Genomic DNA, 72089 nt, shown 5'->3' on the forward strand with positions numbered 1-72089 from the left:
GCATGTCATTCGGAAATCAATGTGCCAGAGTCTGGAGGAAGACTGGGGAGAAGGAAATGCCAAAATGCCTGAAGTCCAGTGCTGCTTCTCTGTAGCCCAGGTCAGGCACTTCTGCCGCTGTTTCTGGTTCAAAAGTGGCTTGACCTGGGGAATGCGGCACCTGTAGCCCATTTCCTGCACACGCCTGTGCACGGTGGCTCTGGATGTTTCTACTCCAGACTCAGTCGACTGCTTCCGCAGGTCCCCCAAGGTCTGGAATCGGTCCTTCTCCACAATCTTCCTCAGAGTCCGGTCACCTCTTCTCGTTGTGCAGCGTTTTTTGCCACACTTTTTCCTTCCCACAGACTTCCCACTGAGGTGCCTTGATACAGCACTCTGGGAACAGCCTATTTGTTCAGAAATTTCTTTCTGTGTCTTACCCTCTTGCTTGAGGGTGTCAATGATGGCCTTCTGGACAGCAGTCAGGTCGGCAGTCTTACCCATGATTGCGGTTTTGAGTAATGAAACAGGCTGGGAGTTTTTAAAAGCCTCAGGAATCTTTTGCAGGTGTTTAGACTTAATTAGTTGGTTCAGATGATTAGGTTAATAGCTCGTTTAAAGACCCTTTTCATGATATGCTAATTTTTTGAGATAGGAATTTTGGGTTTTCATGAGCTGTATGCCAAAATCATCAGTATTAAAACAATAAAAGACCTGAAATATTTCAGTTGGTGTGCAATGAATTTAAAATATATGAAAGTTTAATTTTTATCATTACATTATGGAAAATAATGAACTTTATCACAATATGCTAATTTTTTGAGAAGGACCTGTATATATATATATATATATATATATATATATATATATATATATATATACACACACACACACACACATATAGTCACCTAAAGGATTATTAGGAACACCTGTTCAATTTCTCATCAATGCAATTATCTAATCAACCAATCACATGGCAGTTGCTTCAATGCATTAAGGGGTGTGGTCCTGGTCAAGACAATCTCCTGAACTCCAAACTGAATGTCAGAATGGGAAAGAATGGTGATTTAAGCAATTTTGAGCGTGGCATGGTTGTTGGTGCCAGACGGGCCAGTCTGAGTATTTCACAATCTGCTCAGTTACTGGGATTTTCATGCACAACCATTTCTAGGGTTTACAAAGAATGGTGTGAAAAGGGAAAAACATCCAGTATGCGGCAGTCCTGTGGGCGAAAATGCCTTGTTGATGCTAGAGGTCAGAGGAGAATGGGCCGACTGATTCAAGCTGATAGAAGAGCAACTTTGACTGAAATAACCACTCGTTACAACCGAGGTATGCAGCAAAGCATTTGTGAAGCCACAACACGCACAACCTTGAGGCGGATGGGCTACAACAGCAGAAGACCGCACCAGGTACCACTCATCTCCACTACAAATAGGAAAAAGAGGCTACAATTTGCAAGAGCTCACCAAAATTGGACAGTTGAAGACTGGAATGTTGTCTGATGAGTCTCGATTTCTGTTGAGACATTCAGATGGTAGAGTCAGAATTTGGCGTAAACAGAATGAGAACATGGATCCATCATGCCTTGTTTCCACTGTGCAGGCTGGTGGTGATGGTGTAATGGTGTGGGGGATGTTTTCTTGGCACACTTTAGGCCCCTTAGTGCCAATTGACCTGTGGCTAAGCCACGCCCCCTCCACTAACTCGGACAAACAGTCAACATTCGGTGACAGACGCTATGGCAGCTGTCACAGCAGGAGACATTTCACAGGAGGCAATTAATGATTTTTGGAGACAGAAAGATTATATAGATATATATTTTGGTAAAAAGTTGTCTAAAATATTGTGCTTTAATATGTAATTAATGGTTCATGATCAAATTAAATATGTACAGGTCTAAGTTGCATCCGTTTCCAGGACAAGCCTTTTTACCATCTTTACCAAGAGTAAAGTTACCTCTCCGTTAATTTGGTGCAACAGTATTTACATGAATCATTCAGCACAACATTGCTAACATTTCTTATCTCGGTTATTTACAGATACGTTAATGAAGCTAAGTGACATGATGTACAACGCAGCTAGAAGCTAACGTTAACATTTTCTAATGTTAGGCTAACGTTACGTTAGAGATGTAAAAGATAACGTTCAAATAAGTTCTTGACTTATCTTAGAACAGATGTAGACATCCTTGTTTAATTTATCCACGTTTAGGTGTTGTGGTCTACCATAACTTAATCCAGACACTTATCTCGGTTGAGATGTGGTTTGAGAAAGGGTGAAAAATACACGCTGTCACCCAGCCTCTCGGGATACCTAGTGTTGGAGTTGCATGTACTCCATGCACACCGTTTGACCATTTTAAACTTAAAAGAACAAGAAAAAACATATAAAAACGAATGAAACCTGACTAACTGCAATGCATTTCAATGGACGAGGAAGCAGAGAATGTCCGAGTGTATGGGATAGCTATGCGCACTGTGATTGGATCATCGCGTTTGGGGGCGTGGCTTAGCCATAGGTCAATTGGGCATCGTATTAAATGCCACGGCCTACCTAAGCATTGTTTCTGAACATGTCCATCCCTTTATGGCCACCATGTACCCATCCTCTGATGGCTACTTCCAGCAGGATAATGCACCATGTCACAAAGCTCGAATCATTTCAAATTGGTTTCTTGAACATGACAATGAGTTCACTGTACTAAAATGGCCCCCACAGTCAACAGATCTCAACCATGCATCTTTGGGATGTGGTGGAACGGGAGCTTCGTGCCCTGGATGTGCATCCCACAAATCTCCATCCACTGCAAGATTCTATCCTATCAATATGGGCCAACATTTCTAAAGAATGCTTTCAGCACCTATTGAATCAATGCCACGTAGAATTAAGTTCTGAAGGCGAAAGGGGGTCAAACACAGTATTAGTATGGTGTTCCTAATAATCCTTTAGGTGAGTGTGTGTGTGTGTGCGTATATATATATATATATATATATATATATATATATATATATATATATATATATATATATATATATACATATATATATATATATATACACACATACATACACATAAACAAACACACACACGTAATACACAAACACACACACGTATATGAAAACACAAAATAAATCATTATTTCAAAGTTTGAATACTGGTTTAATATAAGATTATCTGTTGAAGTATAATGTTAAAGTCAAATCTTCTTATTTAGCTTTTCCCTGATAACACTCTAATGGCAAGAGGATGTACGGTATAAAGAAATGCAATGGATGAAAAAGCATGACATGTTCCCTACTGATAATGGCAAAGGGTAGATATCAGTGTAAAATAGCTTGGTCTCAAAACTAAATGTTTCTTAATTACAGAAGAAAACCATATAATCATGCATAACCTTGCCTAATTGTAGTCTCCATTAAGGTACTTATTGGCTATTGCTACCAAATGCCATGTACGTGTAACAAATGGCATGCATTAGAAACTGTTCATGCGAACCACTGATCCTGATCAATATATTCAGAAATAGTTGCATGTGGCAGCCAGCAGCACAATCTGAATCTTTGGAAACAGCATGACTGCCATCCAGTGGAAAACTGTAGGTTTATCAGCACGACTGATAGAACACCGCTGTCTTTATTCTTCTGCTGCTCTGCCAATAGAGAGCACAATATTCATGACGCAGTGGTGGAAAACTTTCAAACTGATTATTACCTTGTGATGAAATATTGATATTCTCTACCTCTATGATTTTATATACTGTGCAACATATTACTGCTGATGAATTTGAGATCCAACACAAATAGAAACAAATCATGAGTCAATTTATAAATACAATTATAATTTTAGCTTTTCTAAAGGTAAATAGCCTATGTTGGAGTGTGGTCCACTAGGTGTATTATTATAATAATAATTAACATTTTTTACTGTTGTTTTTGTTAAAAAAATAATAAATGTATACTGTTTATAATAATGATAATATCTATAATAATGATAATAAATATTTAATAATTATACATTTATAAACCAATAAATGTAGAAGTACCGAAGTCTTAAGTTATTACCCTTAGAAAACACTATTGTTGTTAACCAGCTTCAACTCTTCCCTCCAAATGCTGGTGTGATGTATCCGATCTTTCAGCAGGAGCTGGATAAAATATTCTGAATCCTCAATCTACAATCTGACTTGTGATGCAGCCTGGAATCATAATCACAACATGTTGGTTTGTTTGTCCAGAAGAGAACTGGTCCCTCGACTGAGCTTGGTTTCTCCCAAGGTTTTTCCCTCCATTTATGTCATCTGATGGAGTTTGGTTTCCTTGTCACCATCGCCTTTGGCTTGCTTATTTGGGGACACTTAATATTCAGCAATATTATTGATCTGACTGCACTGACACTATTGGATGAAAACTGAACTCAGCAGGACGATGACAACGGTTTTCTCCAGAGCTGCTTATAGCTGAATTGAATTCATTCCATAATTAACTTTACAGTTCTTGAAACAAACTGAATCAACTGAATAATGACACAAGTACTGTCCTTTTAGAGCAGCTTTACAGCAGAATTGAACTCTATTTGCATCATTGATCATTATTTTCCTGTTTATCACTGTAAAGCTGCTTTGAAACAATCTGTATTGTATAAAGCGCTATATAAATAAAGGTGACTTGATTTGACTTACTCTAATACAGGATAAGGTAACTTTTGATGGCTTAAAATTCTTTAAATCTTAGAAGTGAAGAACAAGTGATACAAAGGAGGAAAAATGTTTATTTGGCAACATACTTGTCATTGTTCTTCTAAAAGCACTGGAAAACTACAATACAAATAGCAGTTTAGGTTAGGTGATATTTGTATAAAAGAGCTGTTTTAAATTACTGGTGAAACCGCAGCTCAAAGCTCAGAGTGCTAAACAAACACTAAATAAAATGTGTCTTATGTTCAGTCTGAAAATGCTGCAAAGCCATAATGCTTGTTGGCACATATTCACACATAATACATTCTTCTCATAAGACAGTGGTGAAAATGTAACAAGTATTACAAAAATATTTCAATAAAACACCAAAGCATAAAGGCAGATAAATTCACAGAGGTTAGTAACTTGTAGTTAGGCATGAGGACTTCCTGAAATATTTTTTCTTAACCACCCGGTGGCGCTATTGTTCAATGCTACGCATTCTGTCCTCAGTACCACGTGTGCTTTTCAATCGCGTCATTCATAGCAGGTTATCAATGTTGAAAGTCACAGTACTGACATCTAAAAACATTTCTTGCTCTCTATACCATGATGATGTCACAAGAGTTGAAATAAAAACGGATAGATTTGAAAATACCTGACACAAAAATACTCAAAAGATGTGCACTAAAAAAAATGAAAAGATAACTTTGCAAACTAAAAACTGTGGAGGGAAAGCTATTGTAAAGTTAGTGTTGGGCGCATGTTGGCCAACTACATTTTATAAATTCCTAAAGTGCCACAGTCTTCTTTAACCAGTAGCCATATAGTGGTCATCATCATCCATTAAAACGTATGCATACCATTCTTAAATCTAGTTGTTTGAAATTAACTAAGCAAATAAAAGATTGTGATAAAGGCTTACCTCTCGGCTCTCAGAGTACAAAACCTTACGCATCAAGTTATTTTAATAAAGAAAAAGCGCTCTGATGGAGTTTCCCCAAAGAGTTGAAAGTAGATTTGGTGAGGAAAAGGTCATGTGTAGATCAAAGTAAACAGCATCGCTCTTTGAAGCTCTTCTTATTCTTCTTATTTTTTCCCTTCCCGTTTTTGTCCTTATTTTCTGACATCTTTTTAGCACGGACTTCCCTCATTAGATCAAAAAATACCTTTGGAAAAACAAAAGGTTCATTATTGCTCAGTATGAAAAGGTTGTATGAAAACACAAATTATCAGTGCAAAGAATATTACTTTTATTTTTCATTATTAAATAATAAAAAAATAAGTTAGAATAAAGAGAAAAAGACTATTCTTTTTGTTGTTTCCCTTTGGAGCTCAAACCTCCCTCATTAGATTAAAAAAAAAAACATTTCTCAGTATAATAAAATGTATAATTATTAACAAATGAATACTAGCAGCGAAAAAATATTTAACAACATGCATAAAAAAAACGAACAACCAAGTAGAATTAAAGAGATAAAGACGATGTACTTTTTGCTTGCTGAACAGCAAGCACACGTTTGAATTATGGCACTGGAATACATATTGATGGTATACTTCCATCAGAGACTGCATTACACAGAAAATAATCCAAAATTGGATTCCGCTACATTTAGTAAACTGTGGCCACCATCATATTTCTGCATTCAAGGCATCTATCATTCCGGAGTACAGACTGGATGCATATTATCAAAGCAAGTGTATGGTTATGGGCAGCAATGGAACAATTTGTTACTATGCTTCTAAATGGTTTAAAAACAAACAAAATAATAATAATAATTATATATATATATATATATATATATATATATACACACACACATATACATAGATACACACACACACACCCTTTAAATAGAAACTCAAAAGTTATAAATGAATCATCTAAATTTAGGAAAAACAAGCAGAAAAATTACCTTGTCCACATTGGCTCGTGTCTTGGCAGACGTCTCTACATACTTCACACCCCATTCTTCTGCTTTTCCTCTGGCCTCCGCCACGGAAACCTTCCTCCGATCCTCAAGGTCCGACTTATTTCCAATCAAAACCAGTGGGATCTTCTCCTCCTCAGCTTTAACCCGGAGGATCTGCTCCCTGCAAACACGCACTGATACATTTAATGTTGAGTGGTCCAATTTTCCAACTATACAATGCCGCAATGGGAGATCCAATTTTCTGATTATACTAGCTTACAATTCAAGTAGCAAGAATGGTGCAATACCACAGACCTGAATTCTGCTGTGGCTGTGAAAGACTCATGCTCTGTTATGGAGAACACCAACAGGAAACCCTCCCCGCTACGGAAATAATTGTCCCGGATGGCCGCGTAGTCTTCCTGCCCAGCTGTGTCCAAAATGTCAATCTGCACCTCTTCTCCGTCCAACACCACTTTCTTCCTGTAGCTGTCGGCCTTTGTGGGCTCATAATCTTCAACAAACTAAAGGAGAAAAAAATTCCAATATCACTGATAAAGTAAATAAACCATGGCAATGTAGAGAACAAAAGTATCTTGAAGACTAGCAAAACTTTTTTGTTTTACACTTTTGGAGTAAGTAGAGTCTCCTGCATCTACCAGATTTTGTACAACATATGGTCTGTTGACTTACCTCGTCATACATAAACTGAAGAGTGAGGGCGGACTTTCCTACGCCTCCACTGCCCACCATAATGACCTTGTGCAGGGCAAGGGAGCTCTGACCCCTACTCTTATTGGCTGCCATTTCTAATTGTCTCCCTCAGGTACACACAAGACACCCACAGACAAACTGGCACCACCTGTGGAGAAACAAAACTATTATGGAGAAGCTGAACCATCAACACAAGAACAGGTGTGCATTTGAACTTTCATTTGGATTATGGTACACAAATCATACAATACAAATATATTTTATCATGCTGGTTCCAAAGCATTTTAGAATAACACGCTATACTTTAATAAAACTTTCAGACAATTGTAAAGATACTTCTTAGAGCATGTTTCTTAATAAATTAACCCTAAATAGATGCAAATTATGTAGAAAGTTATTACTACAAAGCCTGTTGGATTAAAAAAGGGTTTATTGCCCAGCACCAGTAAGAGTAAACATTTTTATTTTTGGAGGCTTGTCACTCACATATCACATTCACAAAAAAGTAACATGTTTTTGCCATGTACATGATTAATACCACAATAACCTAAAAAGGAGGACAAAAACATTTCCCACGCATTTATCAAATGCAATACCATGACATTTTTCAAAAGTATATTGGAGCACCAATTGCATGTTCCTGGATCAACATTCCAATCAACAAATCAGATTTGAAGGACAAGTTTACAATTTATGTGAAGTTTAGGTGTACAACCAGGGCTGTGTGCTTCTACATCAGTGTTATTCACCAATATTTTCCCTCTGATTTTAGGGACACGTTATGGTTAGGGTTATGCTTTCAAATAGGAATGTTGTTCCGCCAGGATCAACAAAATATGTTGTCTTAAGGAAAGCTCACACTACATGACTTTTGGTTGGACTTTGCTTTCACAGACAGATTTCCACGGTCTGCGACAAAACCCCTGGATTGCGGCTAAATCAGTGCTTGTCAAGTAAGAGCCAGTCAGAGAAGTGACCTGATATCTGAGCAAGTCTCGAGCAGTCACAGACGCTGCCATATTCTCAAACCTGTTTGTTATTATTGCAACATGATTCTGTAGTGTGTGCAATGCAACAACAAGGTGGAACTAATCAGCCATTCAAAGTACAGATGGTATAAATGGAAAAATCTCAATCACTTGAGTGAATTTCAAAATACATCGATATATTTCAGAATACATTTGTAAGGTTATCTTTTTTATTTGCTTCCTTCTGGACATCTGTAGCAATGGCTCTCACTTGTCAATGCAACACCAGGGAAAACACCTAAATATTGTGGAAGGATTTTTATTTTTTTTATGAGCAGCGCTGGTACTTTTCCCATCCACAACATCTACAGATGAGCACAATAAACCACTTATGACGCATTACTTGAAAAGTACACACCATAAAAAAACATCACATCAACAGAGGGATTCTGGCATAAATGGAACTTGAAAAACGATGTGTACTGACATCTTTCTGCGGTTGAAACAACATTCCTTATGATGTTCATTCATGTTTACTTGATGCTATAAATTAACTAAAAGGAAGAGATGATTGGTTCAGAAGCAGCTTTAACCGAGGCTCTAAAGCAATCTGTCACATTAAATCTGTCACATTAAAGAGCCACAAAACGGCATTAATTGTTTAAATTTATTTTAAAAAATGACCAAATTTGAAAGTTGAGACTGTTTCATATCAAAAGTAACCTGCTCTGGGTTGTCAGTCAGCGTGTTGTCAGAGTCCTCTTTGCTCCGCGATGTATTTTTGACTGCGTGAGAACATGACGTGTGGCGCCGCATGAGTGGCATAGCTTGTCGGACATAGCAACAGTAACTAAAGGGGGCGGGTCTTTGCGAGCGGTTAATTAGTGATACTTATTAATTGAGATGTGTAATTTGAGCACTATTTTTATATGGTGCATTATCTTTGGAGAACCACAGCTGATTAATGAGGATGATACTCTGAAATCCAAACAGGCTATTTCTGCATCTTGTTTTAAGACCATTCACAAGAGAATAAGACGACAACCACAGAAGAACGTTTCATACTAGTCTTCTTGAGCAGAGGAAAGGGGAACATGACCCACTGCTTCCAGCTATTGTTCCTGGTGGTCCAAAAAAAAAAAATAGTAAAAAAAAACGCTTCAAAAGGAAACTAGGGCGCATGCAGGAAGACGCAGGAATCTGCTAACGAAGGCTTATTTAAAGCTGTCCATTTAAGATGCTTGTTGTCCCATTTAGTCATGTTGGGGATGGGCAATATCCCAAAAATAGCAAAAATAATACAATTATATAATATATTGTACACTAACATTCAAAAGTTTAGAGTCAAAAGTAAGTCAGTAAGACACCACTGACGCATTTATTTGACCAATAAGATCATGCTTATTATAATATATACATCAAATATTTACTGCTAACGTAACATTCTTGTTAAAGAAAACAGTTGTGCTACTATTTTTGTGGAAACCATGATTTTTATCAAAACGTTCAAAACAACATTTATTCTAAATAGATATGTTTTGTAACAATTAAAAAGTCTTTACTGTCAGTTGAATGTAATGCATCACTGCTGAATAAAAGCGTTAGGCTAATTTCTTATCGACCCCAAACATATTCAATAATGTAACAAAAACAATGGTCAGTAGTTTTATTTGATTGTAGATATCAGCACTTTCAAGGAACACTTAGGAAAATAGCTCAAAAGTGTTAAAAGATTGTACTGGTAAAATCCAAATGACAACCCAGTGGAATACATGCACAATGTCATCGGGTTACAGAAAATGCCAGTTAAACAGGGTTAAACAGGGGCTGGGCAAACTAAAATGAAGGCAGATATGGATATGACCTACATATGCTTCTTAAGCTTCTGAAACATTAATGATGGCCCTCCTCCCCCGGCTGGAAGAGTTCATTAGGATTCCCTGAGTACTGTCCACATTCTGCTACACTCGTTCATCACCAAACCCCTGTGAGTAGGGCCTGTGGAGCTGCCGTGCCACTAAAAGTGATGAGCATTTTTCAGTGAGCCTCTCTACAGCTGACGGAGAAGCTCAGAGATCAATGATGATTCCATTCCCACGCAGCACAGATTCTCTCATTTTCAGCTGTTTAAATGGATGCCAGTTTAGAAGAGGGTCACGGATTTCAGGCACAGGACAGGTATGCCCTCTGCTTGAGTGGAGTGGCAAGCTGACCTATTCAGCTTCACCCTCTCTGATTGCAGGGCTGCTGGGGACAATCATGGGACACGTCAGAGCTCAGGCAAGGATAAAGAAGAGGCCAGAGCAAAGCAGAGCAGGTGACTGAATGGGTCAGAGCCAACAGTAATGGCACACTTCATTCACTGATAAAGCATTCGAAGGGTAATTGTAACAAAGAACAGAATACAAGCTAAATTATCATCATTATTTTAACTATATTAAAACCCTGGTATGATGAGTAACACAAAAATGTAATCTGTGTAATATCTAGTGCAATTGTAGTTCACACTTGACTGATAACAGTGCGGTATTGGGATACAGAAAATATTTTTCCCCCTTTTGTGTAGTTCCTTTTTATCCGATTGTACAGTCTTTTTTAAAAGGAAGTGATTGTTCCACTTAATTATGATTGCCATTGTAATGGTGTTCCAATAAATCAGCTGTTGCCAGCCATGGGCAAGATCAATTGAAAAATACAGCTTTTTTGATGAAAACACTTGCCAAATATATAAATGTACCTTGGATTGATATTGCAAATCAAGACAATATTAAACCCCTTTTATTTGGACTTTTTATTTGGACTGAGTTTTTAATGAGAACTTTAAAAATCATTGAGGTTGACTCTGACTCGGTTTATAATACTAAATCTGTCAAAATTACTGCATGCAATTGATTAACATATACTACTGTTTTAAAAGTGTCTTCATTGTCACATGATTCTTCATAAAACATTCTAATGTGCTGATTTGGTGCTCAAGAAACATTTTTTTTTTATTATTATCAAGGAGAAAAAAAGGTTGTTCTGATTAATATTTTTGACTGATTAAACTTTTTTTAGGATTCTTTGATGAACAGAAAGTTCATTACAGTATTTATTTTAAATATATATTTTTGTTACAATATAAAAGTCTACTGTGTGAAAAATTGCATGCATCATTGCTTAATAAAAGTATTCATTTCTTTTAAAAAAATGAACAGAGCCCAAAACGATAAACGGTAGTGTACAATGTTTAACACAGTAAATTTTAATATTGTTATTTTTTAATGGTTGACAGCCTAAATAATTACAGATTGTAGGCCTATACTTATGAAATGATGGTGCTCAAAGCTGACATGAAACTCTGCTCATAAACTTGGGGTTTTAAAGGCAAGCTATATCTTGATGGCAGAGAATAAATATTTCAACAGCTATAAAGAAGTTTAGCTTGAAGTTGTCTTTCTGGATTGATTTTACAAAATAATAATGATTAAAAAAACTATATAGATCCTCTGATATGCTGTGCAAGAGGAAATATCTGACCTACAGGAAACCAGATGACTTTCTTCACTGAGCTAGGCTTGTATGGAACTTCCTGCCAGGAATGATGGAAAAAACAGTGGGGAAAACTGGGCCAAGACCTGATAGGGCTTCTAACATCCCCCTCTCACCCATTCCACATCATAGACTCACTTCCCTGCATACTTTCCCTGTACGCTCTCATACCCTCGAGACCAGTACCAGCTGGGAACAGACAGCAGAGATAAGCTCTCATCTACAACATAGACCGCAAAAGGAATGTACAGCAGGGGAACAAATACAGTACAAATAAATAACATGAGCTAATAAAGGCAGGTTATAAGCTTTGATTAAACAGCAATACCTTGGTGAAGAATGGGTAAACAAACAATGCATTTTTTACACACACACGCACACGCACACACACACACTAGAATTACAAAAAATACATTAATAACCATTAAGAACAAATCTGAAAATTACTAACAAAATAGCACTGTTAATTTCAAGTTTAATTTATGTTAATGTCCTGCTAAAAATAACAAAGCACACGGGAAAAGAAATGAAAACGAGGGAATTGTTTTTTGTTTGTTTTTTACGTCTACCTACATTAACCATTTAGTACAAATCTGAAAATGAATAACAAAATAGCACTGTTAATTTCAAGTTTAATTTATGTTAATGTCCTGCTAAAAATAACAAAGCACACGGGAAACATACCTCTACCTACATTATTAAACTCTAAAAAACATAGCCTACTACACATAGCCTACAATTCATTGTGGTTTCCAGTTTAAATGAACACTAGAGGAAGTAATAAAAAAAAACTTTTATTCTTTACATAAATTATGATTACAGGCGCAGGCTATTTATTAAGACTTTTCATGTGGGTCCTTGCATAATACTACGCTATGACCTATGATGTAGTGCATGTTTTTTTAAACATACACATTTTCACATTTGCCTCATCACATAATCAGCACCATATGGGTTTCCTAGCGTAGTAAACTTTCATGGTAATATTAGTGACCTGTAAAGGTCAAGTATAATAACCCATACTCAAAATGTGTCCTCTGCATTTAACCTAAGTTAATGCACACATTGGGTCTCATTCATGAAACATTCGTAAATATACGAGTAAATATGCGAGTGATTTGCGCGTAAAGAGACCGTCCCGAAAACTCTTCTCCTGATTCACAAATACTTCATAAACGTCAGATGTGATCGTGAAATGTGTGTGTGTGTTAATGAATTCCAATCAGTCATAAATGGGATGCGCGTGCACGTTCATTCTCAATTACAATAAATCCCGACCATTAAATCCGACCGACAACTATATATGGGCATCATATTATGACATGAATGCGAATGACAAAGCAAAATTTCTCAGATGCAGAAATTGAAGTTTTATTTTCCACATTTTATTTTCAAGCGTACATAGTGGCGTATCGGGTCCTAAAAAAAAGGAAACTTGGCAGCATATTACAGATGCAGTCAATGGAGTTTCATCTGTTAATCGAACATTCCCAGAAGTGAGAAGAAAATGGTTCGACATTAAGCTTGAGAGCAAAAAACGAATTAGTTCACTTCGGAAAAATCGTATTAAAACTGGAGAAGGACCACCATCACAGATGCTATTACTGGCTATCATAATAAGAAAAACCGTATGTAATAACTATATTTTATATAAAAATGCTGTGTAAATATGTACCCGATTAAGGTGAATTAAAATGCAGCCTTATTAATGAGCAAACTTTCGGGTGTTAAGCGCATTATTTCCGCATGGCTGGGAGCAGGTGTAGATTTCTTGCGTATCAACTAACATTTGGAAAATATGAACATTTTAATGAATCCGAAAATTTACTCCAGAACCACTTTTCACACAATTTACACAAAAATTTGTTCTGCTCGTGTTTCATGAATGCGACCCATTGGGTGTTGTGAACACACTGCAAACCATGAACACACACACCCAGAGCATTGGGCAGCCATTTTTGCTGTGGCACCCAAGGATCGATTGGGGGTTAGGTGCTCAAGAGTAATCACCTCAGTAATTTCCTGCCTTTTTGAGAATCGAACCTGGGTTACCAGTCTGACTATTTAACTGCCCCCACTGCAGTGTCCCTGGTACAGAATTGCACTTGTGATGCTGAGCACACAGGTATCCTGTGTTTAGTTTAGGTTTGGGTTGAGGGATGCAGTTAAATTTCGGCTACCGAAAATCTTCTACCGAAATGGTTTTAGAGGGCCAAAATCAACGATGACCAAAACAGACGCTTGCCTTGTTGCTCTTATTATGAAGTAAACTCAACTTTAAAATTCTGTCGATTTTATAACAAAATTCAAACAATAAAAGTAATGTTGGTGCTTTTTAATGCGCCGTGACAGATCACTGTATCTGCCTCAGTTCGGCAGCACTGATCAAGCGCATGTGAACAGATCATCTCATGTCCTTTTACATTGTCCTACTATACAGCACAAAATAAACATGGGTGAACACCAGAAGGTATGTTGAAAGTACTGGTCGACCGATACAATCGCAGATATTTAGCATTTTTCAAATATCGGCAGATATTTTTTTCTGATCGGCTGATGTGTTTGAAGTGGGACTTTTACTTTGATGGGCGTCGCTGAGAAACACCAGCACCTGAGAAGAGAACAGCAGCGCCTGATCACACAGTGCTCACTCACATTCTTCATTAGTTTACGATCTTTGTCAGTCATATCTAATATTTTGCTAGACAGAACTGGTAAACAAAGAAAGTAAATGGTATGTGAAACAGTAAAGCGTTTGCTTTTATATTATTTGTAACAGAAAAGGCAAACAATCAGGCTAAAATACATTCTCATTTACCGTCAACATTCAGCAAATGCGAATCTACATAATTTAAACAAATCTCTGTTTGTGTAAATCTACTTTGGGTTCAGTCAGAGTATTTATTTTTTCCCACATGTCTAGTACAATTATGTGGTTTTGTTTTATTAATACAGTGTATACAAAAGGGTCCAGTGAAGGCTTCTTGAGGAAGGAAGTGACAGTAAGCCACTTTAAGAGTAGCAGGAACAGAACCAAGAGACACTTATTAAGAAAAGACACCAAACCCGGCCCAACAGAGTCAACAATTAATTTAAAAAAAATCTCGGATGGATGATATCAAGAGAAAAAAATTTGTGTTTTTGCTTAGCGAGGGTGTCATTAAGTATTTGTTGAGAGACTGGTTCAAAAACATCCCTGGATGCAATGAAGGGATAGGAGGTTCGATGTGGGAGGAGCTCACTTTGGGTCATAAATTAGAGATTTTGTCATAATTAAAAATAAATAAATAAATAAATAAATAAACCTTCCAAGAAGCTTTCACATAGGGCCCTCAGAGGCAAAAGACATCAAATTGACCAGATTGACCAGATAAAATTGGCTTATGGTCCGAGAGCAAAAAGTCAGATACAAGAATATCAGAGTATCAGAGATGGCAAACCCATGATAGTAGGGATGCACGATATATCGACCATATATCGATATCGGCCGATAAATGGTCTTTTTTTGATGTTATCGTTATCGGTCCGATAAGAAAATTTGGCCGATATATCAAAGCCGATAGATAATAGATTATTTACTTCAGTTGAGAGATGCGCGCTGTTCGCCATGATGGTTCTGAATGATTGGATTCACTTCGAAAAGGAAGATACAGTTCAGTGCAACATGTGCAGCACAAATCTGTCACATAGGCTTCATAACACTATAATAAAAACGCCTGTAAAAGAATGTTGTGAATTCTTGTTCACCAGTGTTTCAGCGCGACGAGCGCGTTGTTTTGGAAAGAGCGCATCTATGGAGTTAAGCCTTCATGACAAGCATAGTCAAGTTCTCTTGAGCATTCGCAGCATTCTGTGCCACTGTAAGTTGTAATATGTTTATTTTGTGTATATATATCTGTATTATTATATATATTATATATAATTATATATATTATCCTATATTATTAATCTAATATAGGATGCGTTTGGTTGAGTTAATGAACGATGCAGTAGCGCTTCATTGTACCGGTGATCATCTTTATAGCCTATTTAGCGTGCGCGCAGCTCAAACAGCAATGCACATTCCTAACTATAATTGGGACTGTCATATACATGCCATTATAATGAGAACACTATTGTAATAAAACGTTGTGAATTCTCTGGGTTTAGTTGCCGTGTTTCAGCGCGTTGTTGTGGGAATAGCGCGTCCAGAACAGGGATTACTACAACATTGTGACCAGCACAAGTTCGATTTATCGGTATCGGCCAAAATGTTCATATCGGTGCATCCCTACATGATAGAGTACAAGGTCCAGAGTATGGCCCTGAATATGAGTCTTTTATCCATTAGACCAGGTTAAAAGAGACAATGGGGTTAAGAAACTCCTTCGATAAAGGGTTAGACAGACAGCATGGATGTTAAAAGCATGTATAAAAAAGTAGTCATAAGCTTTGGCAATACTGCTGATAAGTTCAGTGAATTACTGTATGAAATCCTTGGGTGCGGAGGATGTTAAATCACCCCTAACTAAACAGGACCATTCCAGTCGAGACGAAGAAGCTGAGCTTTAAAACTGGTAGATACATTTACTGGAACTGACTGACATCACGCAAAAAGAGAGGTTTTTTTTAGTGATCGACCGATATTGATTTTTTTTTTTATAACCGATACCGATACAGATTATTTGCATGTGTATGTGCCCGATAACCGATATGCAGAACCGATATTTATTTACAGTTATACTTCTGTTTTTGGCACAATAATTACAACACAAATGAACTGAACAAACCATTTTATTTATAACAATCACTCCCTCCTTGCATACAAAAAAAAAAACCTTTATATTTATACACAAATAAATAGAGGGGTCTGAGTTCAAAAAATAAAGTGCACTGTTACTAAGTGTCTTTGTTTAAAAATAAAAGCTTTGATGAGGTAAAAAATAAAACACAAAAACTATTCTAACATATTTGGATATGTTTATTTGTTTTCATAAATGGTAAACTAATCAAATTACAATAAAAACATTTATATTATTACATTATATAATTTATATCTAAATTATACATATCATTTATAAGCATCAGCAGCAACAATGTTAACAATAGGCAAAATAAATGTTAAAAGTCTAATGTTTTCATATGGAAAAAATAATTGACAGGGGAGTCATATCACCTTTGCAGAAATGTAACTCATTTTAAACAGTTTTAGAAGGTTTATGTGCCGTTTAATAGGTTTAAACTAAGAGTGAGGAATAATTCACTGGGTAATATTAATTCACTGCATAATATTAGCTGGAATAGCCTATAACATCAGGAAAGTAACAAACAAAACAGCATATACATCATTGCATTTTCCAACTAGTATGTTATTAATTATTATTAATATTTTTGTCGGTCTAGATCATGAAATGCTTTATGACAAAGTGCTGTTTATCTATGCATTTACACATAACTATAACATTAGGCTATACGTTACTCAACCGCGATCGCGCGTGCAGATAATAAATAATTAATTTCCACAAAGCGGTATATTTAGATGTGTATTAGCGAAATAATTGCTATGTAGTAAATGATAATATAATCTAGGGTGTTTAAACAAGATAATCTTGTCAAAAGTTTCATTCAGTGGCCGTGCTTGAGCATTCCTGATCATCAACCCAGTGAGTGCTCAGCAATATGAACGAACTTTTTTTTCGAGACTAATGGTGAGCAAATACAACAGATAGAGAATTAAATTCAGCGCTTTTATTTTCAACATGCACTCATTCATGTTTGTTTTATTTAATTCATGTAAAGTTACGTCTTTATTGGGGAAGGACATGACGGATTACGCTACGTGGCTCAATGAGTTCGTCTCAATTTTTTAGAACCAAGCTGCATAAATAAACTATATCAGGCATTTATGTCTCAAATCTCATTTCTGCATGTCTGTTATGTTAAATAAAGTTGAATAATTAAAGCAAAGCAAGTAGAACATATACTTTACGTGTGCACAGAGTTGTTATTGACCGATCTCCTCTGACGCGGGCTGCAATGGCGGAATACTCAAAACGGCCACAAGATGGCACAGTTTATCGGAAAATCCGATATTACAAAACCGATTCCCGATTATGGGAAAATGCTTAAATATCGGGAAAGATATCGGTAAACCGATACATCGGTCGATCACTAGTTTTTTTAAATTATCACTAGCCCACCCCGACGTCCATTTGGGCGGAGAGAGTTAAAAAAAAATGCAGTGTTATCAGGAACTAATTCAAAAAAAGGGTTTAAATCCCCAACCTTTGTCCAGGATTTAGTGATGAACATACATACACATAACTTTTGATTGATAGGCACGCACACTTTGGAAAATCAATATTTATGGCTCTAAGACAGGTATATTCAATGCAATTGTGTTGATAGGAAAAAAATAAAAGATTTCTAGTTTCAACATTACCTAATTGTCATTTTGCAATTTGGTTGATTTGACACAGAATTACCCTATACATAATTTGTTCAATGAACCTGTTGGTATTTTGGACACATATGGATGGTGTATGATTTAATTATTCCATTGCATCACTCACTTCCTTTCAAACATCCCTGCCCATCCCCAGATCAACATACATTACAAATATTAAATTGGTCAATTTATGATCAGATGTTTTTGTATCTGTATTGGGAAAAAAAAAAAAGGAAAAAAAAAAAAAGCAAAAAACACTTAATTCAAGATAGGTAACCTTCCTCAATCTAATTTTTGAAAGGCCTCTTTTTCTTAAACTCATTTTATTCTGGCATAATGTTCTGGTGTTATTAATTTCATGATCATTCACTTTATAAATCTTGTATAATCTGGATTGCAGAGGGTCATCAGCAACTTATTTGAGACTATTTTTATGTCTAAACCGAAGCTCCATAAAGAAACATTATTTTAAACATATTGAATGCTTGGAGGAGAATGTAACTGTCCACACATGCTTTTGAGGCAACCATAGTTCCTATAATGCCCTTTTATTCATGCTCTTTCAGGCCATAGAATATCGGCATATTTTTCTATAATTTTGTTTGTAGAATCAAAGAAAAGTCAATAAAAGAAGATCTAGATCTTGATTTTTCTGTTATAAAATAAGTGAAGCTTTTAAATATGTTGATCTGTGATGCTCATTTGGGAGATGCAGGTTCAATTTTGAAACAAAATAAGAAAGAAAGGCAAGAGTGGTGGCTGTCAATGCAATCTATCTATACAGCCTTCTACACATAGTACTTTAATTAAAAGTCAGGTTACACCCTCAAGTTATTCCAGACCTCTATGGAACACAAAAGAAAAAATTATATAGAACACTCTGGCTATTATTTACAAGATAAATATCTTCAAAATTTAATTTTGTGTTCCACAGAAAAAAGAAAGCCAAAAAGGTTTGGAATTGGAACGTGACGCAGAGTTAAAAAAAAACATTATGTGAATATTCCTCAACACTGAGAAGATCTCCATTAACTTAACCTATTAACTGCCAACCACGATCTGCTATATTTTGTCAGATTTGATCATTTATAAATAAAAATGTGTGAACTAAAAAATGTGCTAAGTTTGTGCAAAAAAGCAAAGAATCTGTCACCCAAGGAGCTTGTTTCTCCCTCATACTCAAGGTGAGCATCTCTGCTGAATACTAACCATCTGCTGGGACACAGAGGCTTTATTCAGATGAACTGGGACATTACAGCCATGTTGTTATACAGAACGAGCATGGAGAGAGGTAAATCTCTTCTGATGGACAATCTCTTTACACATTGCTATTGGGTAATATTTTCACACAATAATATGAATAACCAAGTTAGAGTAGCAAAATAATTTCCAACTTGCCACTACTCCCTGCTCTGTGGGAAATGTGGACTTCATTTCAACAGCACTGTGAAAACATTCTCCAGAGCAAGTGAAATAAACGGTCTCAAGTATCTCCCACTTCATTTACAGGGAGGGAAAACAATTTGGTTAGCTGTTAGGCAAACATAAGGAACTTTTCATTCAAATAAATTACAGGTAAGACATTATGCAACAACCAATCTGGGAACATACATTTTTTTAAATTGTTACTTACATAAATGTTGCACTTAAGTTACTATTTATGAGCAAATGTGAAAAGGCATCTGCCGATAATTGAAATTATTGATATATTTTTTTTCAATTACTGGCAAAACTGATAATTATATGACCTTTAAGTCTGTAGCAAATATTTTTTTAAAGAAAACACTGGCAGAGACCTCCATGTAGATTCACAAAGAAGGACAGATCCACACAGCAGATCCCTCTCTGTTTATCTCAAACCCTTTTAACAAATACTCAGAGACAGACTCCATTGGGCTCTCAAGGGGTATGCAGGGCAAGAGAAACATCCCATGTGGGAGCATTTAGAAGCACAAAGTCAAAACCAAGAGACAAATTACTGAACTAGCTACTGGCCTAACATTCCCTCCTGGTTTGACTTGTTCATCATGATTACAATCCAGATTACACAAGAATAATGAATTATAAAGTGAAAGATCATGACATTAAGAACGCCAGAACATTATGCTGTAATAAAACGAGTTTAAGAAAAAGATTCCTGTCACAAATTAAAAGTCAGGTTACACCCTAATGTTATTCCAGATTCTGAACACAAAAGAAAAACTTCTACAGGACATTCCAGACATTATTTTCCATTAAAATTCTTCAGGATGTAATTTTGTGTTACACAGAAAAAAGAAAGGCAAACAGGTAAGGATCAACATAACGGTGACTTAAAAACATTCTGTGAACTTTTCCACAACAGATCTGCATTAACTTAACCTATTAACTGCCAACCAGGATCTGCTACCTGCTGGGAAACAAAGCAAACCAGCACCTCTTGCCTAAGAGGAAGTGCACAGGACATACTAATGATGCTGGTATGAGACGGACTATTATAAAAAGCAGAACTTGCCCTTTAACCAAAGTTTTGTGAAGATCACATGAAATAGTAAAAGAGAAACAAATCTAAGGGAAACCGATGACATAAACTTGGATAGGTTTCTTCAAAAAGTACCCTGATTCACCTCAGAGAGCAATCACTACCACAGAGGAGATGTTTTCAGGGGAAGAAGCACAGCTCTAAACTAATACGTTCAAAAGCCCACACTGTGTGGGGTCAATTTCAAATAAATGCTTATCTTTTGAACAACTATTTTCAACATTGATGATAATAAGAAATATTTCTTGAGCACCAAATCAGCATATTAGAATAATTTAGAATATGCTTCTATTCTAAATGTACATATTTCTCAAGGATCATGTGACACTGAACACTGGAGTGATTTTAAATAGTGATAATATTATTGGTGAGCATGACTTTTTAAAAACAAATCTTGCCAACCTGTTTAAAGATTGCATATTGTAAGGTATTTGCCCTATACACCTGCAAATGGGGTATTTAAATACAATATTTAGATAAAACATAATATATGATGTATAACAAAGAGGTTGTACAATGAATGATTTAACTTTTCGGCCTATATTTTCCCCCTGTAATCTGAAGAAATTCTACACAGACAGGGTCAACATAGTTACACATCAACATGACATCTGGAACATTTTATGACTTAGCGAGAATGTTCGCTCAATCATCTAGAATTAGGTTTAATCCTAATAAGTTTTAAACTTGATCCTATTCATAAACTGAGTAGAGACGAATGACTTCACTGTTAAAGTGGGATATTTTGTTGAGGAACATTTAAAAAAAAGCACCTGAGCAGGTGAATACTGGCAAAACAATGAATATGCTTATTCCATACCTATTTTTTTCTTAAACACCCACACAACATCAGCAATAGCCTAAGCCTCTAGTACACATTCAACACCAAAGCAGAAATGCGTTCCTTTTTGATTGATTTAGTGATATCAATATTATTAAAGTGGCCATTTTTACAATTTTACTCTAAAACTTCAGCTTTTTCCAGAGCACATATTTTTTGCAGTTCAGGGACCATCAGAAACTGTATTTGAGAAAGACCTGATGGCAAATGTATTAATAAATGAAAGTAGGCCTAAATAGTAAAATGTAAACACCAGAGATCTCAGGAAGTATGAAATATCACCTACAAGTAAACATGTGTCCAGATTTTAATGATATAACATGACTACAGGGAACAAAGTCTCAAAATCTTTCGGACTCTAAACCTGTTCAAGACTCAAAACCTGCTGAAGTACCCAATGCTACACAGACAACTGGTTAGGAATCACTGACCTTGTTGATGCTGAAAACTATTAAAAAGCTAAGTAAATTGAGGCAACATCAGCTCAGACGTCCAAGTCACACCAAAAGACAGATTCTGTCTGGAACAAAGTACAGAAAACAAATGGCAAAGTTTCAAACAGGAACCCAGAGGCTTGACTTGTTCCAAACTAGCCAATTCAAGTGAACTGCAAGCCACCTAATAAATAGCCTAAATAAAAACCTGTTGAACAAGCCCCATCAACCTAAGGACAAACTGTTATTTCAATGGGAGGCACTACACAAGAATGTATAAGTCTTGTTATATTGTTGTTCGTTAAATAAGCATTGTAGCTTCCAAGCTAATATCACGCAAGATGCGATCAATCAAGGTATAAAAAGGTATACAAAAGTTCAGAAATATGAACATGTCAGGTACTACAGGGAGTTGATCAAATAATATGTGCATACAATACTATAATAATAAATGTAAAGATCAAAAACATTGAGGTATCTGGTCCATGACTTTACAAGTCCCATACTGAAGGGTGTTAAGGGCACAGCCACTATGACTAATGCCAGAGAGGTCACACCCAAACAACCTACGGTAGTGACTGGTAAAAACTGTGACCACTCAAAATTTAAAATAAAAACAAACCAAAGTAGCTGATAACAGATTATGCTCATGTCAGCCTACATGCAGGCTTGCTTTCAAGGTTAATATCTATGCTAGATACAAGTACATCTGCATCTAGATTTAATAATAATCAAACTACTAAGGAGACCGAGAAGCACATCTTTACAGACATATTTCATTAATGGTCAAAAAAACAATAAGGTTTACTAAAGATTAAATAAAATGGGTTGTAAGTCAAAACGATTCAGAGCTGGATTGTTTTGTGTAAACAAAGGAAACAGTTGAGATGCAAAAAAGAGAGGAAACATATGTAGTGCATTCATGTGCTACATTTTTACCATTAGGCTACATATTATTTAGGTGAATATAGGAGGCTCAGAAGTCCCTGAAAGATTATTAAGAAGTAAAATTAACACTTTTCATACATAAATGGAAGAGAAACCTTCCTTGAACATGTTGGTGTCCAAAAATATAACTTATTGTCCAAAAAAATAATAATTCTTTCATGTTCTTAACGGTATCCAACAGAAAGACAAAACAATACAGCCACAATACAAAAATAATATAGGTCTATTTTTATTTTATTTTACTTATGGGAAATACAGGTTTAGCAATTACAAAAATAATATTTGGACCCATAATGCCCCTTCTGAATGACAGCATCACTGTGCATTTTTTTTTTGGATAAATAAACTTCCTAATAAAAACACAATTTAATTGTATGCGTTTAATGTATATATGTATTTAGGGGTTGGGTAGGCCTATGTTTCAGTTCTTGTAAGAGGGTCCAACAGAGAAACTGAACAGGAAAAAAAGTCATATTTCCTTCATTTTACCTAATGTTAGTGAATTTAACGTGCTATATTTTGCAGTTTTAGCACAAATTTATTTGCTTTAATACTTTATTTGCTGAAAAAGAAAAGCAATGTAAGGGGCACATGCTGTATTCTATCCATTGAAAGTGTTTAATATATTTGATTCATACACGCACATACTACTAGGCTACACAAGCAGAACATAACGTTGGTGCTTTGAAAATAAACCTCCATATGAATTAAACGCGCAACATCCGCAAAAACGCCAGTCTCTCGTGATCTGTCATCAGCTGGGTCCAAATAACGTTAGCAAAATAATTATAACGGATGTCTTATTCAACTGACATTTTTCATAAATAGTGAAATATGCACAGAGGGACTTCTAATAACTGACTGTCGAACAGTAACAAAAGCTCGAGCTGACGTAGTAGATCATTTCTAGATTTCAAAAACGAGCAAAATAATGGATAAATAGGAACACAAAAGAATACACATTACCTCTCGGTGACTTTGTCCTCCACTGTCTCTTCTGCTATCTTGTGGAACGCATTAATCGCCTGTAACGCTACCAATACACCCTGTAGTTCCTCTCTGAAGCTGAATCTGCTAGTGTCACAAACCCCACCCTCTGGACATGCAAATGTACAGGATATGATGTCGTTAACCGTAGACCCCGCCCTCGTGACGAGGGATAAACGGGATATGATGTAATGAACAAACATGCTGCTAGATATACCCATAGACATATCTTTGGATATACCAGCCATAACTTGAAGAAACAAAACAAATCTATTCATTCTCTATTTTTAAAGGAGGTTGTCACCAAATCTTGCTCTGTTGCTTATTGGACTAAATTTCTTAATGGCATTGATTGGAAAAGTTTTTGGTTATTACCTCATACGTTTTTTTGTGTCAAACAAGGTCAAAAAAATATCTTTCAAGATATTGCACAAATTCTACCCTGTCAAACATTTCCTTAGTAAGTTCAAGAAAGACACTGATGTACATTTTCTGGAATTGTAGTCATGTGAAAAAGTTATGGTGTGAGGTGTCTATGTTTATTAAGGTAAAGGTAGGCTACTCTTTAATTTTGTTTTCCATTTTGAAAATGTAATTTTTGGATATTCAAAGTATGATAACAGTGTGATTAAGGAGGCTTTTGTAATTAATCTGTTAATTATATTAGTCAAATTTCACATCCATAAGTGTAAGTTTTCTAACAAAATGCCCCTTTTTTCAGCATTCCTTAAATAATTCGAAAAGTATGTGTGTGTGTGTGTGTGTGTGTGTGTGTGTGTGTGTGTGTGTGTGTGTGTGTGTGTGTGTGTGTGTGTGTGTGTGTGTGTGTTCTTTGCTCTTTGCTCCCCTGGCTCTAAAATGTATGTTGTATTGTTTTGTTGTTTAAAGAAATATATATATTTAAAAACAGCCATAACTTGTGATGTAATGTTATGTTTCAAGAGTTAGTGTATATAGTCAATGGTATGACTTTAATAGAAAAATACTGTATTCATAACTGCAACTTTTATACACAAGTTTGCAATGTGCATGCATGATTTTACCTTAAGACTACAAAGTAACAGAAATGTTAACAAAAGCTGTTCAAATGTAGGTATGATAAGACCTTGAATGCTTCATATATGCTAATTATTTTTTTTATCCATTCAAAGGCAGTGAATAACTGTCACAGAAACTACCCTAATACATCATAATATATAAAACTATATAAAACATATCACGCACACTGGTTTTAAAAGTCTGCAGGAAGGAGGTTGCGTTAGTCTTATCTTCTCTATTGTGATGTATATCCAAGTAAAAAGGCTTCTCGGTGAAGAAAAATGAAGGATGGATCTTTGTTTCCTCATCAGGGGTTGATTGAGGCATTGTTGTTTGCTATTGCTGTGATGATCTCATGTGAGTGACAAGTTGGCATGCACGCCCTCGCACCAGTGAACACGTCATCAGAGAAGAGATGTCGTTGCAAGAGGGAAGGGAAGTTATTTTGATTAAAGATAATGAGGGGACATGAATTTAAAATAATAATTAATAATAATAATAATAATAATGCATGGATAAATCATTTATATTAAATACTGCCATATTCCAGAAAAAATATGAGTCAATTTGGATTTTATGGTGACTTTAAAGGGTAACTAAACACTAAAACAACTTTTTTTAGTTAATGATCTGTAAGAATGGAGCTTCATAAATGCTGTTCATTGATACGAGTACATTTTTTGACATTTGGGTTTAAAGTGTTTTAATTCTATATTTGGTGTAAAAACGTCTGAGTGCTGCCCTCTTCAGGTTGAACGGTGGCTACTGCAGTTGAATTTTCCTATTGGAAGTTGTGGTACCCTCTGACGTCAGAGGGTACCAGATAACCATGCCCTTGCCTACAGAGAGATGCGTCTCAGGTGCATTACTTTTTAGATATGCTGTTATTTAATTGTACTAATTATTATAGAATTACAAAAAAATAAGCTTCATAAACAAGAATTTCATATAATCGTTCTAACAAATTATACAGTCCTCAAAGGGATTTTTTTGAGTAAAGACTGCGGATCTATAGTGATCGTTTCTGACTGTATGCCACCGTTACATTTGTATTTTTAGTACGATTGTAGACAAATATCTGTCGACAGAACTATTAACCCAAAACGAACACTAAACATCGGCTGCCAAATCAAACACAGAACCATGTTTAGCATGCCTGTAGATAAACAAGCCTGTAGATAAACATAAAAGCTCTAATCAAGAAATAATTTACACTAATTCCAAGTTGGCTGTTAAGATTAAAAAAAAGTTTGTAACGTTAGGTGTTTGTCGAATAACGTTAAGTATGAATGAGCATACCAAACCAGCAGAGCCAAACAGCGTTGTCATTTGTTTACTTCCTTGCTACAACGTACAATTAACAATACGAACTATTACAGGAAAACACATCGACGAAAAATAAATCATTCTTACAGGTTGTGGCCCGTAAACAAAAGCTTCTGTTTTTAAAGTTGGAACTGCTCCATTTTTCAGGACAAGCCGTTGTGCGAATCCTGCATTGAACTCGCCATGATTGTGGAAGCTTTCCTCCGTAACGTGCAGCACAGAGAGGGAGATTTGGGCAATAATTATGAGGGACCGAGTTAGAAATAAATTTTAACCATTGATCCCTAACTCCCCCGACCCTAGGAAGGCTGAACAAAGCGGACCTGCAATCCGGATGAAAATAACAGCAGCATTTCGACGGCATTGCGACAACTCATCTCCAAAACAGCAATATAAAATGGCCTCGCCCCGCTTATTAAGTATTCTCGGAGGAGGGGTTAAATAATGGGATATGCTGACGTCAGCATATCCCATGGAATGTCGTGTAGTCCAAAACCGGTCGTTTGCTGTAGTCCTTAGAAATTGATTTTTTTTTAAAGCAAATATCTTCCTTTGCTTTGAACTTTGAGCGCTGTAACTTTGCAGATGTTTCTCAAATTTGCAGATTATGCTCAAACAGCAACATTACACACTAGCTAAAGTTAGAAAAGTGAAATCGTGTTTTACCACCCCTTTAACAAATATGAGGGCCCCCTTCCTAAAATATTTAAAACAGATATTTTATTTTATAAAATTTCCTAAATTAGTTATTCAAATGTTATCTGAAAAATATTAACATTGCAAGTTGACGTTGTAAATTATTTCTAGTCTACCCATTGGTAATGATAGCAAAGATAGCGTACAGTAAATCATTTATTGATGCCCCAATTGTTGAACTTAAATGAATGAATGAATAAATGAATTACACCATATACAGACAAATAACAATATAACATTCAGACAGTTTATATACAAGTGAGCCTAACAGATTCTAGAATAGAGACTATAACGACTAGTCTACTGTATGGTTTTGAGTTTCTCCAGAAAGTACTTGTCGGGCCTTCTTCACTAAGGAGGTGTTGTGGTTACAGGAGAAGTCCTCAGTGGACTGAGGAAATTTAAGCTTGAGGGACTGGGCTACAGTACACTTCCTGAAGTCAATTATCATTTCTTTTGTTTTACATTAAAAAATTGTTGTCTTTGTCTCTCACAACCCACAGAACACACTGTAACATCCAGTTACGGACTTAGAACACAGTTTTGAGGACCTCTATTGCACTGTGAGAGGAGCACTTTCTGTTAGTCAGGAAATCAAGGATCCAGTTGCAGAGCGTAGTGTTAAGTACAACAATGGAGTCATTTACTGGCACGTGTTTAAAATATAATGATGTTGAATGAAGAACCGAAGTCAGTGCACATTATGACAAAAGTGTGTTCACATGACCCTCTCATTCATCCACAGCAGAGTGGCTCTGTCTGTAGGCATCATGGTAGCAAATGTATGCATTTAGCCAAGACCTCTAGTTAGTGGGGAATTGTGAGGCTATGGCAATCTTCTTACTGAAATGACTGATGATGACATAATTCTCACAGATGGCAGGTTTCAACATGTTGGTATCCTGGGTATGTTCTGGCTGTGGTAAGCAAATTCCCTAATTTCTGGAGTGACTGGTATGCAAGGAAATGGAAGACTGGTCATAAATTAAGTAGGAAGACTATTTCACTATTCACAGACCAGGCAGCTTCAGAGTTTACAAGCTCGTGTGTTCGCCAGGTTACAGCCTTTTTTTTCTTTTCTTTTTTTTACCGTCTATGGGTTACCGTCAGACCCTCTTGAGAGAGAATCAACGCAACAGAATGTTCGCCCCTCCTTCTCTTCTTACTGGCACTCTGTCTGGCAGCGATAGCCTACTTCACAACATCGTTTCCCCCCCAATGAAGATCAATGGGAGGACACAGACATTCGCCGACGACTTTGAGCGGTAAGTTATTCTACATTTGTAAACAACGCAATCTAAGCGGTTACTTTACAGTCAGCAAAAAGGCAAAATAACACAAACATTTACGCTTCTCTCGACGACCTATATATCCTCCACTGGTTGCTATCAGTTTTGAAACAGTTCTTCACCGCGGTCATGTGACACGTTCAGGACTTTCTTCAGTAACAAGTCACATATAAACCTCTTGTTGTTAAAATTCTTGTTGCATACATATGAACTTTTTGTTTATCTATGCAAGTAATTACTCAGCGACCACTTTAAGGCGATTAGGTAACAATGTATCTTTGTTACTTTCACGTGCCCATTTTAAATGCCAATGATAGTAGATGTATAACGGGCTGGGCGTTTACGTGTTAAGAATGATCACGCGGTATACTGTATTTACTTTCTAGTTTACTTTAAGACTAATACGATGAATCCCTTACTAAACGTCACTTACTATTTTAGATTTTTTTTTTTAGGTTTAATGTGAGGTCTGATGGAAGAGATTTCGTTTTCAAAAAGTTCACATTTGTTTAAAACAATTAGCCTACTTTGTTAGATATTAAACCATAGTTAGAAGATACATAGCCTATACCGGAAAATGTATTGTTGTCTGTAAACAAAAACAAAAAGAAAACAGGAAATAACATCTGTTTCCTTATCAGTTGTTAAGCATACGATTGGTTGCTTTTATAATTACTGTGTATATTAATATACATACAGTGTATACATTATGTCAGTAGTGGCAACAAGTAACTTTTTTTGGGTGAGAGAGTCACTTCGAGTCATTCAATCAATTCCTTGGCTCTATTTTTGTTGGTTAAATAGACAATTTTAACATTATTGTGTCAAAATGTATGATTCTCTTTTGTGTATTAAACTGTACATATAAAAGACATTTTCTTAATAGTATATGGTTTAAAATCTCCAATGTTGCTTACTAGATATACCTGTCTTCTGGTCAAATATTTGCTCAACACTTACCTAATATATTACCTAACCCCATAATAAAACTTCCTTTCATTGCAATATTCTTGTTCTGCTGTGTCTGCTATTCAAGGAAGTATTGTTAACCTGACTTCATTAGTAGCCCTTGTGTATTTCATGCTTGTCTTCACAGGGATTAACCCATGAGACTCTCAAAGCCCAAGCATGAACCAGGGGAGCGGTGCTTGTTTGTGGACCCCAGTGACGCAGCACTGCCCTGCACCATCTGATCGTTACAAGCATGCTTCTTGTGCCCACAGAGGACATGTTTACTTACTAGGTGGTAGAGAAAAATGCTCACTGAGAGATTTCTGGAAATATAATGTGGGTATGTTATTGTTATTTATCTTTGTATTTCTGCTGCTTTTGGACACTTGCACTTGTAAAGACATTTGTTTGATGAGGCCTTTGCTACTTTGTAAGGACCATTAGGCTTTGATTTTAGTTTATTAATATTATTATTATTTTCATTTTTTATGTTGTATTACTTGTTTCTTTGTATTTTACTGTGTTTTATCTTATCCGTTTGAAATTGTACAGCACTTTGGTACACACTGTGTTTTTAAGGTGCTTTATAAATAAACTTTGATTTGATTTGATTTGTTATTGCACAGTATATGGTTCCTGCAGCGTTGACTGATTATAATTTGGCCGAAATGTCTATATTTTTAGTCTGTAATGAGTGGACCGAGCTTCCTTGTAATAGTGAAGAAGCACCTGAAGAACTGGAGGAGCACACCATGGTAGCAAATCAGGTAACAATAAATTAATTTATTAATAATAACAAACTCACAGTTGGGGATTGGGAGTTCACCAGTTATGAGGAAAAATGTGGCATTGTAAAATGTACATTTTCATAGATTTACATAATTTAATTTTTCATATAATATATTTCTTATAATCATATAATTATTTCCACTTTTTCTTCTAAGGAATTTCTCCATGTCTTCGGAGGAATGCAAGATTCATCGTATACTAACTCAAAAATTCCTTTTTGGGTGTTTGATATAGGTATTGTTTTATTGCATATTCAGTGGGGTCCACTAGAAAATGCATTAATTCATTAAAGTGGAATTCTACTACAATTTTATGACAAATTATAAGCATAACAATCTAAGATAAAAAATTTAATAGGTCAAAATTAATCTGAATTTCAGATTTTTTTAATTTGTTTTGTCCCCTCTTGCTTTACTGACAGCAACACTTGCGTTGCATAAATGCAGCTTTTGTTCTACCACAGCAATATGTCGCTTTGTTGTTCACCTCTTCCGTTTTATATTCTCTGCAGTTAAAGAGTGCTGGATTAACTGGAAAACAGGGAGTGAAACTTTACAGGTAAACATCTTTGATATACAAGACTTCCAGCTGAAACACTTGATGGTCCATTTATTATAGTAAACTGTTTTTGCAGGGAGTGACACCAGCAAACAGAAAAGGGCACAGTGCTGTCAACTTTGGGTCATTTATGTATGTCTACGGTGGATACATTGATATAAGAGGATCAACAGAAGAATTCTGGAAATTTGATTTTGGTGAGTGTTATTACATATTTATGCTTTTTGGTAAGCAAGCATCTCCTAAGACTGAATATGTACTGTTATCCACCTCAGGGATGATTTTTGTAATTTACATATAGCTGAATGACCTTTCCAAACTAATTATATTTACTACATGTTAGATTCCAGGATGTGGTCACTACTAAGCAGTGCACAAGGTGGGCCTGGTCCCAGACATGGTCACTCAGCTATGACACACCAGGACTGTATGTACCTCTTCGGTGGCTTGCAGGGCCTTAGGGAACAGAAGGACCTATGGAGCTGGAATTTTGCCAGTCAAACCTGGAGCCGCATCAATTTCCAGTGAGTTTCTTTATTAACATCCATCGTTCTTTTGTTCTTTAATTCTGTCTGTCTGTCTATCTAAATTCCCTGGCTTGATGGTCACAACTGATTCTCAGGAAAATTGTCATACTCTTCATACACAACTTCTAAACAGACTTTCATCATGTGAGCGGTCACATGCAAAATTATCCATTCAATTAAATTGTATCAAAAAAAGCTCAGTGTGATACACAATATTCAATTCAATTCAATTCAAATTTATTTGTATAGTGCTTTTCACAATACATATTGTTTCAAAGCAGCTTTACAGAAAGTGCATGTCAGAAATGTACATAGAAAAAATACAGTTAGTTAATCATGTAGTAATTTAGGGCATAACATTTCGCCGGCGTTGAGTCGTCTCTTACAATATAATTCATCTAGACAAAACTGACATACTTGTATTGTAAGCAGTCAGTGTCAACAAAAAAGTTGAACAAAAATGAAATTTGTATGTAGGGAACATTACCAGGATATACTGCCATGGTGAAAAAAATATCAAAACATTTTGACCTGTACGACTCACGCTATGACAAAAGTTTTGGTGGCATTGGCAAATTTACCGACATATTTTGGATGAGTTACTACATTTTGCAGACATGCAATAGAGTTGAGATGTCCCATAAAACAGTTGTGCAATTGCACTTACAGTTTAGAGAATGTAAGTTCTGTTTCAAAAAATGAGCCAAAGCAACTGAGGAAAAACTAATCAGAAGCATCTAAACACATGTTTCTTACTCTGTAGTTCAGGTCCCTCCAGGCTGGTTGGTCACTCTGCTGTATTGTTCAAAGACAGCATGCTCATCTTTGGTGGAGGGGAAACCCAGAGTTCCCCTCAGAACAGCTTGTGGAGGTTCAACATGAGGACAGTGACCTGGAAGAAGCTTGCATTGTTCCCTGGATCTGCCTCTCTGTGCCGGATCCATCACTGCAGCATTGGCCTAGGCCAGAGTTTCCAGCCAACAGCACCAAACAACATCTTTTTCAGGGAAATACCCTATTCTCACAACATCAAAAACAAGCTGAGACCATTTAAGAACAAGTGCCAACCATCCCGCAGCACAATGCAAGAGCCCTGTATTGAGCTCCAGACTTTCTACATGGACGATAAGAAGTGTTTACCAGATTTGAGTACTGCACTGAAAGACACAAAGCTAATAGGAAGCTGTCTCACCTTTGAGAATCAGGAGGCTGTTCACAAGAAGGGGAATAGTGGTGACCTGACAGAGGAAAACGAGGACGCCATGTTTCTCCATATGCCTGACTTGCTGTTAGTCCTGGGTGGTAAACCTCTACAAGGACAGCATATGATTTCAGTCTGGCATATGACAGTGGCATAAATCTGATGTTTTCAGTGCATTCTACTTTCTCTGTGAGAAAAGAAAAGGCGTTAGCAACAATACCCATATCCTTGTCAGAGAACGTTTGCATTAAAATGGAATTCAGTCATGTACAAACTCTATACAGCGTCTGTAATTAATTATTACCTTGAAGGTGAAGTTTGTCATTTTGTTATGGCACAATACTTTCTCCTACCAATTTAATGTGTATAGACAATAATCCACAACTATAAGTAAGATATTTGTAGCTTGATTTCCCTGAAAATTTTAAATACTTGCGCTCTGAGATACTTTCAGAATACTGCTCTGTACAGTTTCATCGACACAGACTGCGATATTTCTCGATTGTGATTCACATTTACTCTGAAAAACCACCAATTGGGGCTTTTAACTTCTACAGAATGTGTCATTTCTGTAAGAGATACAGAACTACATTGATTAACCTTATTATTTTACTGTGTATCAAAGTTTTATGTGAAAGAATCTTAACTAAATCAAAACTGCTGATTTGAATTTTATTATATGATAGTTATCAATCCAAACATGGTCGGATTTTGTAATGTTCTCTGTGTTTTGTAAGATCCACGGATATTGCTGGCAGAACAGTAGCATCATGCAACCTTTGCACATTTATTTTCTTGCCTTCGCATTGTTTCAAGATGGCTGCACTTAAATGATTTAATAAGTAATGCATTACACGAGTAATGTTGAATCCATTCTCAACAATTAAAACTTGTTACAGCAGTAGTTATGTTATCATTGTTATTTATTTTTTTAGATTTAAAAAGTAATCTAGCAAGTTTTAAAAACAGATATTAACTAAATCTGTAGCATGTTTGTATTAAATAAACTATGCTAGCTAAAAATGGTTTAAATAGTTATATATTCTAAAAATATATAAATTATGCATTTACAGTACATAGCCTATATAGTCAAACCAAAATTTATTCAGACACCTTCAACATTTCTCACATTATCACAATTTATTCGCTATAGTTGGTAATAAAATATGACAAGAACGCAGAGTTATCAAATCAGTTGATATTCCACTGGTTTTGGACATCCTTCTGTCAGCTGTTAAATTGAAGTACACAATTAGATAATACCAATATAGGTCAACAAATTACCCAGAAATGGTTAATTTTGTTAAGTATGTGGTGTAAAACGGTCGCATTAGCAAAATTAGTCTAAGTGTCTGAATCATTTTTGGACCCAAATTTTTATAAATTTTACTGGTAGTCCACTGTATGAATAATTTTTGGGTATAATATGCCACAGTTTACTATATTTTGCTATCCTCACTTACATAAATGAACTGAAGTTTGACTGTATGTATATAATAAACATCATACCAATTATAATATATTATGAAATGACCTGTACATACATTTCTACATGCATGTAGTATTTATTACCACTTGAGGGCGACAAACTATGCCAGTCACACCATACAAAAAATGTACAAATGTACAAATCAAACAGATATTTAGGATATTTAACAATCACCTTAACTCTTGGGATTATTCTACACAGTATTTTATATATTCAGTATATTGTGTGATCGCCATTCAATCAGCTAATTCTAATAAATAAAAAATAAATAAAACAGATGTAGAGCATCTCAGTATCCTTCATCCACAATATAAATGGATAATTTACCAAGTAAATGGTATTCCATTATGAAAAATGTGACAATTCGAAGATATTTTCCCATTGCAAGTGACATACAATAACTGAACAGGACAATGTTTCATCTTTAAATAGTATTTAACTGCATTCTGTTGGGAATTAATTACAATTGTTATATATTAGGACAAACCACATTGTGTGGGTAAAAAGTGTGTATATATGCTGATAATCCATATGAAGATGCCACTTCAGTCATCTTTACATGAGTGGCACAGAAGTTATATATTGTGAAGTGGCACAAAGCCTGTATCCTACTCCAGAAAAAGGTGTTTTTGTTGTTTATTTTTGCAAAGAGATGACATCAATACACAAGAATTACAAATGCAAAAGCAATGTTATTAAATTATTTATTTAAATAATTACCTTTACAAATACAGAAACCAGAACCATTAATTAAATAAATATTAAGTAGGCTACATTAATATGATAAGTAACAAAATAGGTAGCCTACGCTATGAATATTCAATATGATACCTATGAATATTACATTATTGCATATGACAAAATTGTTAAAGATTTTCTCTGATTAGGAGAAAAACTCAGAATTATAATGTGAAGTCGAAACTCCGTTTTCAAGGCTACGGACTCCTGTAGACGTACCGAGGTGCGCCTTAACAATGTAACATGTATTTATTTTGTTGAAGCGATAGATGGCACCATATTACCTAAGAACAACATTTGACATTGTAATCCCACTCCTACCCGTACTACAAAAAATCGATTAACACTGAAATAACCCGGTGTGTAATTTTCCAAACAAAGCGACACTTGAGTGAGAAATTTCTTAAAAACTGTCTCAGGCCTTGCAAACGCATCTATATCATTTAAGTGTATATTTTATAAATTGAATCTCAAATGAATGACAATTATAATCATCATCAAACCATACTTTATTACTTTAAAACACTCGATGCACAAACTGACGCCAAAATCAACAACTGCTTGTACTTTCGATATTATGCTTAAATGTAGCCTATTGTTCTGCAGTTTGAAAGAAACTGATTTAAGATAAGTTATGACAAACACTGCAGTCGTGTATATTGACATTGAAAAGGTTCATGTGTAAAAGGTTGTTACTCATAGCCTATCATTTGCAGATCCAGTGGTCATGCAGCACGCTTATAGCGTAAATTAATCTCTCGCGTCCAGTTGGCTGGGCGTCCCACGTGGTTTGAAGTATAAAAAAGTTCGAGTGCGAAGTGCTTTAGTGTCGTGATTAACTTACACGAGAGAAAAGACCAAAGGACAACATCCCTCCTGAGGCTGAAGAAATACGAGAGAACATACACAATTCACAACATTATTACTGAGAGAAGAGGAGCACGAGCACTTGACATTCGGTGGAAAGACAAACAGTGCAATTTTGTCTTCAAACAAGAAAGAGTTTTGGCTACACTTAACTTTAAAGGAATACACGACTAGTAGCCGGTTTGTTTTGATTTTTCACACAAGTCAATTTGTCAGTTACCCCGGAGATGAGGAGTTTTCGCGCTTTTTAAGTGGCGTCAATTAGACTGATATTTTTGCGACTTGCCCTCAATATTAATCTGTGTGTTTACCGTGTTTACACTTTCTGTGAACGTCTCTCAAAAGTGACCGCGAGCATGATGATGATGAATGGAGATCTGTCAAAGGAGGTTGTTGGAAGTACAACTCTGTCCTGTTTATAGATCAATTGAATTAATGAACTGATTTGTTTGTTGTATGGACACGTTATTTAAGAAAATGAGTATTTACATCCTCTCTCTAACCTGTTTAATGGCTTGCATGCTCTCGGTTCAGTGTAGTCTGGGAGCGGAGACAGTATCTCAGGAGTCTCAGTGTGTCTCTTGTGGACTTGGGCATTCGGATGATTCGGGGCGAATGGACACGGACTTTCTGGAGGCGGTTAAAAGGCACATATTGAACCGACTGCAGATGAGAGAGAGACCAAATATCACTCATCCCATTCCCAAAGCTGCCATGGTAACGGCGCTGCGCAAACTCCACGCGGGTAAAGTTAGGGAGGACGGGAGGGTTGAAATTCCCAACTTAGATGGACATGCTGCCTACAACGAGGTGCAAGAAGAAACGTCGGAAATAATCAGTTTCGCCGAGTCAGGTGTGTACAAGAAATAGCATGTTGCATGGCTACTTTTACCTTAATTGTAGAAGTATTGATATTGTGTATTCTATTAGTTATGAAATCATATTTAAGCATATTTTGGAATACCTGAAACTTTTAACATATCACTACAGTTGAGCATAATTATGTACAAGTATTCAAATTCTTGGCTGTAACTTAAATTTATGGAGGGAATTTATTTTAGGGGGATGTAATCATCAATCACTAAACATGTTTTACAGGTCAAATATTTCATTTACAGCTCGAATAGTTACCAATACTTTGTACCATAAGTATTATCAGTTAATTACATGTACTTATAGGGTTAGGGTAGGATTGGGGTTTGGTTTAGGGTTAGTTGCTTGTAATTATGCCAAATGTATAGTTATTACTAGTAAATACATGTAACATGTGTAACAAGGACACATTAAAATAAAGTGTTACCATGGTTTCAGTACATGCCACGGTGACATCCTTGTCTGACTTTAGTAAGCTGTGACATTCAGTGGGTCTGTCATAGGGAACATATTTTCTAGTTTCATGCATTGCACTATTTATGTGTAGTTAGAATCTATCTATCTATCTATCTATCTATCTATCTATCTATCTATCTATCTATCTATCTATCTATCTATCTATCTTTAATAGATCAGAATTAATACTTATAATAAAAAAGAATAGATTTAATTATAATCACAGAATGCACACACACACACGCGTACACCCCCCCCCTCTCTCTCTCTCTCTCTCTCTCTCTCTCTCTCTCTCTATATATATATATATATATATATGCATGTATGTGTGTGTGTGTGCATTCTGTGATTATAATTAAGCCAATACAAGATTTTCATGACCGAGTTCTTGCAGTGATGCAGTAGATTACAGTACTGAATATTACTGAATTGCTTTAAACAAGTGTTGCAATTTTGCTACTGTGGGTCTTTGAGGGTTAATGAGACATCCATCCTTGATCTAATATTTGTATAATTATGTAACTGGAGCAATTAGAATACATGACCCTCTCTTAACATACAATTAGATATGCTGACAGAAAATAATGAGTAGTTTTTCAAATGATGACCTTTGCTAGATGTTGAGGCAATTAAAATCCTGGATCATCTTCAGGAACGCCAAAAGAGCATCAAAAACATGGCAATCAAAGTATTACAGATAATTTGTTAATAAGAGGTAAAGAACATGTCCATGCCTTTTGCTTTATTAATGGACAATATAGCAATAAAACTACTAATGCCTTTGTATTTACTTCAAAGGAATTTATACTACTTAAATAAGAGTTCCCATGGTCATAGATAACCTGGAAATTTGAGGCAATTATGAAATGGTCTGAAAAGTAATGGAAATACAGTGAATGTATATTCAATTGCTTTTAAAAACACTTATGCAGCAAGTAACCCTGTCTGAACACCTGAATAAGTCATTGGTCAAAAGGAATGGGAACCCTGTAACTAGCATAGTTACCCATTAGTTCCAGAGCAAAGTGATGAAGCTCTGGATTTCATTTTTTTAACCAGTGGTTCAGCTCAATTTACATTAAAATGTATGGAGCTTGTAAAGTGTTAAAAAACATGGATGACATTTTGCACATTAGTATGTAAATTTGCATGAACAAAATTATATAATAGAAGCATATTTTTATATAGATAATTGTAATCTGTCGTCATTATTTGGAAGGATGGCCTAATTGATATGGAAATATTTCATAATTTTTTTAATACATTTTCCAATATCTCGGTTTGATGCACATTCAAGCTTGTAAAACTGTCTTTATCTTTTAGTCTCACGCACTGCAGCACAATTAGCTTGGACATTATCCGGACTTCTTGCTCCAATAAGAATTATCTGAACACACTCATGACAGCGCAACAAAAGAATGCAATTATTGAGCGAGTACTGTGCGTTCTTGCTAAACCCAATATGTCAACATTGGGAACAAAAACAACAAAAGAAATCACTCAGAATAATGCATGAGACATTTGAGTCGTTGTGGGTGACGGAGGCTGGGGTGGGGGGGATGGCCTTCTTATATCCTACTCTGAAAATGCATTTCATATATCAAAGCTCTATCAGGCCTCTTTTCAGTGTCCCCTATTATTCACGACACCTTTGAACCACTGAGCAGCAATGCATCATGAAACTGGCTCTCTGAATCCCCATCTGCCTCAAGGCCAGCTGGCACTAACCCCTCAAGTGAAGGCTGCCAGCCAGGGCATAGCATTAGGACAACCCTGGATCTATTCTGCTCAGAGGTACAAAAAGAGGAATTTGGTGAAGTATGCAATGTGCAAATCACTGCAGCTGCAGGCAATTGTGCTGCCTCACATGTTGCATGCTCTACCCTGCTGTTATGTGCTATGATGGCAAGCCAGAAGGTGGCTCCTATCTCACTCCATGCTTTAGGAGAGCAATAAGAAGAGGACTGCCAAGGTACAGGAGAGGACGGCTGCCAATTTCAGGTCTCTATTGACACTGTCCTATGGGCCATTTCAGAAGTATTTGGTGTCCCGTAGCCACAGAAGCGGAGCGGTAGATGCTCGCTTCTCATTTGTCAGCGTAACCATTCGGACTCGCTGAACTCTTCAGGACCAGTTCAACACGGGGTATTAAGACTTCATTATTAGACATTATTCAGTGTGGCACAGTGTCCATAAGGTCAAAGAGCCAAATTGATCTCTTTAGAAAATCTTTGTTTTTTGACATTTGATCCAAGCAGGGAAATTAGAGCCTGTAGTGCCAACTGATTGGCAGACAGTCAAAATCTAATCAGGCAGCATGCCATGGCCTTGATCTTATTGATCTTTAACAAACAGTTCCCATTAAGCATTTAAAGCACGAGATTAATCTTCAGTGAAACACAGAAACAAACTTAACTTCCATTTTCTCAAAAGTACAGTTGCCCATGCTTATTTTGACAGTATTCTGCATGCTTGGTGTCTTGTAGGCTATTGGTTTTTGAGGTTAATTGATTAATAAACACATTGTTAAGTTAAGAAATGACTCCAAATCTAGAGTAATATTATTTTTATCTACCAATGAAATAAAAAATATTATGACCTGGGAAGTGGAAGCTAAAAAATGTTGTATAGCGTTTTACAATAACAGAAATAACTGCATGAAATGTGAAATGCATTGCTGAAATTAATATTTGTCATGCTGTCTGATTAGATAACTTAATCAACTAGCTCAGAGAAGATAAAAGTTAAACGCAAGCAGTGAACCACAGGATGCAGAAGAAGCAAGCATACTTGAACTTAATATATTTAAAATATTTTGAAATTAACAGCTGAACCATTCATTTTCTTAAAATATAACTCATTAAAACTATAAAATAGTTGTAATGTTTTGACAGTTTTTATTTAATTAAAAGCTATTTAATGCAAAGGCAAAGATGTCAATGTAATGAAAGAATTCTGATGTAGGTAAGTGTTGATATTGATGGAGAGAAAGTATGCCACAACACATACTGCATCTGGTCTCCCTTTTCGCATTGCCATGGAGAGTGCAAAGTGGACAAAGCCTTGCCCTTTTAAATTCAGTAAATTTAGCTGGAGCTGTTGAGGCAGGTCCTGAAACACTTGAGCACATGGCCATACAAGTATATTTGTATCCAGGGGGCTTATAAAGGCAGGTAACAAGGTGAAATGGTGGAGTAATCAGTTCAGTGAATGTGTTCCCTATCATCATAGAACATACTTGTTCACACCTGACACCTCTCCAGGGCTTGATTCTCTGTCACTGATAAACTTTGACTGTGTGCCTGCACTGTGGGATATAAACGAACCTTGACAGCCCTGTTCAAAAAATAAATATAAAAATATATATGTGTTTTGGATTATATATGGAGTTTTTCTTTACAAACCTGGTCAGATATTTTGACAGCTAGAATAACTATTATAACACTTTTATTGGAAAATTAAGCCATACAGTATTGTGTGATAAAATGACTACTGATTAGTTTGTAGCTTTGAAAACATTTTCAAGACAATCATTTTTTAAATGTTCAGAAAAGCAGTGCGAGCTATGTGCATGTAAAGCCACTGCTACTGTATGTGAGATCAAGCTATGAAATGAAGAAGCCACCCTTTGTGGCAAGTTGTTGACATTAAACCAAGCTAATCTGTTTGCAAACATGGTTGTTTTACTATTTCAAAACGTGCCAAACAGCGCTGGCATTCAAATCAGGATTACGGAGAACATGATTGATGTGCAGCTTTCAATATATCTGGATTTCCCTAATTATATTGGCTGGTCAAATATTTTTTTTTTTATTTAAAAACTTTGCAATCAAATTTATATATATATTTATATATACATATATAAATATATATATTATATATATATTGCACACACACATAAATTAACTCTTGCATCTTGGACTATGCAATTCACTAGTGGCCAGTGTCATGTAAATGCCTCATAATGCTTCTCATTTGAAGGGCACATGCTCAATGCTAGCACTTTCCTAATACCTTTCACAGAGCATTGTGTTGTCAGTCTCTGAGGCTCCAGAAGCTCTGGGTTTTCACAGTTCTCCCTGTGAACTCAATGAACCCCCTGGGGCAAGGCCCACGTCTGACAACCCCATCCTTTCACCGGGTCCAGCATCTTCAGCCCAAACCATGAGGCCAATTGGACTTGGACCCAGACCTGTGGCATCTAGTAAATCTTGACAAGTTGGGTGGTTTATGTCAGTGAATGTGGCTAAGGAGAGGTATTCGTCAGCGGAATCACAACCTGTTTGTGCTATTTCAAATCTGACAATAGGTATAAACAAGATTGTTTTGTAAGAAAGAACCACCATTAACAAACTTCTTTGGTCTCTTACAGATGATGTGACTCCATCTAAGTCCAGCCTGTACTTCCTGATATCCAATGAGGGGAATCAGAACCTCTACGTGTTGCAGGCACACCTGTGGCTGTATTTCAAGCTGTTGCCAGGTGCTCAGGAAAAGGGACTGCGACGGAAAGTGACAGTGAGAGTGCACTACTATGAGCCCGGTGGGCAGAACATGCACTGGCCCGTGATGGAAAAACGTGTGGAGTTGAAACGCAGTGGTTGGCACACCTTCCCTGTGTCCGAGGCTGTAAGAGAAATGCTGGCGAAGGGGGGTCGCCGTCAGGACCTTGACATCCACTGCGAGGGATGCGAAGGTGCCAACGTTTCGCCCATCCTGGTGGACCCGAGCGACCCCTCACACAGACCCTTTCTGGTGGTTCGCGCCCAGCAGGCAGAAGGGAAGCACCGCATCCGAAAGCGAGGCCTGGAGTGTGACGGCAACAATGGCGGTTTGTGTTGCCGACAGCAGTTTTACATTGACTTCCGGCTCATTGGCTGGAACGACTGGATCATCGCGCCAGCAGGGTACTATGGGAACTACTGTGAAGGCAGCTGCCCAGCTTACATGGCAGGTGTTCCGGGCTCTGCCTCGTCGTTTCACACGGCAGTGGTTAACCAGTACCGCATGAGAGGCATGAATCCTGGATCGGTCAACTCCTGCTGCATACCTACCAAACTCAGCACCATGTCCATGCTCTACTTTGATGATGAGTACAATATCGTCAAGCGCGACGTGCCTAACATGATCGTGGAGGAGTGTGGCTGTGCCTGAACAAAATCCATGTTAGAACGTTACGAAAGCAGTGACAGTCATATTTATGGTCTTTCTGAACCACATGCATATAGATTGTGTTAATATTTGTGCACTCACAAAGTACAATCACGCACATGTGTGTGTGTGCATCAAGCAGTAGATCATCAGTTGTATGACAGGTGGGTCCTTCTAATGAACAAAAAGGCTTTGGGATGATATGGGAAATGGAACAACAACCTGGTTTTTCTCTAGTTTGCCATTTCTAGACTTTAAAAAAATGGCTCAATACTTTCCTCTCCAACTGCAAAAAGGAGACAAACTGGTGTCACACTTTGATACAAGTACTTAGAAACTGTTTTGCAAGCACTGGCATATCTTAATGTCCCTTCTACTTCAGAACACCAGCACTTCAACAGCTTGTTTAAGACAATATGACAAATCATTCCAGCTGAGGGGGAGATTTCAAAATCAGTGCATGTCATCATCCTAGTCATTCTCAGAGGTATTCCCTTAGCAATGACTCTAGTTGTCTGCGGCATTGTTAAACCATTGTGAGGCTTCTACTCAAACTGCAAACACCTCTGGACAAGATCATCTTGAAACTACTTCTGCCGTTCTGCTAATGTGTGCACGTCTCGACTGCGGCCGACTGCATAACTAAATCTTGAGGTCTTACCGGTACAGCACAAACTTCCTTTTTCTGCACAGTTCTGTGACTGACAAACGCTTGCAGCGGTGTGCATTCCGCGGAGCCGCTTCCATTCTGTCCAGCTGGTTTACAGGGAGTACTGCACTTGCGAAAACTCTCAAAATGCACAATTTAAAGCACTTGCATAATGCACAGCCTTCAAAAGGGTATAAAGAGGTGGACCTACCCTTGCCCATAGTCCTTTTAAAATAAAGTGCCGCACAAACTATGCAATGTATAGTAATCCTGAACTATGTCAAACTGAATTCTTTTTTCTGCTTGTCTTTAAATCTTCATCAATACTTGAAATGTGATCTTCCGCTTGCTTTCCAAAGCGGATGATTGTTACGATGTTTGCACTGAAAAGTTGCGGGATTAGTGAAAAAAAAACTGCCATTGAAAATGTTATTTTTATAGTAAAACTGAATTTTGTGAAAAATGTATTGTACCTAATTAATTGTACCAAAGAGGCCAATATTTTAGCTATTATAATAAGGTGGCAAGGCCATTCCAATATTTGTAAAATAATTATTGATAATAATTATTATCCTTCTCAAGAGGCCTAATAATCAGGGTACAACATTATGGATTCCATTTGTAGCTCTGTCTAATTTTTTATACTATGTACAGCAAACCGATGAAACAATCTCTTCCTTGTCTTTAATTTTCCAGTCTTCTATTTAATGAGAGTTATTTCTTAGCCGTTGTTACAAAGTCATTTAGTTAAACGGATGTCATCTCTGTACAGATTATGTAAAATAAAATATTCTTTCTTAAATATTTTGCAACTTTAAAATAAATTCTTGCTTTGCATCCTCGTGAATAAATTGCTTTTAACTGCGTATCAAAACTGCAATACAGATTGTTCATTGACAGTCTGACTGCTGCATGCATTTTAAAGAATATTCTGCCCCCCCCCAAAAAAAAGTTAGTCTGCACATAATTACAAGACTGAGTCATGCAACCGCTGAAGTTCTGCAAGTCTGCAAGAGTGCTTCGTTGACATAATTAGAGGAACACATTGCCTTAACTTAAACCATACACTGAGATATCGATCAACAAATAGAGATAATATCAGTATATACTTTTATATACCAGTTAATACTTTGCACATGCTCCATGGTTTCAATATTTCTCATTCTTAGTACATTCTTGGCTCAGAGTCAAGAGGGCTCTCACTGCACAACATGTAGGCACAGAGACTGATTACATCAGAGTGGATCCCCTGAAAGCACTATCAACAAGTACTGCCTTTTCTGAGCCCTACAGGTATAAATGCAAAATATGCGGCACTAAAAAAACCTTAGGCAAACAGAGAGACCAGACCAGCACACCTACCAACGGTCAGGGCGTTTCAGACAAATCATGGTACAACACTACAAAACAACAAGCACTTTCCAAAACATACCACATCACCCAAGTCAGATAATTACCTGACGTGTACCTGTCTTGCATCTGTCAAGAGAGGCAGATAAAGTGGTGTGAAAAATTACTTGTTTGTAGAAGTCCTCTCAAAATGACAGCACAAGATAGATATGAGTCAGAACTGACACCCACATGTAACAAACATAAATATTTCGCTTTTAGTTTCTAAGTTAGGGAGGTTGGAATGTGTTTATATGTATTTGTTTGTGTAGGTGGGTGTTCGGCGTGAGAAAAGTAAGAGAGACGTTCGGAGAGAGGTACAGCAGGTAGAGAGGTACAGGCAGAGCTGTCCCGTCATGTAGCGGAGTGTTAACGGTGCCGCTATGACTGCTGGAATGTTAATGACACCATAGCTACGCTGCAGGCAAACTCATGAAGCCACACACACGTTAAGAAAACACCTCAAACCATCTCACATGACAAAACACATAGAATACAATCTGTACACAACATCTGAGGTTAAAAAGTGTTAAGAGATTTATGGGGACTAAACTGAATGTAAAACAACATATAGACACATACTTGCAATAATTTGTCATTAAAATGGCCATTATTATGGGTAAAAATTTCATAAGCAAACATATGGATCTACTTGGTTCACATGCACTCGAAGTGAACCAAGTGCGTGCAGATCCTAAAACAGTGTTTCTGTGTTAATAAATTGCATGATTTTTTTCAAACAAAACTAATTTTTATAAAACATGAAATGTATGTACAGGTGCTGGTCAACGAATTAGAATTATTTTAAATAGTGCAATCATGAAATTCTTTGAATGCATTTTTTGTGCAGAAAGCAAATCAGGTGTTCACCGCACCTGTCCTACTCGTTAGACTAATCACAGAACTCGTTATCTGGAAAAAAATTTGCTCAGCTGAGCTTTCCAAAAGGCCCATTTAGGCCATTTAACTGTGACACTGTTGTTTTATTGAATTAGAATAATGGTGAAAGCGTTTCATTGAATTGCAATAATTTTTATTATAATTACAATCATCACTTTCTCAGTATTTTGTGGCTGCCCCTTTGGCTTGTATGACTGCCTGAAGTCTCCGCGGCATCGATTTGACCAGCTTGTCGCAAGTTTCCGCACTCACAGCTTCCCAGGCAGTGGCGATGTTCTGCTTCAGTTGGTCCAGCGTAGTAGGCTTTCTGTCGCGAATTTTCCGCTTGACGATGGCCCAAAGGCTTTCAATGACATTGAGGTCAGGCGAGTTGGCCGGCCATGCCAAAACTTCAAGCTGTTTTTTAGTGAACCAATCTTTGGTCGACTTTGCCGCATGAGCCGGTGCAAGATCCTGTTGAAATATGAAGTCTTCTTCGCCGAACTGTTCCTCAACAGTCGGAATCAGGAACGTTTCCAGAACATCTTGATGTACGGCAGCATTGACAGTCTTCTTGAGGAAGCAGAGTTTCCCTACACCTCGAGAGGACATGCATCCCCAGACCATAACGCTCTGGGGAAACTTGACGGATCTTTTCACGCACTCGTGGTTGTAGGTTTCGCCACCACGACGCCAGACACGAGGACCTTGGTCACCGAAGGAGATGCAGAAGCGTGATTCGTCACTGAAGACCACTTTCTGCCAGTCTTCAGCAGTCCACTCGCCGTGTTCTTTGGCCCACTTCAGCCGTTTCACCATTTGTTTCTTGTTCAGCATCGGTTTTACTGCTGGAACGCGAGATTTGAAGCCGAGTTCGCGCAGACGACGGTAAGTGGTTGATCTGGAGACGTCAGCGCCGGTCTGCTTGTTCCACAAGTCGGTGAGCTCGGAAGTGGACTTGAACCGGTTGCTGACTGCGATCTTTCTCAGCTGCTTGTTGTCGCGAGCAGAAGTTTTTCGGACGCCGGAACAGTTGGTGCGCTTGCTGCAGTTTTTCTTGAGAGCTTTGCAGACGGAAGACTGGCTGATGCCGGGCTGCTCAGCAATTTTAGTTTGGGTCAAGCCTTGTTGGCGAAGGGCTTGAATTTGAGCCACTATTCCGGTTGAGAGGTCGCGCTGCTTACCCATGATTGATTTTACAACTTAGAAATTCTACTCAACCCTGACTTTATACTGCACAGTGAACACTATTCACAGAAAACAAAAATTTGAGCATTTATTCTAATTCAATGAAACGCTTTCACCATTATTCTAATTCAATAAAACAACAGTGTCACAGTTAAATGGCCTAAATGGGCCTTTTGGAAAGCTCAGCTGAGCAAATTTTTTTCCAGATAACGAGTTCTGTGATTAGTCTAACGAGTAGGACAGGTGCGGTGAACACCTGATTTGCTTTCTGCACAAAAAATGCATTCAAAGAATTTCATGATTGCACTATTTAAAATAATTCTAATTCGTTGACCAGCACCTGTACATAAAAAATTACAGTAAAGAGTTTCACATTGTTAAAAAAAATCTATTTCAAATAACTATTTGTTATAACAAATAACCATAAAATATGGTTTCCACAATTAAGTAACTGTTTGATAACATTCAACATTGATAATGATAAGCAATATTACTTGAGCTCCAAAAGAGTATATTAAAAATGATTTCTAAAGGATCACGTGACACTGAAGACTGGAGTAATGACTGCTGAAAATTCAGCTTTACCATCAGAAATGACATTTTAAAATATATTAAATAATATATTCACAATAGTGCTGCTTTTACTGTAGTTTTGATTAAATAAATGCAGCCTTATAAAAAATAGACTTCTAAAAACATTTTAAAATCTCACTGACTGTAAACTTTTGAATGGTAGTGAACAGGAGTAACTGTGACTCAGCTGTATAAATCTATCAAGAATTTCCCTGTGTTTTTCCCCTTTTCATTTTTAATGCATGTTTATGCATGTTTAATTGCACCAAACATGCAATTTACTGTCACAGAAATTTTGACCCTAGAATTGACCTGCACAAGGCCTGTGAACACTCAGAGAGGGATTACAGGCCAGAGTAAAAAAGCTTGAGAACTTGCAAGCATACTTGAGTGGTTCAATGAGCAGAAGGTTAATTAATCCAGCAATTCTCCAACGTCTGCACACTTATGCTAGGTCAAACATTTAAACGAACAAACTAAACCAAAAAGTTTAAATTTAAAGCTCAAATCTAAATCTAAATTGAATGATCAAAGATCATACCCAACTGCCATGTTCGAATTAAACACCTTTTACTCTGCAAGGAAACAACTTAAGGTTTGTCACTCTCCACCTCCCTCCTCCCCTCCACATTGACCCCTTGACTCCCTGAGCACTAGCGTACATTCAAGCCAACAAAGCTTCTATTTGTGCCATGGTTCTACCTAATACCGACTGTGGGATCAGGGATCAACGAGGGTCACCTCTTTAGGGAACCTAGGAGAGAGTCACCACTGTGAAAGAGCTGATAATGCAGTGTATGGCATAAAAAGGGCAACTAAACACTGAAAGCCTACAGTCAACCACCCCTAACCTTCTGTCTGGCATCCAAAACTCATTTTATATCCATCATAGCCAAACACGATGTTGATGTTGGCTTTGGTCTGGCCATTGGCTGAGCTAAATGAAGCTGCTTTGTGGCAGTGTTCTGAAGGATAGGATTATTTTAACCTTTGGAGAACGGAAGAAAGGCAGAAAGAAGACTTGTACTTGTGAGTAATTCCCCGCGCGTACGCCACAGTTGAAAGGGGAGCCAAGAGCAAACAGCTGGCCTTTTGTTCAACCAGGCAGAGTTTCTGCTCGCATTCATGTGACGTGGTGCATGCAAGAGCTGAAACCGCTGACGGTGATAGTGACAATGACGCGTACAAGTGAAACTGCAGCACAGCTCTGCCTTCAAGTTCACAGACAAAGGCCTGCGACTCTCTGATCTCACAACACAAGGAAAATATGCGGGGAAATAAGGGCATATTTGCATCGCCGAGCACACTGTGTGTTTGTGATAGGGGGAATTCCATTGGAGGGGATTTCAGGTGTGGTTGTACATTCATCACAGGCCACTTTAAAGCAAGCCATCATGCCTGTGTGGCTCATCACGGCTGACTGAGGGCTCATTATTTTGCAGGTGCCTTATTGTTTTCCATTGTTCAGCCTTTAGGGAATTTTTATGATTTGACCAAAACAGAGATGCTGACTGTGGGCGTCTCAAGATGCTGCTGTCTCCATCACGGATGGAAGAAAGAAGACCTTTGTGAGGAGAAACTGATGTCGGAAGAGATGTGTAAGAGAGAAGGGCAGTGGAAAGAGTAGCGGAGTGTCGCTCTTGGGTGACACGCCTATTGGTTAAAAGGAAGCTAGAAACAAAGACACAAAGAGAGAAGGCAACCTGATCAGATGAAAAGACACACAGAGGCTTGACATGTTCTTCTACGCTAATGAATGTGGACAAAGTCAAAATATATTGAGGGAATTTTCCACATAGAAGGGAATATTAGGCATCATATCATCAAAATGTGTCTGGAGACAATGTATAGGTCTAAATGTAAAATTGTCAAGTGAGCCACATTTGTGCACACTGCTTCTTTCCCGTGGATGAAGCCTCATTAATAAAGGCCTGTGCTGTGAATTATAAATGAAACGTTGACTGACCTAAACTGAATGTATCCCTGAATCTTTAGCTCTCACACAGGACAGGTTACAGTGCATCCAAGATTGTCCTTCGTGCTGATTGAATAGGGCTGAAAGATTTTCATTAATTTGTCAGGTATGTGCGCCAAAAGAAAAAATAAAGGTGCATGAGTTGTCCAACATTTCAGTTAAATAAGTTTATTTTCAGGGCATTTAAAGTACACTTTTTCTTGTTGGATGCATCTATTGTCTTTTTATGAGAGCAGTACCTGTAACATGATTATAAAATTAAAGTATAAAAAGAACATGTGAAATAATATTTTTTTCTTCCTCAATAAATTAATCAAAGAAATAATCGACAGATTAATCTATCACCAAAATAATCATTAAACGCAATCAACAGACAGCAGCAAAGCAATATCATGTCTTTTAACATGGAACAGTTACTGCCTGTTGGAGATATGGACAATGTTAGGAGAATGTTTATTTTCCACTGTTATCTGATTCAACACAGTGATAAAACCAAAATGGGATGTTAATCGGAAAGCAGTGAGGGACCCAAGGACAGTACAGCATCAAAGAACAGAGAGCTGGACTTCTGCGGGACTAGATATCTGTCAGACTTTGGGCTTTCCCCTCGGGGGTACAACACAAGTCAAAGGCTACGGTTATCACCCGGTTCAAATGAATTTCACAGAGCGCTGAGTCAAAGAGGGAATGAGAACCACACACAGCGTGCGGTTCTCCAATGCCTCTGATGATGATGCTTTGGCTCGAGATACCATCTTAATTTGTTCCACTCTCAAAGGCTGCTCTATGTGAGATTGGAAGCTTGCCCGTAATCTACCACCAAGGAAGCGAACGCAACAAAAGCAGCTGTTTTAATATGGATCATATTGTGTGATTTAATGTAAATACTTTGATTGATGACATTTTCAGGTGCATACAGAACATTCCAAAGGCCTGTGCCAGAACCACACCACAGGTAACTATTTTAATGGGGGAAAACAGATACAGGAATGCTGTGAAGAGGGCATACAAGCACTACATAAGAGAACAGTTTCTATTTAGGAAATGTTTGCCTTTGAATGTTACATTTATATTCATTGTAATATAAATGTCCCATCTCATCCCAGTTTATTCAATAGTAAGTTGAGGCATAATAATGTGGTGATTCAGATTGTTTCACCCACTCTACAGCAACCAAAGCTCAACAACTGCCAAAGCTCAATCCCACTTTACAAAGCACATGTCAATCTTTAATGTTGTTTTTTCCAGTTCCACAAGGATGACATGAGCCATTTGCCCAAACAAGGTGGCATTGGGTGTGGATTGCTCAAGTACGACTGACTGAGTTAATGACTGTGGATTCCACACATCTTACCTAATGCCCTTAAGCATTGAATAATCCCTCAGTTATCTCAGCCACTTCCTCATGTTGACCACAATTATCAGCTGATGTGAGGGCCAGCAGACAGGCGACCGATTACCAGGCCAGGGTCAAGATTAGATAGGGAAGTTGGACAGCTGTTTGCATGCTGAGAGCCAATGAGAAAGATATGCAGTGTGTGCTTTGAGAGCCAGCAGGCCTTTGCTGTACTATCGGTACTGACACATAGACACACACAAGAAAAGAAGACATTGCCTCCAATGCTAAGTTCATGCTGCTGTAATGTGTGTGAGTGTGAGAAGATCCAGATGTGGTATGTATCTGATGCAATGTTATGTTAAGGGTGGAGTAAACCTTTGGGATTTGTGGATTGCAGGTAGGCAAACCACATAAATGTTATAGGCATGTCTCATTTAAAAAAATAGCAGCCGTAATAATTCCATACACTTGCTTTTACATGTTAATAAGTGATGAAAAACATTTAAGGTGTTTATGAGACATTATTATCCATTGCATGTCAAGTCAAGTCACACTTTATACAATACAGATTTTTTCAAAAGCAGCTTTACAGTGATAACAGGACAATGATTCAATGATGCACACAGAATTCATTTTGGCTGTACAGCAGATCTAAAAGAATGCATGTGTTGTCATTGCTCAACTGAAGTCAGTTCAGTGTTGATTCAGTTCCGTTTTAAAGATCATCAATTATCAAATTAGTTCATCAATGAAGCAGTTCTGCAGAAAACAGTGATGCCATCGTCCAGCTCAGTTCAGTTCTCATCAAATAGTGTCAGTGCTGTCAAAACAATTATATTGTTGAATAATAAGTGTCCCCAACTAAGCAAGCCAGAGGCGACCCCGGACTCCATCAGGTGACAGAATGGTGAAAAAAATTGGGAGAAACTAGGTTCAGTCGGGGGGCCAGTTCTCCTCTGGCCAATGAACGAAGACGGTGTGATGAGTATCGGGCTGCATCACAAATCACAAATCAGATTGTGGGTCTGTAGCATTCATCCAGTTCTTTATGCTTGAAGTTTGGATTCATCACGCCAGTATGAAGATGAAATTAGTCTTATCTGGTTCTTGTGGTCTTTGCTGAGTATCTGTGCCAATGGTGACCACTGACCAGATGTCCTGAAATTGAATTAGAATTGAAATTTGAATACCTTTTAAATTCCTTAATTAAATTTTAATTATAGTAGTAGCAAAATTAACATAGAATTGCAATTAGAATTGTAATGGACGAAAATTGAATAAGAAAATGTAATTCTTATGAAATTCACATACAGGCAGATTGTAGTTTAGATTTTAAAGCCTTGTTTTAAAATTGTAAAAATAAATAATTTAAGTTATAGTCCTTATCAAGACAGATAGATAGATAGACAAATTAGACAGACAGACAGATAGACAAGACAGACAGATTCCAACTCATGGATTTAAATAGAGCCTATTCTTCATTTTTGCACAACCATGTGTATTATTATTATATGACATGAATAATGTTATTGGCTGATATTACCAATGATATAAAAGTGCATTAACAGGAAGGTGTGGTAAGTCGTAATTCTGGTTTGAATTTATCATCATTATTTTAGGAAAGTGTGAATGGACACCATATGTGCCCTGGTTTGTGACTTTAAAAATCTGGACACAATAAACCACAGCAATTTACAAAGCAAATCTAAACTTCTAGAATCAATACTTTGACAGTTTGTTAATGTTCCCTTTAAAATAAATCATGTAAAAGTGTGTTTGCATCTAGTGATACAAAACATATATAAACATCTCTGTTCTGTTTTCTGAAGCCAGTCACTCAGACCTTGATATTAAGCCTCTGACTGAGTGAGTCAGTTTCACAGTGAAGGGAGGAGGACTCGTCACAGCAGATGTTCAGCTGTCCAGTTGTAAACATGAAAACTCTGGCAACAACAACGGAGATAAGGGAAGGAATGGAGCTTTCTGCAAAGTCCCATGACTCACCAACAGGATTTGCTCATCCCTGTGCCAGCAGACCACAGAGACTGCCTGTGAAGACATCTGACCACAAACTGACCGTAGCGAAGGCTTCCATGTTGGATATGTGCCTTCATTACTGCTTATTTGGAAGATTATATCATGGCAGCTCTGAATATGGAACATTGTGGCATTCACACACCATAAATGTTTTTTTTTTTACATTGAGTAAACAAAAAGGAAGATGAAAAAAAATGCAGGCACTCCAAGAAGGAATGTCAAGTTTACAATGGGGAAAAATTAAACTTATGACTGATGACATTTTAAAGGAAGGAACACTAAGACACAACAAAAAAAAATACCAAATGACAAATTTTCTGAACTGAATGTTGCAGACAACTTTTAGAAAATTTGAACAAGCTCATAAGTCTTAAAGGTAAGACTCCAGAAAAAAAGAGTTGTGTAGCATTTGCTTCTAAAATGAAACATGTTGGAGCCAAATAATGTTTTATTTTAATTAAATTTGTTGTTGTTTTTTTAAGTAGAAAAATCACAAAAGTACTCTAAGTAAAAGATTACTACAGTATCCTCACAACTATGTTCCTTTTTTTTAGAAAGAAATTATATCTGCGAGGATTTCCAGTCAGATTTTAGACCGTATCATAGTGAGACTGCTCTCATTAGAGTTACAAATGATTTGCTCTTATCATCCGATCATAGTATCTCTCTATAAGTGTTACTGGATCTTAGTGCTTCATTTGATACTAAGAAACCAATACATTCTTTTGAATAGACTCGATAATTATGTTGGCATTAGTGGAATTGAATTGGCATGGTTCTAATCATACTTATCTGACCGGTATCATTTTGTAGCAGTAAGAAGTGTCATATCGATCATTCAGTAAGGAGTACCGTAAGGCTCAGTACTAGGGCCGTTACTTTTCACCCTGTACATGCTACACTTGGGAGATATCATTAGGAAGCATGGCTTTAGTTTTCACTGTTTCACTGGTGATCCTCAGCTCTATATTTCTTCATTCCCAGACGAAACCTACCAATCCCCAAAATTAACGGAATGCATAGTTGATATAAACAAAAATGGATGACTAGTAAATTCCTATTACTTAATTCTGAAAAAACAGAGGTTTTAATTATTGGACTAAAAACCTCCGCACATCGTAACCTAGAAGAATAGTCTAACACTTGATGGCTGCTCTGTCAAGTGTTGTCAGTTAGTAACCTGGTTGTACTCTTTGATACCAATCTTTCATTTGAAAGCCACATTTCTAATATCTGTAAAATCATGTTTTTCCATCGTAAAAACATATCTAAATTACTACATGTGCTCTAATGACAAATGCAGAAAAGTTCATGCGTTCATAACCTCAAGGCTACAGTAGATTATTGTAATGCTCTTCTTGTTCTTACTAGAACCAGGAAGTATGACCATATTAGTCCAGCTGTGTCAACACTGCATTAGCTCCCCATTAAACATTGCATACATTTAAAAATCTTGCTAATTACTTAAAAAGCACTAAATGGTTTAGCTCCTCATTACTTGAGCAAGCTATTAACGCATTATAGTCCTTCACGTCTAATTCTGGGCAGTTGATAATACATAGAATATCAAAATCAACTGCTGGCGGTAGATCCTTTTCCTATTTAGCACCCAAACTCTGAAACAGTCTTCCTAGCCTTGTTCGGGAAGCAGACACACTCTGTCAGTTTAAATATATACCAAAAACAAATCTCTTTAATCTGGCATAAACATAACACATTAAAACATTTCTAAAATTCATATATCTTGAAGGATTGTTAGGCATCATAAGAAGAATCAGCAAAGACCACAAGAACCAGCAATCCTCTGCAGACCTGACCAGCTTTCTCTCCAGCATGGCGTGATGAATCTGAACTTCAAGTAAAATTAACTGGATGAATATTTAAATGCTACAGATCCACAAACTGATTTCTGACTTGTGATGCAGCCTGAATCATAATAATAATGACTGAATAATAACACTATTTTCTTTTAGAGCTGCTGTATAGCCGAAAATTAACTATGTTTGCATCATTGAATCATTGCCCTGTTATCACTGTAAAGCTGCTTTGAAATAATCTGTATTGTATACAGCGCTATACAAATAAAGGTGACTTGATTTGACTTACAAAAATAGTTGTTCTGAATTACTTTAGCTATAATGAAGGGATATTTTAGTATATAAACTATGATGATTTAAGATGTTTTTCTTCTTGTATTTAGTATACATTTTTTGGGAAATTGAATTTGTTACTCTCATGACCCTAACTGTATTCTGCTATATAATAGCACTATTTCTGTAGTAAATATGTTTAGTTTTAAATGCATGTCATTGATCTTATTTTAAACTATTGAACCCATTTCTTTTCTTTTCTTATCTTCTTAATTGATCTAACTTTATCACTTATATGTTACATACCCTATTATCCCCAGACATGTTAAATAAGGAGACATAACAGATGGATAGAACCAAGTCCACTTTAAGGATGTCACGGTGAAACTTTCACACCGGTAAATAAACTTGTGACAACACCAATATTACAGATAACACTGGGTGGGTCGGGGAGTTATTGTAGCCTACGTAGTGAAATCGCTTTTGAATGTGCGCCCGTTTTTCACTTTCAAATTTGTGATCACACGTATTCCGTGTATAGTGAGCGACTGTACTCGGATGGTACCTTGGATTCCCAAACACTCCACTCATTTCAGGACATTGTCCTGCCCAGAACTCACGCCATGAGTCAATGCTATGTCAGGCCACTTTAACTAACAGCAAATGTTAAAGGATTAATTCTGTCATTATTTACTCACCCTCAAGTTGTTTCAAACCTGTATTAATTTCTTTCTTCAGCTGAACAGAAAAGATGATATTTTGAAGAAAGTTGGTTACCAAAGTTGATGTTCCCCATTGACTTCCATGGATTTTTTTTCCTACTTTGGAAGTTAATGGGGTCTATCAACTGTCTGGTTACCAACATTCTTCAAAATATCTTCCTTTGTGTTCAGCAGAAGAAAGAAATTCATAAAGGTTTGAAACAACTTGAGGGTGAGTAAATGATGATTGAAATGAAAAAATGTACCGTAGCATAAATAAACACGGCTGTGCATTATATCTCCAGTCATTTTGGAACACAGTGTTCATCAAACCCCCAGCAATTACAAAAACTTTTAGTTTGTTAACTTGTACGGCAAGGTCCTTTAAAGAAGAAAGAAAGTGAAGGCTGGAATTTGCTCCAGCACCTGAAGATTAGCTCAGCATTCCTGACCGGGGCTGATGCCGGAATGGTGCAGCCATCCTACTCTGATCCGTAAAAAAGGCTCAGACAGGACCCTGTGCCTGCTGTTGCATGTTCATTTCAGGTATGGCAGGGCAGAGCGTACAACACTTCACGGGGTCAAGGCCCCTGTGTGCATTTGACTAATCTCTTGGGAATGAGTGATTCCATCAGTCAAGAAGGCAGTCGCTCGGCCCCACTGCACGGTGCATTTCATTAAGGGGCTTATACAAGCTCGAGGTGGGAATGCCGAATACCTTTACCCGCTTACACAGATTTGCCTAGCTACTTTAAATATATGTTTGTTTGACTTCACATTCCTTCGAATTTCTCCAGTAAGTCCATTTCATAGCTGAGAATGTTGGCTGTGAAATGATGCCATTTTCTGGCTCTATACACAATGGCAGGAATGAAGAGATTAAACCAACAGCTGTAGTTCCTGTTTATTCCCAATGAACTTTGTAAATATTGCAAACTGTGTTACACCTTTCCTGTGACACAAAGTAATCGATACTGTTTACATTTTTGTACAATTGTTTAAACCATATTGTTCAGTCTTAAATCAACAGCTCTCAGATCTTCAACATAGCTTCACAGCTGTAGATTGACCCCTTTATAAAGCATGCACTCGGAGCCACAAAGAACATGTACAGTTTGTGGAATTCTGTACAATTACGTGGTTTCACTAAACTAACAATACTGAGATAATCAACACAAGTTAATTATATATAAGTATATACATATTGCTGTGGACAATTTGTTGTCCCCCTGACATTTTTATACAGTTTGCTTGCAATGAACTGCTTAGACACGACTATGTCAGTAAATAGATACAAAAACTAAAATATACACTGCCGTTCAGAAGTCTGTGGTCAGTAATATTTCTTTAATGTTTAGTCTATTATACGACTCAGAGTCACATGATCTTTCAGAAATCATTCTACTATGCTGATTTGGCGAATAGAAAGTTCAAAAGAACATTATTAATTTGAAATAAAAAAATGTAACCATGTAAAACATTATACTTTCACTTTTGATACATTTAATGCATATTTGCTGAATTAAAGGGGTCCTATTATGATTTTTCACTTTTTCAACTTTAGTTAGTGTGTAATGTTGCTGTTTGAGCATAGAAAAGATCTGCAAGGTTACAAAGCTCAAAGTCCACTCCAAAGGGAGATATTTTATTTAACAGAATCCACTTTCTTTCTTTTCATAACTCATTTGTTTGACCTTCCTAAGGCTGATGAACTTAGAGAGGTTAAATGTATTTTAAATAATGTTCCTGAACATTATAGGCCCAGGATTTATCTGTGTGCTGAGCATTGATCACAAATTTTAAGTATGTCTTATTATTTGTAGTTGCGTTTTCTATTAACAATTCCAATTATAAGTTTTATGTTGTTGCTATGATGTAAATAAAGGGCAAAGCTTTGCCCCAGCTCGCCTACTAGTTAGGGGAGTGACATTTCCCGAATACCAGCTAATAGGTGCCAATCACAACACACTGGGCCAGCTAACCAATCACAGCACATTTCGTTTTTCAGAAAGCGGGGCGTCATCGACACAGGAAATAGATGGTACATTCGAGCTAGACTGGGGAGAGAGGTGCTGTAATAATTTAAAAATATATGAAAAATATTGTGTTTTTTTAACAATCAAGCATGAAAACTTATTCTAGTACAACCCCAAAAACAAAATCAAGACTTCGTAAAAGGGCATAATTGGACCCCTTTAAAATTATTAATTACTTTCTTTCAACAAAACAAAAACAAATAAAAAAACGTACTGACCCCAAACGTTTAAATTGTAGTGTACTTAAACAGGGTGAACATGGTTTCACCAAGTACAACATGTTCCTGAATCAACATTTTTGTTTTTCCTGGAACAACATTCCAATCAACCAATCAGATTTGGAGGACAAGTTTATGGTTTATGTCAAGTTTAGGCTTACAATCAGGGTTAGGTGCTTCTACATCAGTGTTATACACCTCATTTCCCTCTGATTTCAGGAATAAGTTATGGGTATAGGGGTAAGTTTAAGGGTTGGGACAGGGTTAGGACTAATTTTTCAGACAGGAATATTGTTCCAGGATCAACAAAATGTGTTAGGTGACCACCTAAACAGACAGAAGCTCTTTTTGAAATTTGTTATAAAACATGTTAGTTGTCTAGCATAATCTGGTTGCCTTCACCACTTTCAAGTTGAATCAGCATCAGTGGCTGAACGTATTGACACTGTCCAGGGTCCGGGTCTAGATATCTCAGACAAATAAACAAACACAGAACAGAACCTCCACAGCTAATGCCAGACAGGGTACTTCCTCTGTAAATGTGTCTCCACCTCTTCCCTGGCCACTACTCTTCCCTGTCTCCCAAAAAACCTACATGGGTGAAACCCTCACCACTTAACAGTTTCTAGCTATATTGTAAATGCAGCCAGAAATTAATTGATTTTCAAAGTCATTTCAAATTTAAAACAATTACCTTCTGGGAGGAATATTTGCAATGTTGTTAATGCAGACATGTGTGTGTCTTTAGGTCAAACTGCGACTGACAATCAATATCTGTCACTTATCAATATCTAAGCATTGTTCAAGATTACCAGAAGCCTTCCATTGTGACCCCTTACACTTCACTGACCCAGAAAACATGGCTATAATTGATAGATTGATAGCAAGCTTTTCTTGGTTAAGAGCGTATCCCATCTGTGTCAAATTAGTGCAAAAGGTAGGGCAAGTTAGGAACAAACAAAGAGAAATTCGGTACAGTAAAGGTAGTGCGAATAAAACAATTTACACAGATTTAAATGTGAGTTTGTATAAAAGTAAAAGTGCAAGTTAAAGAAAAAGCCTGCAAGGTTTGGTAAAGTGAATGTAGAGGGGACTGAATTGAACAGTGGTCCTAAAAGGCCATCCTTTAGAGGCTGGAGCGTGCTGCGAGGGGAATACCAAGCTCTGTAAACAATGACTGCAGGTCAGGGTCAGCTCAGACAGGCTTTCAGAGTGGTCTACACTAGTGTAGAGGGGAACAGAGACCGCCAAGGCAGGCTGAAGAATAGCTCTGACCTGAAACGGCAGCACTTCTGGAATAAATTACATTCAGTGGTCTATTACGTTACAAATTCTGTGTACTTTATTGCTCTGTTGTGTGTCAAGAACAATTTAAAATAAATGTAGGATATATGTCTCTCTATTTTATATACTTAAATGTTTTTAAAGTTATTCTTCTTTATATACACTGAACAAAATTGTAAACGCAACACTTTTGTTTTTGCACTATTTTTTATCAGCTGAACTCAAAGATCTAAGACTTTTTCTATGTACACAAAAGGCCTATTTCTCTCAAATATTGTTCACAAATCTGTCGAAATCTGTGTCAGTGAGCACTTCTCCTTTGCCGAGATAATCCATCCACCTCACAGGTGTGGCATATCAAGATGCTGATTAGACGGCATGATTATTGCACAGGTGTGCCTTAGGCTGGCCACAATAAAAGGCCACTCTAAAATGTGCAGTTTTATCACACAGCACAATGCCACAGATGTCGCAAGTTTTGAGGGAGCGTGCAAATAGCATGCTGACTGCAGGAATGTCCACCAGAGCTGTTGCCCGTGAATTGAATGTTCATTTCTCTATCATAAGCTGTCTCCAAAGGCGTTTCAGAGAATTTGGCAGTACATCCAACAGGCCTCACAACCACAGACCACGTGTAACAACACCAGCCTAGGACCTCCACATCCAGCATCTTCACCTCCAAGATCGTCTTAGACCAGCCACCCAGACAGCTGCTGTAACAATTGGTTTGCATAACCAAAGAATTTCTGCACAAACTGTCAGAAACCATCTCCGGGAAGCTCATCTGCTTGCTCGTCGTCCTCATCGGGGTCTCGACCTGACTGCAGTTTGTCGTCGTAAACCGACTTGAGTGGGCAAATGCTCACATTCGATTGTGTCAGGCACTTTGGAGAGGTGTTTTCTTCACGGGTGAATCCCGGTTTTCACTGTACAGGGCAGATGGCAGACAGCGTGTATGACGTTGTGTGGGTGAGCGGTTTGCTGATATGAACGTTGTGGATCAAGTGGCCCGTGGTGATGGTGGGGTGATGGTATGGGCGGGCTTATGTTATGGACAACACAGTTGTCCCTGGTCTTGCATGGCCAGCATACTCACCGGGCATGTTACCCATTGAGCATGTTTGGAATGCTCTGGATCAACATATACGGCAGCGTGTTCCAGGTCCTGCCAATATCCAGCAATTTTGCACAGCCATTGAAGAGGAGTGGACCAACATTCCACAGGCCACAATCAACAACCTGATCAACTCTATGTGAAGGAGATGTGTTGCACTGCGTGAGGCAAATGGTGGTCACACCAGATTTGCCCCCCCCCCCCCCCCCCCCAAATACAGTAAAACTCCTTTTATTGTGGCCAGCCTAAGGCACACCTGTGCAATAATAATGCTGTCTTATCAGCATCTTGATATGCCACACCTGTGAGGTGGATGGATTATCTCAGCTAAGGAGAAGTGCTCACTAGCACAGATTTAGACAGATTTGTGAACAATATTTGAGAGAAATAGGCCTTTTGTGTACATAGAAAAAGTCTTAGATCTTTGAGTTAAGCTGATGAAAAATGGGGGCAAAAACAAAAGTGTTGCGTTTATAATTCTGTTCACTGTATAATGTATACTAAAGATGAAGTATGCAACTAGTGGCACCTCACAGAATTGAAAAAAAAATTCCATTTAGTGTTACATATAATAATATTATATAATATATATAATGACATCATGTATGATAAAAAAAAAAACAATTTTTAATTATTATATACTATGTTTGAGGATTTTAGGCATGTAAATGCTTTAAAAGACTAGAATTTAATAATTACAATATTTGTTTTTTAAACAATGTTCTTCTTTTCTGTATGTTTTGCTTTTATGAACTGTTTTACCTGTTTACATTTTGGTAACACTTTATTTTAAGGTGAAGTAGGTACACGTTACTACACGTACTTACAATATGCATTATTACAAGTAACTAAACCAAACCCTAACTCTAGAAAGTACATGTAGTTAATTAATATTACTCAGTACTTATTTGAGTAAGTACAATGTAATTACGTCACCTTAAAATAAAGGGTTACACTTTATTTTAAGGTGTCATTGTTACATTGTAATTATATATTTAAGTACTGAGTAATATTAAGTAACTGCATGTACTTACTATAGGGTTAGGGTAGGATTAGGATTTGGTTGACGGTTAGTTCCATGTAATTATGCATAAGTTACTGTTATTACTATGGTAAGTACATGTAACATATGTAACAAGGAGACAGTAAAATAAAGTGTTACCAAATAAAGTGTAACCTAAGTTTTTGCAGAAAAGACAATTGTAACAAGTAGATACTATTGTGACAACTTATCCTATATACTCTAACAATATGGCCCCTTTCTAATTGATCAGTAATGGAGTGCTAACAGCACACTTTCTGTCAGAGATGTTTGAAACAACTTCATAGACACGTTCCTCCATTCCCCCCAACCATCTCTTTCTTTTTCCTCCTCTCACTGTAAACACATGCTTGAGCGACGCTCCCTTTAATTTGTTCAGCCCCAAACCCTTTGAATGAATGAGATACCCTTGAGTCTAGCTTTCTATTTACTCTTCCTCCGCAAAAAGAACTTGATATTTATATGCAGTCCCCTTTATTGTCATTCTGTTTTTTCCTTCTTCTTTTTTTGCTTGCGGTTTCTGCCTCTGCAGAGATCCAAGAGTTGTAGAGCTTGTTCTAAATTACAGTAATTGCTTTGCAACATTAAAAGCTTATGGTCTCTTCAGCAATAAGAAAAACATGTATTGTTAGAAGTGCCTTTTGATCTTGACACTTTTAAAAACCAGAACTCCTCTAATGTTGACAAAAGAGTCACTTTAATGCCTCTATCTGGAATGGCAGGAAAACCAGAATGAGAGGACTTTGTGCATCACTGTGGGTTTTTCGTGTGTTTCCTTTCCTGTTTAGATGAGGTTTAGATGATGGATGCCAAAATAATTAAGCATTGAAGAAACAAACAGATTCACATTTGTTCCTTGTTTTATCTTATAAAAGAAAACTTCACACATAGCATGAATCCAAAACATAAGTAACATTAAGTGGCTATTCACACAGACATACTCTTAAAAATAAAGGTTCCAAAAGGGGGTTTTCACATACCCCTTTTCCACCAAAAAAGAACTGGTTCAGAACTGGTGCTGGTTCAAAGTTGGTTCTGAGTTGGTTCAACTTGCGAACCTTCTCAGAACCGGTTTGTCTTTCCACTGACTAGAGCGCCCAGCGAACGACGTCGTTACGTCATTGTGTACGTCGCTATACGTCTCAGCTAGAAATGCTTGCAAGTACAACATTACTTTGGGATTATTTCTAACTCGTGTACCAAGAAGGCTTTAAAAACAATTGAAATATGTAAGTCTTTTAATCTTTTCCTTTGATATGTAATCTTTTCTGATTAGTTATGTACCTCTGTCTTGTGTCTTTTTTTCTTTCCGTTTATTTTTTCTATATTGTGACTGTTTTCTTCTTTGCTTACATAATGTTTTCAATAAAAAAATTAAAAATAAAAAAAAGCTAGAAACGCTTGCGCCAACTTCAAGCATAACAATTACAATGGCGGACTACATCGTGTTTCTGCAAATGTTTCTCCTGGCTTTGCGATCCTATATTATGGTCAGAAAAGATGTTTAGAACGCATCTAAACCCGCCCCCAGCCCCTGCCGTAAGCATGACGTGGTAAAAGAACGGTTCTCTGGTTCTAGTCCAGCAAAGAGTTGGTGCCGCTTTGGAACCAGTTTTCCTGGCCGAGAACCGGTTCTTTGCCTGTCGAAACACAAAGAACTGGTTCGCGAGTAGGCACCGGCTCCGAACCGGCTCTCAAAATGCTTTGGTGGAAAAGGGGTAACAGAGATACCATATAAGAACCAACCTGGGTTCCCCAAAGAATGTTTCAGTGAGAACTTTAAGAGTAAGTTTCTTAAAAGAACCATTTTGTTTTCTGAACTTTTTTCCACAGTAAATAACCTTTTGTGCAATGGAAAGGTTCCATGGATGTTAAAGGTTTTACATGGAAATCGAGATTACACAGGACCTTCATTTTTTTAAATGGTGGCAACTTAAAAAAGTGGCGGACTGAGTTTTTTTCAAGGATTGCAAGCTGAGTTTAATATACCTAAATTCAACTTTTTTGTAAATAATCTGCAACTTCAATTAGATGACACCTGAGGTAGATGATCTTTTTAAAAACTTTTCATCAGCAAGACATATCGAAAAATTTACTAATGCATACCATTAAACACTACACATGCTGTAATTAAGTCTATGGGAAAACCTGTATTAGTCATATAAAATTAGATATAAAATCATGTAATTTAACACACCATGTATAATAATTAAATGTAACACATGATCTGAGTTTGGATAAATAAAAAGAGTGTTTTGACTATTTTTTATAATGCAAGAAAATGTATCCTTCTCGTTCGATTATGCATAAAAAATGATAATAAATTTTTTTTAAAAAATCATGGCAAAAAATAAAGTCAGAAAGTTTCCTTTTTTCTAGTTTAATGAGATTATGCAGAAACGTACTCTAAATCCTGGAAATCTCTTTACACACAGGACAATCAAGGATAAATTGGAGCAACCCATCAAATTAACCCAAAACACTAGGAGGAATAGGCCACTCGTATTCTCTGACAGTGCCAGTTGATTCATTTCCCTTTCCAAGTGCCCACCAGAGACCAATCTGTGTTTGGCCCAGCCAAGAAGATATCATTGGCTAAAAAATAATTCATGCTGTATTCTGTCATGCTCTTTTCTCTCCTCAGGGTAATTTTTCAACAATAAGCTCTCCTGTGAATAACAGAACCTCCTTTGTGGTAAGGCTCCGGGGAGGGCACAATTTCTGCCAAGTCAAACAACGGCTCAGTGCTCAAGGCTGGAAAAAACGGAGCGAGGGCCTCACAAGACACTGGGGCTAAATAGCACAAAGCAGGTACCTGGTTACACACAGCCCGACCATGTTAATCAAGACATCAATCAATACAGCACACAGACAAAAACAAGGATCATTACTTCAAATCAAAACGAGTCAGTGAATGAAAGATGACTTATGCAACTATCATCATGTAATCATTTGCTAATCTTGATGTTGTTCCAATCTTGTATGATTGTTTCTTCTTCTGTTAAACACCAAGAAGCTTGGCGGGTGGGGACTAGAGGCTGTCAAACTCCAAATATAACAAAATAAAAAACGTCGTCTTGTGCTTAAAATTCAACATCTTTTAAAGCAGTGTTATTCTAGTATTGTTTATAAACTATTATATTTTGAATTAGCTTTCATTTCATTTTCATTTAAGTTTTAGTAATTTTTATGTGCTTTTGTCATTAGGTTTAATTACATTTATTTAAATTTTAGTTTAGTAGTACTTCTAGTACTTTAAACCTTTATTTCTGTTAGTTGCCAAAGCAAAGTTGTTGTTTTTTTTAGATTTAAATATTTTATGTTTTATTTTAATACAGCTTTATTACAATCAACAAAATGATATATTTTTAATAGTTTTAGTTTTATCTAACAATAGTAACACTGTTTTGAAGTGTTTGAGCTTTGGTCAGGGTGGGAATTATGTAATTTTAGGGGCAAGGCCATTTGGCCTCCACCTTTTCTTTTTTTGGGGGGGCACCAAGGCCATATGACAGGGCACAAAGGCCATTGAGTACAATTTGATGGTTTTCCCATTCAGATTGATACCATAACATGGTAATTCCCTGTGCATCATGGTGAGCCTGACTGGCCTTACTGCAATGGATTCAGAGAAATCAAATTGTGCAATTTACAAAAACACAGTTGCATCGGGAAATGCAAATGTGCTGGTCTGCAATGTATTATCTATGGAGGCCTATACGATTGTACAAATAAGGAAATTCAGCTTGAGATCAGGGCTTGTCAAATTCAGCAACCCTTGAATGTATTGAAAGAGGTCTCTGTTTCCAACTACAACCTGTTAAACTGCAACCCCACTTTTGAAAAATCCCCAGATATGGCATACCCAAACTGAAACAGATACAGTTCATGAACCCTTTGTACTAAAAGCACAAGTATGATCTCATTTGAAAGCTGACACCTGGTAGTTTATTGTAAATGTAGAATTTATTATTGTCATAATGGAAAAAAAATAGTATAAATAGATTTTAAAAAATTAAAGTTATGAGAATTTTTTTTTATGAAACATCTTCATGAAAATAAAATTGAAGTTGGCATTGTATCAATCTAGAAATGCACTGCAGCTAGAATCACATGTTTGACCATGTTATACTTCAAATCTGAAGATGATATGTCTAAAACTCTGTATTTAGGTAAATGTTTTTCAAGATCATGTCATATGACTTTACTTATTAGCTTAGCATACCATCAATACACGACAATTTATGAGATTAAAACCATGTTTGTGCTCCAAACTTACTTTGTAACTCAAGTCGAGTGTTCTAAATAACCTTCTGTGATCTGATTTGGCTTCAGATAAAAAAAAATCAGACAGAAAATATAATATTTTATGTATAATGCAACGATGATAAAGTCTATCGATTAGCATAACATTATACATATAATCTATTATTATGAAAATGCCTGACATGGCTCGAAGAACACAGGTAAGTCAAATAACATTACAAAAATGTTTATTGTCTTCGAAACGACATGTTACAGCGAACTGTTAGCTCTGTTTGTGGTCGGGGATTTGGGTTCCCTTTCGAGAGGTCTCTCCTATTGCGTAAGTAGCTTACGCTATGGGAAAACTCCTTTTCTCGAGAATATTGAAGTCTTTATGTAAAACGCATTGCAGCTGCACAGCTGACAGCAATGAACGAAGGAAGCTCGGTCATTGGCTGTGCTGCGCCAACTTGCTCGAACCAATGACGGGGCGACTCTGAATGCGCGACCAATGAGCGCGCTTCGCGCCCGCGCGCGTCAGAGCCCGCCAAGATGGGCGTGGCCAAGAGCTATTTATTGGGCGCCCCGTCATGAGAGTTCTTTAGATTTAATCTCCTTCAGCGAACACCTTCTTCGCTGGATCCTCCGGATTATTGAAGCCTTCGCCGCCGTCGAAAAGCATACCAGCGAGAAGTTGTTTCAAATGCCTTCCTGCGCGTCGTGCAAAGACCTTCTCCCGGACGGGGATCGTCACATCATCTGCGCTCGCTGCCTGGGCCAGGACCACGCAGAATCTGCTTTGACCAAGGGGGGATGCCCGGAATGTGATGACCTGGGTCTCTCCGCACTGCGGGCTCGCCTCGCCGCTTTCGCCGTGAGCGAGCCCATCGCCCCCACCCCTCTGTTTGAGCCGCGCACTAAGAAAAAGCGCCGCTCACAGAGGCTTCCTGAACCGGAGCTCAGTGACGTCACGCCAAGCCAGTCTCCGCGTGCTTCACCGCCGCTCTTACCTTCCCCACCGCCGGTTCAGTTCACCCAGCCGGACCCACACCCCTCTAGCAGAGCGTTGGGCCTTGTGACTTTCGGCGCGTCCGAGGACGATGGGGGAATGGATGACAGCTTGTCCATCGACGCTGCATCGGACGACTGGCCGGGCTCCACTCTCGACCCCGCCCCGTCGATGGCTAGCTAGCACGAGCGGGGGCTCCACCCTGGATACGGAGATTATCCGCGTCCTCTCGAAGGCCGTAGAGGACCTCGGGCTCGATTGGTCTTCTCCCGAAGAACCAACCCGAAGCCGACTGGATGAGTGGTTTCTGCAGGGGCGCCAGCAGGCCCCTCGGCAAAGGCCTTCTCCCTTCTTCCCGGAGGTTCATGACGAACTCACCAAGTCATGGAAAGCCCCCCACTCTGCGCGTCTGAAGCCTTCTTTTTCTTTGTCGCTCTCCTCTGTGGACGGCGCGAAGGAAAGAGGCTACGAGGGAACGCCGCCCCTCGAGGAGGCCGTGGCCAATCATCTCTGCCCGCCCTCCCCCACCGGATGGAAAGCCAAAGCTTCCCACCCCTCGAAGCCCTGCCGCACTACTTCTGCTCTCGCCGGTCACGCCTACGCCGCCGCCGGCCAAGCTGCATCAGCGCTTCACTCAATGGCGGTACTTCAAGTGTTCCAAGCTAAGCTTCTCCGCTCTATGGACGAGTCTGGCCCCGAACCCGAAGCCTTTAAGGACCTACGCAGCGCAACTGATATAGCTCTGCGAGCCACGAAGGCCACCGCCCAGTCTATTGGCCACGCCATAGCTAATTTGACTGTTCTCGAGCGCCATCTGTGGCTGACTCTGACGGAGATGAAGGACGCGGATAAGGCGCCGTTTCTCGACGCGCCTATCTCCACCAGCGGGCTGTTTGGACCGGCGGTTAAAGGTTTCGCCGAACGCTTCACTGAGGCCCAGAACGCTTCACAAGCTATGCGCCATTTCCTGCCCAAGCGCTCCAGCTCATCGTAGAGCAGACAGAGACCGCCACAGCCGCAGCGGGCTAGAACAGCTCCCACCGCCTCTCAGCCCGCGCCTCATGCTGACGCTCGACGCCGCTCGCGCTCCCACAACCGCAAGCCGCCTCCTGAGCGACGGGGTCCTCGGCCCAAGATTGTGCTGAACCCTGAGCCTCGAAAGCCGTCCTAGCTACAGGAATGAAAAGAGAGAGTGCGTGTCTCGCAAAAGCCGGACCACTCTCTCTGCAAAAGCTCAAACATTACCCAGTCCCCTTACAGGCGGCTGGAAATGTCCATACAGCAGTCAATGGGCCAGTCACAGAGCTCGCTCACCTGCAAACAAACGCCGTTTTTACGGCGACGCACAGAAAACACAAAAAGAGTCTTTTTCTGCCTGTGTCACTAAGGGTTCACATATCCACAAAGTGTGCATTCCCAGATACTGTCAAAACAGTGCCAAATTCATTCCCAGCTCAGGCTGCGCGCCCCATGAATGTAGATCACGTGCCTACGGTCATGTACGCACCACTACACACAAGCACTGTTCACACAGTTATGAATTCATCCCCAGTAAAAGCGGGAAACATTATAAAAGTGACGCGTGTGCCTACCACTATTTATGCACCCCCACTTATAAACACTGTCCTTACAGTGTCAAACACAACCCCAGCTCAGGCTGCGAGTTTTACAGACATAGCGCGCGCTGTTGTAAGCACACACGCGCCCATTCACTCAGCTGCTCAGCGCGCGCCTCTGAGAGCTACGAGCTCAGGCGATTCGCTGGCCGGGTCCCTACGTCACAGCGGCCCGCCCCTAGCCTGTATTCAGCCCATATCTGTACACGCAGCGGCATGGGAAAACATTCCAGATATGCCGAAATGGGTATTGAATATAGTAAAGCACGGATACTCGCTCCAGTTCGCTCGCAGACCACCACGTTTTACGACTGTGGACGAGACGAAAGTGAGAAAGGAGTGTTCACAGGTTCTACGCACCGAGGTGCGCAAACTAATAGAAAAGGGCGCTGTGGAAACTGTTCCCCCCTCTATGAGCGAGGCAGGTTTTTACAGCCGCTATTTTCTCGTCCCGAAAAAGGATGGTGGTCTCCGCCCCATCCTAGATCTCAGACACCTGAACAAAGCACTAATGATTCGCTCGTTCAGAATGTTAACAACCAAGCAAATCCTCGCGCAAGTACGCCCAGGAGATTGGTTTCTCTCAGTGGATCTGAAAGATGCTTACTTTCACATTCCAATAGCGCCTCATCACAGGCCGTTTCTGAGATTCGCTTTCGAGGGACAGTCTTACCAGTACACAGTACTTCCGTTCGGCCTGTCCCTGGCTCCCCGTACATTCACGAAATGTATGGACGCAGCACTTTCCCCCTTGAGACAAAGGGGAGTGCGAATACTGAATTATCTCGACGATTGGCTGGTCCTAGCACAATCAGAGAGTCAGTTAATAACACACAGATCTTGGATTATCAGCCATTTAGAATGCCTGGGTCTAAGAATCAATTTAGCAAAAAGCATACTATCTCCCAGCCAGAGGATTTCTTTCCTGGGAATAGTTCTAGACTCGATGCAAATGACAGCGCGTCTCTCATCAGAGCGCGCGCTCACCATCCGGCGCCTTGCAACATCATTCAGGGCGGGCGCGCGCGCCCCCGTCAAGCGGTTTCAGAGGATGCTCGGTCTCATGGCCTCAGTATCGGCCGTACTCCAGCTAGGATTGTTGCATATGCGCCCTATCCAACGCTGGCTCAAGAGCCGCGTCCCTACTCACGCGTGGCGTTCGGGCCACTTTTTAATCAGAGCGAACCACGGCTGTATAAAAGCCCTGACGCACTGGAAAGCCGCCGACTGGTACCAGTCAGGCGTGAATCTGGGTGTGAACACAAGGAGAAAGATGATAACGACAGATGCCTCCAAAATAGGTTGGGGGGCCCTTTACGAGGGCAGGCCTGTCTCCGGCTTTTGGTCAAACCCGGAGAAGCGCCTACTCATAAACTGTCTGGAGATGAAAGCGGTCGCTTTGGCTCTCAGAGCCCTGCTTCCACATCTAAAAAACGAACACGTCCTGGTCCGAACGGACAACATGACGGTAGTGTCGTACATAAATCGCCAGGGTGGACTCAGGTCGAGCTCCATGCATTCAATGGCCAGGAGGCTCATTTTATGGTCCCAGCACAACTTGCGCTCGCTGAGAGCAGCGCATGTGCCAGGCGCCCTGAACCAGGGGGCAACATGCTATCCAGAGACAAGATTCTCCCAGGAGAATGGGCTCTCAACCCGCTGACGATTCAATGGTTATGGAAAACCTTTGGCAAAGCGGAGATCGACCTCTTCGCCTCCAAGGAGAACGCGCACTGCTCTCTTTTCTTCACGAAGAGCACGGACGCGCTCGCCCAGAGCTGGCCGAGCCGCCCCTTATATGCCTTTCCCCCGATCGCGATGCTGCCACAGGTCATCAGTCGGGTCAGAGAGGAGAAAAACGCAGTGCTTCTGATAGCCCCACTCTGGAAGAACCAAACATGGTTTCCAGATCTGATGCAAATGCAATCTGCACCACGGCCGATTCCACTGAGGCCAGACCTCCTCAGTCAGGCCAGCGGGATGATATTTCATCCCCGCCCCGATCTGTGGGCACTTCATGTATGGCCCCTCAACGGGTTCCCAGGAACCTCACGAGCGGAGCGCTAAAAACCATCGCTGAGGCGCGGGCGCCCTCCACGAGACGCTTATATGCCCAGAAATGGAAAGTGTTCAGTGACTGGTGTAATGCCAAGGGCCTGAACCCTGAGACATGCGAGATTACGAACGTACTCGCTTTTCTACAAGGGCTTTTGGAGGCGGGCCGCACCCCCTCCACGCTCAAAGTATATGTGGCGGCCATCACAGCGTCACACAACCCTGTAATGGAACGTCCATTGGGAAGCAACGACCTAATTATTCGTATCCTAAGGGGCGCTAGGAGGATGAACCCTTCACGCCCCCCCTCAGTGCCGATCTGGGACCTAGCTACTGTCCTAGACGCTCTTAAAGCACTCCGAACCGTGCACCTTAAACAGCTTTCGCTCAAGACTTAGCTCTTGCTGGCACTCGCCTCGGTCAAGAGAGTGGGCGACCTGCACGCGCTTTCGACAAGCGCTGCCTGCCTAGAATTCGGACCAAACGACTGCAGGGTCGTCCTTAGACCGAAACATGGGTATATTCCTAAAGTGCTCACCACTCCCTTCAGAGCACAGGTTATCTCCCTAACTGCGCTATCGTCTCCAGCAGACGAACATGACGCTAATCTACTCTGCCCCTTTAGGGCTCTCAGAGTGTATTTGGAGCGTTCTGCCCTATTCAGACAGACAGAACAACTGTTTGCATGCTTTGGCGGCCGTACGAAAGGTTCCGCCGTTTCAAAGCAGAGAATCTCTCACTGGATAGTTGTGCTATAGCGCTGGCTTATGAAGCTAAGGGACTTCAATGCCCCTGGGGAGTCAAAGCACACTCCACCAGGAGTGTGGCTTCTTCCTGGGCATGGTCGAGCGGGATACCGATCGAGGATATTTGTGCTGCGGCAGGCTGGGCCTCACCGTCCACATTTATCAGGTTCTACAACCTACAGGTCCCGACATTGCATTCCAATGTACTATCAGCATGATACTAGTTGAACTACGAGTTTGTATCTAGATTATGTATGTGCTTGTGTCACACTGAGCGCCTTCTAGCCGCTCTGTATTTTCCCCACATATAAAGCTCGCCTCTGCCAGCTAGTTGGATGATAACTTTGCTTTTCAGCTCAGGCACCTGCCTCTGGCTATCATAAGGCGAAGTTCAGCACGCACGGCGTTTTGCATGGTGTTCCCATAGCGTAAGCTACTTACGCAATAGGAGAGACCTCTCGAAAGGGAACGACTCGGTTACTAACGTAACCTCGGTTCCCTGAGAGGAGGGAACGAGTATTGCGTAAGCTGCCGTGCTTGTGCTTGGTTAGTTCGCTTCAGTTGTTTAACCTAAAGAACTCTCATGACGGGGCGCCCAATAAATAGCTCTTGGCCACGCCCATCTTGGCGGGCTCTGACGCGCGCGGGCGCGAAGCGCGCTCATTGGTCGCGCATTCAGAGTCGCCCCATCATTGGTTCGAGCAAGTTGGCGCAGCACAGCCAATGACCGAGCTTCCTTCGTTCATTGCTGTCAGCTGTGCAGCTGCAATGCGTTTTACATAAAGACTTCAATATTCTCGAGAAAAGGAGTTTTCCCATAGCGTAAGCTACTTACGCAATACTCGTTCCCTCCTCTCAGGGAACCGAGGTTACGTTAGTAACCGAGTCGATTTCCTGCATTGTGGAACGCTCTTCTTCATGTGTTTCAAATATGGACTATAATGTTCAGTAGAGCGCCCTCAGGCTGCTGGTATGAATTGAAAACACAGCACATCAGTATACAGCGCTCATAATGATTACATCGACGCATTGGCGCTTTATACATGGAACTTGGACAGGGCCAGGGCACACAGGCCATTGTGGCCGTACGATGATTTTTTTTCCACGGGGCATGAAGGCCAAAGTGTATGGCAACGGCGGCCATGGCCGCGTGGCCGCGGTATAATTCCCACGCTGGCTGTGGTCACCATTCACTTTCATTGTATGGAGAGCAGCTTGGACATTCTGCTGAATAACTGATTTTGCGCTGTGCAGAGAAAAAAAAAAGTCAAATAGGCTATTATTTTAAAACCAGGTTTTAAAATCTAAGGGCCCTATTCTAAAGATCTAAGCGCATGGTCTAAAGCGCACGACGCAAGTGCACTTAGGGCGTGTCCGAATCCACTTTTGCTTGTTTAATGGCAGGAAAAATGGTCGGTGCACTCGGCGCATGGTCTAAAAGGGTTGTCCCTATTCTTTTAATGAGTAATGGGTGTGTTTTGGGTGTAACGTGCAAAAAAACAATCAGAGTCTCATCTCCCATTCCCTTTAAAAGCAAGTTGCACTTGTGCCATGGTGGATTCGCTATTTACATGGAAAATTAATCTTTTAATTAATATTCAATTAAATAATCCTTTTATTTTAAATATTTGGCATGTTTGTGTGCTGCTGCGCGTGTGTGTGTTTGTGTGTGTGTGTGTGTGTGTGTGTGTGTGTGTGTGTGTGTGTGTGTGTGTGTGTGTGTGTGTGTGTGTGTGTGTGTGTGTGTGTGTGTGTGTGTGTGTAATAAGCAGAGTGTACGTGCATTGTGCACCCGCCTAGGCGCATATATAATGCGCCCTTTAAATAAAATAAAAAAATGCCAACAAATGCGCCTGAACACACCTTGTTTTCAGACCAGCACGCCCATGGACGAACAGATGGGCGCAAATGCATTTGCTATTCAAACAACCTTGTGCAGGACGTGAAAATGATAACTGCTTCGGGCTGAAACTAGCAAAAAACACTTGTTTCGCGCCTGGCGCCGGGTGTATGATAG

At 38.6% G+C, this 72089-nt stretch overlaps 3 protein-coding genes across 4 annotated transcripts; 2 read left to right on the forward strand and 1 right to left on the reverse strand.

The window, feature by feature from the left end:
• Positions 1–4729: 4729 nt before the first annotated feature.
• Positions 4730–24075, reverse strand: ralba (v-ral simian leukemia viral oncogene homolog Ba (ras related)). The gene is made up of 5 exons (XM_077216770.1): positions 23918–24075; positions 7261–7429; positions 6883–7091; positions 6571–6748; positions 4730–5823 (listed from the first exon to the last, which is right to left on the reverse strand). The coding sequence occupies exons 2-5, from the start codon at positions 7372–7374 to the stop codon at positions 5701–5703; spliced, it is 624 nt and encodes a 207-aa protein (XP_077072885.1). The 5' UTR covers positions 7375–7429; positions 23918–24075; the 3' UTR covers positions 4730–5700.
• A 3616-nt stretch (positions 24076–27691) lies between these two features.
• Positions 27692–33217, forward strand: klhdc3l (kelch domain containing 3-like). 2 transcript variants are annotated; one of them, XM_077216319.1, is made up of 8 exons: positions 27692–28263; positions 29384–29578; positions 29923–30005; positions 30183–30261; positions 30539–30585; positions 30662–30782; positions 30929–31109; positions 31876–33217. In XM_077216319.1, exons 2-8 carry the CDS (start codon positions 29416–29418, stop codon positions 32468–32470), a joined length of 1269 nt encoding a protein of 422 aa, XP_077072434.1. In that variant the 5' UTR covers positions 27692–28263; positions 29384–29415; the 3' UTR covers positions 32471–33217. The 2 variants fall into 2 exon arrangements, with proteins under 2 accessions (XP_077072434.1, XP_077072435.1); XM_077216320.1 differs by having other exon boundaries at positions 28163–28263; positions 29384–29574.
• A 2115-nt stretch (positions 33218–35332) lies between these two features.
• On the forward strand, positions 35333–43387 carry inhbb (inhibin subunit beta B). Its single transcript, XM_077217149.1, has 2 exons — positions 35333–36260; positions 41109–43387. The coding sequence occupies exons 1-2, from the start codon at positions 35864–35866 to the stop codon at positions 41888–41890; spliced, it is 1179 nt and encodes a 392-aa protein (XP_077073264.1). The 5' UTR covers positions 35333–35863; the 3' UTR covers positions 41891–43387.
• Positions 43388–72089: the final 28702 nt, after the last annotated feature.

Source organism: Siphateles boraxobius, unplaced genomic scaffold (assembly GCF_051911475.1).
Source record: "Siphateles boraxobius isolate OS27281-9 unplaced genomic scaffold, OSU_SipBor_1 7, whole genome shotgun sequence".
Lineage (NCBI taxonomy): Eukaryota > Metazoa > Chordata > Actinopteri > Cypriniformes > Leuciscidae > Siphateles > Siphateles boraxobius.

What these genes read in the sequence shown, in the direction of transcription:
- klhdc3l (XM_077216319.1), top strand. Translation starts at nt 29,416, where the DNA reads ATGAACCAGGGGAGCGGTGCTTGTTTGTGGACCCCAGTGACGCAGCAC. An exon ending in TTTTTGGGTGTTTGATATAG is followed by an intron (nt 30,262 to 30,538) that starts GTATTGTTTTAT and finishes TATTCTCTGCAG; the next exon opens with TTAAAGAGTGCTGGATTAAC. An exon ending in TGGAGCCGCATCAATTTCCA is followed by an intron (nt 31,110 to 31,875) that starts GTGAGTTTCTTT and finishes CTTACTCTGTAG; the next exon opens with TTCAGGTCCCTCCAGGCTGG.
- ralba (XM_077216770.1), bottom strand. Translation starts at nt 7,374, where the DNA reads ATGGCAGCCAATAAGAGTAGGGGTCAGAGCTCCCTTGCCCTGCACAAG. An exon ending in ACAGCCACAGCAGAATTCAG is followed by an intron (nt 6,749 to 6,882) that starts GTCTGTGGTATT and finishes GCGTGTTTGCAG; the next exon opens with GGAGCAGATCCTCCGGGTTA. An exon ending in CACGAGCCAATGTGGACAAG is followed by an intron (nt 5,824 to 6,570) that starts GTAATTTTTCTG and finishes GTTTTTCCAAAG; the next exon opens with GTATTTTTTGATCTAATGAG.
- inhbb (XM_077217149.1), top strand. Translation starts at nt 35,864, where the DNA reads ATGGACACGTTATTTAAGAAAATGAGTATTTACATCCTCTCTCTAACC. An exon ending in AATCAGTTTCGCCGAGTCAG is followed by an intron (nt 36,261 to 41,108) that starts GTGTGTACAAGA and finishes GGTCTCTTACAG; the next exon opens with ATGATGTGACTCCATCTAAG.